Here is a 72,089-nt window from a genome sequence, read left to right as displayed (position 1 = left end):
ATAATTATAATAATATCAAGCGCCAGACATCATAATGATTTAAAATTATATAAAGGAGTAATGTCATGTATGTGTATTATGGGAACGAAGTCAGATACACCTGTCGTATTTGGTATTAAAGCAAGCAGATTAATGTGTAGATTCATTTGATACTTGTTATTAAGTTGTAGGACATTGCAACAAATAGTTATGATTAAATGTATGAAAGCTAAAATCACTTTTATTAGAACAATAGACATTTACAGAAACAGGTAGTGGACTGGAAGCTCAGGCCAGCCCCTTTTGATGTCTTCAAGGCTGAACCTGTTTAGCATACGAACAGACTAGTGACTCATCATGAATGAGAAAGTTCCCTCCCCCAAACTAGATAACACATTACACACAGTGGCCAGTTTGCTGTTTTGTCCCAGATGATGATGGAGGTGCTTCTAGACCAGTTCCTGCATGATTTTGCAGAGAGAGAGAGTGATATGGAGGGACAAATTTATATGAGAAAGATATGGTAATTGTATCGCTGTAACTGTATGTATTTTGTATTAACTGATTACTGTGCTATTGTATCCATGTAACTATATGTATACTGTACATTGTGATATATTGAATACATATCCTTTTAATAACAAATATATACATCAATGAGCTTTGGAACTCAGATAACGTGTGGGTGTATTGTTTTCTCTTATGGGATGCAGTGTTTTGCTATGTATAGCGCACATTCATGGCACATGGTAATAAGAGGTGAAGGCGTTTACAATATATATATTAGAGGGGGCATTTTAAATATTTGTTAGAAAGCAATTTGGTATTTACAGAACCTATTAGTAAATACAGTCAGAAGATGAATAGAGATGTCTGCTATTGGTAGATGTGCTAAATTTGACACATCTACGATCAGTTTCTCTGACATGCTGGGGGACGCCCAGCACAGGGCTAATCCGCCCCGTATGTCTGACCCTACCACCCCCCAAAAGGGTGCAAAAATATTGCACAGGGATGATGCTTTTGCACCTGCTGAGGAGCTCCCTGATAGTGCAGCTCCTGTATGCTGGCAGGCTGCTACTTGCTACATCCCGGGTCGCAGAAGCTGCGTGTTACATCACGCAGCCACCGCGGGCCACCCCGGCAACTGTCCGGACACGCTTGCAAGAGGTGCAAGATGAAATTGTTTGGGCCCTCCCATCCATATGTTGTTTAAACACGACATGCACAGTTTAATAAACCCATCATTTCAGCGACAGGTCGTCCCCCTGGAAAGAGCTCGCCAAGTTCTCTGAATCATAGCTAGCTACTAACATACCACCTCCTTTTTTGATGACTTTTCACATTATAAGAAGAGGCAAGAGGAAGAGGACAGTGCCAAGAAGGTGATTAAAAATTAGAGAGGCACACGCAATCAGGAACAACACACAGGCTTTCACCTCCACTCCTATATTGGTGTGGAACAGAAAGGACTTCAACCAAGCAAATGTATAATTATTAATTACCATATTACTGAACAAACTGAAAAACTAGGCGCCAAAACCTCCAAATTTGTACCCCCTTCTCCATGTTCAGGGATTAAGATAATCTCGGATTTAATGCTGGGATGCAAATAACCACAGGATCAAGATTGGATATTTTCCCCTCCACGGTGTCTGGAGACTTATTTTGTGAAAATCTCGTATGTTTCTTTTTTTCCATTTTTTTATTGCATTTTTATTTACATATTGGTGGTCATTCCGAGTTGTTCGCTCGGTAATTTTCTTCGCATCGCAGCGATTTTCCGCTAATTGCGCATGCGCAATGTTCGCACTGCGACTGCGCCAAGTAAATTTGCAATGAAGATTGGTATTTTACTCACGGCATTACGAGTTTTTTTTGTCGTTCTGGAGATCGTAGTGTGAATGACAGGAAGTGGGTGTTTCTCCCATAAAACTGGCCGTTTTATGGGAGTGTGTGTAAAAACGCTACTGTTTCTGGGGAAAACGCGGGAGTGGCTGGAGAAACAGAGGAGTGTCTGGGCGAACGCTGGGTGTGTTTGTGACGTCAAACCAGGAACGACAAGCACTGAACTGATCGCACTGGCAGAGTAAGTCTCGAGCTACTCAGAAACTGCACAGAGAAGTCTTTTCGCAATATTGCGAATCTTTCGTTCGCAATTTTGCTAAGCTAAGATTCACTCCCAGTAGGCGGCGGCTTAGCGTGTGCAATGCTGCTAAAAGCAGCTTGCGAGCGAACAACTCGGAATGAGGGCCATTATGTGGAAGATGACTTATTTTTGATTTTCACAGCTCCCAGTTATACGCATGTGAGCATACCTGTGTGTCCCAGTTACACACATGTGAGCATACCTGTGTGTCTTGTTTATTTTATTCATATTTTATTTTTAAATAAAGCAGCCCATTAGATGTTTTAGAAGCCTTCCCTGAGCTCCCACAGCAGCCCCGGATGGGGCAAATTGAGTTCGGGTGGGTTCAGTAAAGTACTATGCACCACTGTGCAGTGAAATTTTTTGTTATTGAGCCCCTGCCCTAGTGGAGCTTACCACTCTACAATCTAAACTCATTTCATACTATAAGTAGGACGGTGGGAGGAAGCAATGCTAAACTCTGTGCCCACAGCATGCCTCAGCCTGGCAAGTCAGACATCTTCCTAGCTGTAAGCCACCATGAGACTCCATACTGGGCCTTATTCAGTAACTGTTTGTGCCTCACAGGAGCTCCTGGCCCATCTAGTGCTGCAGTGCAATGGAAAGCTGATGCAATGCAAGATCACTGAAACTCTGTTCTTCTAACACTGCGAGGTCTTGCAATAACCCTACGCAGCCCTTAGGAAAGAAGATCCCTGGACAACAAATGCACATCTTGTAAATAAATAATCCCAAAATGTGGAACATCAATAATAAATAAAAATTAAGGTTGACTAATTGGAGCCACTCATTTGAGTGAGTCCCTAACATGAAATAATTGAGAAGAATCTCTCTCTAATGCTCCGACAGAAAATATCACTTTTACCTCTCCGGCAGTTGTGCTGGATTATGATTCAGTCTCTTCTGAGTCACACTGACTTTGGCCACAAATGTGGTCTCCCCCCACCTTATTTAATAACACTTCATCAAAATAGCAATTTCCATTTGCACCTTTGCGGCTATGTTTTCACAAATCTATTTGTGATGTTGAAGCTTGTTTCATATGTTCACTAGGCTTTAATGTAAATCTAAGATCAAGTACAGCAGCACCCCTGGAATTATACGGCAGCACCCCTGGATTTATACAGCATAGGCAGCACCTCTGGAGAATTACACAGCACAGCAGACAGGCAACAGCACCCCTGGACTTAAATGGCAGTGGGGCAGCACCCCTGAGCTGATAGGGCAGAGGGGTAGCACCCCACATAGGGCAGCACTCCTGGAATGATGCGGCAAAGAAAAGACATGGAAGATGGAATTGTCCTTGGGCCCTCCCACCTACCCTTATGTTGTATAAACAGGACATGCACACTTTAACAAACCATACATTTCAGCGACAGGGTCTGCCACACAACTGTGGCTGAAATTATAGGTTTATTTGGGCCCCCACCAAAAAAAAAAACAATTAATCTCTCCTTACATAAACTGGCTCTATAGTGGCAAGATGACGTCCTCATCCTCAGAGTCCTGCCCCCCCCCATTTAGTGTTTACATCCTCCTCCTCACTGAGAAATAATATTCAAACAAAACTGCTTCATTTAGGTGTCAGTGGACTGCTTACGCTATTACCCAAAGTTTCTGAACGTGACAATTACTTACTATGAATGCGCTGCAGATGACAGATTAGGGAGGATGTTCCTAGGTGGTTATCGTCCTTACCCCTACTTATTATGAATTGACAAAGGCAAGAGATGGCTTGATACCTGTTGTCCGAGTTTGTGGAGAAATAATTCCACACCGAAGAGGTGGGTTATTTTGTATTTTGCCCAGACATGACAATGAAATTTTTCATCCCTTGGCCAACCACTGTCTCCAATGGTGCCTTGTTCAAACAAACCACATGACCATCAGTATACTCATCGTCAACTTCCTCCGCAGTGCCAGCTACACTCATATCCTCCTCATCCTGGTGTAGTTCTACAGTGACATCCTCAATCTCAATATCAGCAACTGGACTGGCGGTGCACCTCCCAGCACTTGCAGAGGGCATGCAAATGGTGGTAGAAGTCCACAGTGTTGTGAAGGTCAGGCCTAGACATCGCAACCGTGAACAGTGCCTGCACCCCTATATTTTCACAACACCCCTGTAATTTTGCAGCATACAAGACAAGGCCAGTGTACATTTATTTTCACTGCATCCCTGTATTTTACAGCATACAGGACCAGTATACTTTTATTTTAACAACAGCACCCCTGAATTTTACAGCATACAGGGCCAGTGTACTTTTATTTTAACAACAGCACCCCTGTATTTTTTTTTTTAAATACAATTTTTATTATTCAAAAGTACAAATGAATGCACAGAGAAAATGTATCGTCAAATACATACAATGCAGTAATCCAGTAATACAGACACCAATGATATGAATAACTAATCCAAAAAGCAGCGTGTTAAAATGAACAGAAACCTCGGCTAATATATTGCAATTTGGAATTTAAATTGAGGATTCTGTAGAATTTATCTACTTGAAACTATGACGAAAATAGAATAGAGAAGTAGTAGAAAAGAGAATAAAAGAAAAGGATAAAAGGAAAAGAAAGAGTAAAGAAAAACATAGAGAAACGAAGGAGACAATAGAGGGGGGGGGGGTGGAGGGGGGAAGGGGAGGGGGGGGGACTGATCTTTGTTATTGAAAAAAGGTCTAATCTTTTTACAATCATCTAATCAGGATTAACTAGAAAGCCAGTGTTGAGTGGGATTAGGAGTTAGCGATGACACGGAGATGGTGCCAGTCCGTATTTTCAAATACTTTCATAATTCTATCTTGAGTAGACGAGTCTAGGGAAACAATGAATGAGGGCCATTTGGCATAGAACCGGTCAACGTGCTTATCCAAGTCAGGAAAAGTGTTATTCCTATCAAAGTAAAGGAGCTGTAAGAGCTTTAACTTTAATTCTTGCAAGGAAGGAGAGGAGGAGGAAATCCAATGGATAAGAATTACTTTCTTTGCAAGTGTCACAATGGTAACCAGCAATGGAATATGAGGAGAGAGTTCCCTGTTGGGGAGCCAATTTTTAAAGTTCGCACATAGGCAGGCAAGAGGATCAGGGAGAACAAGTGTGGAGAATAAAAAGTTTAGGTACACAATTACCTTATTCCAGAAACGTTTTATTTTCCCACAGTCCAAGAAACAGCGGAAAAAGTTAGCGTGTGAGCAGTGACATTTAAGACAGGATCCTGAAGTGTCTGGAGTCATATGTCTTCTCTGAGCTGGAGATATGTAGGCTCTATGTATAGTTCTCCAGTGTACTTCCTGAAGATAGGAGGATTTCAGAAACTTTAAAGTTTTAGAGCAATTTTCAGTGAGAGTCAAAGGGGAATTAATGTCGGGGATATCGTTTTGCCAAGTAGACGCTAGTGCATGCCATGATTTTGTGTTAGAGATCGGTAATAGAATAGTGTAGAGAAATTTTATACAGTAGGGGACAGCATTTAATAAGCGCAGAAGGGAATTAATGGGATCAGTTGAGTTTTGATGTCTAGTTTTAGGATCCAACGAAAAGACATTTGCCGTGTTTGTAAATACATGAAAAAGTTAGAGGTGTGTAAAGAGAATTGTGATTGAAGAGTAGAAAAAGACAGTATTTGTCCTCCAGGATCAAAGACCTGTGAGGTAAGTGAGAGACCTTTATCTTTCCATGTGTGGAAAATTGGATTAGTTAGCGAGGGAGAAAAGGAGGGATTACCCCAAAGAGTAATGTATGGATAAGAAGACGGATTTCTTGTCAGTTTTTTGTTTATAGTAATCCAAGCTAAATATGTGTCATGGAACAATATATGGTGAAAAATATTCGAGGGAATGTCTGATTTTTTGGAGTGAAGAAGGGCACTGGGAGAATAAGGATTGAAAAGAGCTGTGTCTAGAGAAATTGAGGTGTATGTAGATTTAGAAAGAAGCCAATCTGAAATATATCTGAAATGAGTGGCTAGAGAATATAATTTTAAATTTGGAAGGGAGAATCCTCCGTGAGATTTATGAGTCTGTAGTTTATGGAAAGCAATTCGGGGGCGTTTATTTTGCCATAAAAATCGTGAGGTGATTTGGTCAAAACGTTTCATGTCAGAAACAGAAAGACTAATTGGTAACATTTGAAGCAAGCAGAAAATTTTAGGAAATATAATAGATTTAACTACCGCTATTCTTCCAATGATGGATAATGGTAAATTTAGCCATGAATCGTATAGAGAAGATATTTTGGCAAGAGACGGGGTAAAGTTGAGTTTATATAGTGAGGACATATCTGAAGGAATACTTAATCCTAGGTATTTAATTTCTGTTTTAAGTGTGGCTAATGAAAGAGGGAATGAGGGGGTCTGTGGAAGAGACTTGGGACCTTCTAGCGTTAGGATTTCTGACGTGGACATGTTTATCCTAAATCCTGATTGAGCACCAAAATTGGATATCAAAGAAAACAAAGAGGGTAGGGAGGTAAAAGGGTTAGACAGAAAAAGTAGGAGGTCATCTGCATATAGAGCGAGTTTTATTGGGATAGTCCCAACTGAGATGCCGTAAATGGAAGGAGAGTTCCTGATAGAAATTGCCAGTGGCTCAATAGCGATGGCGAAGAGTAATGGAGAAAGGGGGCATCCCTGACGTGTACCTCGAGAAACTGCGAATGGAGTGGATAAGTAACCATTACAATATAGCTGAGAGGATGGGGAGGTGTATAGGGTCTGGATAAAATAAATGAAGGAAGAAGGAAAGCCAAAATGGTGCATGGATTCAAAAAGGTGTGGCCACTCTAAAAGGTCAAAAGCCTTCTCTGCATCTAAGGCTAATACAATATTATGTGATGAAGAGGGATGAAATTTCAGATGTTGGATTACAGAGAGAACCTTGCGTACATTAGTCACAGAATGTCTACCCCAAATGAACCCAGATTGGTCTGGATGGATTATGTGAGGGAGGGAGAATTTTAGTCGGTCGGCTATAATTTTTGCAAAAATTTTATAATCTGAATTCAATAGAGAAATTGGGCGGTAAGAACCAGGGAGGGAGGGATCTCGTCCCGGTTTCAATAGGACTTTAATTGTGGCACTATTAAAGTAAAGGGGAATAGATTTTGAATTAATTATAGAGTTAAACAGACCCAGAAGATGTTTATCAATTTTGTCAATTAAAAGTTTGTAAAACTCATTAGAAAAGCTGTCGGGACCCGGAGCTTTATTGAGTTTCAGGTGACTAATAGCTGAACGAACTTCTTCTAAAGTAATGGGGCTAACTAGTGATTCAGTAAATTCAGAAGGGATTTGGGGTAATAGGGGAAAGGACCAGGAATGGTGATTACCTTCGGAGGGGGGAGATTGACCAGAATATAATGTTTCAAAGAATGATTTCATAATAGATGTAATATGTTGGGGGTCATTAGTTAAAGAACCATCAGGGAGCTTCAGAGGATGTACTAACATAGGGGGTGAAGTGCCTTTTAGAATATTTGTTAGCAATTTACCTAACTTATTTCCGAACTTATGAAACCGAAAATCGACTTTAAATTTGTATTTGTCTCCCATCAAAGAAAGAAACTCATTAAACTGGAGTTTTAATGTTAAATAGGAAGATTTGTTAGACGGAGTGGGGTGAGTTTTGAAGGCCTGATAGGCAGAAGAAAGGGCACGTTGTATCTCTAAATATGATTGAGCGTATTGTTTCTTTAGGGCCGAGGAGTATGAAATAATGTTACCTCTAAGTACTGACTTGGCAGTTTGCCAAAATAAAGGGGGATCTAACTCTGAATGCGGTTCATTTGAAAAGTAAAAGGAGTCCCAGGTCGCCTGTAGAAAGTCGCAAAACTTCTTGGAGTTAGAAAGGTGGGAGGGAAATCTCCATTGAGGGGACTGGGTACGGGAAGGGTGAAGAGTGTATGAAAACCAGATCAAAGCGTGGTCAGAGATAACTATGGGTTCAATGGCTGAATCTGAAACCGATGGGAAGAGGTGTTGGGATATAAACACATAATCGATTCTGGAAAAAGTGTCGTGTGCGGAGGAGTGACAGGAAAATTCCCTTTCAATCGGGTTAAGTGCACGCCAAATATCTATCAGTTGTAAGGAATCAGAAAAAAGAGATATGCCAAGTGTAGGGAGATGTTGAGGGGCCCTAGAGGTATTAGAGCGGTCTAAATAGTTGGAAGAAATTAAATTAAAATCACTGCATACTATAAGATTATCATTGGAGAATGGGGTTAATTTAGCTAGTAGCATCTGAAAGAAAGATTTTTTATAAGTAGTGGGAGCGTAGATATTGCAGAGGACTAACACATGTGAATCAATGGAGAGTTTAGTGATTAAGAATCGGCCGTTAGGGTCTATGTCAGAGGATAATACTATAGTGTTAAGGTTACGTTTTGCCAAGAGGACCACCCCTCTAGATTTAGAGTTAAATGGAGCCGCTGCTATAAGGGACCAATGTGACATTTGCAATTTCAAGGACTCTTGTTGAGTTAAATGAGTTTCCTGCAAAAATGCAACATTAATGTTTGACTTGGATAGGTATAGAAGGATTTTGCGACGTTTAGCCGGAGAATTTATCCCACCAACATTCAGCGTACCAATTTTTAGGTCTATCATGTGAATGGCCAGTGAGGGTAAAAAAATAAAAGATTCAACCTTAAATCAAGTAAGTAGATCAGAGAGCGGGAGTAGGATGTGGGGATGGGGGGGGGGAGGGGCATGGGAGGAAAAGGAACACATACAAAAACAAATGGTGAATGTTTGACAAGCAAACAAACTTCCGGACCAAAAAAGCATTCTGAGGACTGAAATTAGTCTAAACATTATTTCTATTCCGGAACAATGCTTCCGATGTTTTCCCGACAACGGCAACTGGGAATATTCATGTTCTAAAATAAAATAGAGCTAAGCCACAAGATGTAACAATAAGCCTAATATACACTAAGCAATATACTGAATTTAAATGAGGGCGACATTAAGTTTAAACAGTTGTGGCAGTCACCAATAAGGCATAAGATAACCTAAAAACAAAAATCAAACTTTACGTAAACTCCCCGTACATATGTTGTACAGAGAAAGAAAACGAATATGTGACCAAGTGGGACTGAATCCACCACATTGGTAACTATCACATGCTTTAAAGCACATCTAAACTTAACTTAATTGACAGAAATGAACTAGAAGAAGGGGGAAACCTTCATTATTGAGGCATTATGAGTCGGACCTGAAAGTCAAGAGTTAGGGATAGGGGCGACATCAGCGATGTCATTATGGTCGTCAGTAGACCCTTCTTGGAGATAGGACGCTGCATCCTCCGGAGTAGAAAAATCCAGATGTTTGTCGCCATCATAAATTCGAAGCTTCGCTGGATAAAGTAGGGAGAATTTTCGTTTGGCGGACACCAACTTTGAACATATAGGGTTAAAGGCCTTCCTAGCTCTCGATAATTCTGCAGAAAAGTCTTGAAATATAAGCAGACGATTGTTTTCCCACTGTATAGAACGAATCTTTCTGGAGGCGGACCAGATTGCAACCTTGTGTAGATAATTGAGGCATCTGAACAGTGTAACCCGAGGGCGACCCTCTGAAGAGCGGGGAGGAGGACCAACACGGTGCACACGTTCAATTACTAAATCTTTGCAAGTGTCGGCGATACCTAAGAGGGTGGGAAGCGTCACTTGGACAAATTGAGAGAGACTGTCCCCCTTTACCGTTTCCGGAAGGCCTACCAGCCGTATATTATTTCTTATGGACCTATTTTCTGCGTCGTCTAGCTTCATCCATAATTGGTAATTCTCTTTTTCAAGACGTTTGACACAACCCTGAACATCAGCCATATCATGGCAGAGACCTCCAATTCTATTTTCATTAACAGAGACTCTGTGTGAGAGATGTTGCAATTGGAGCGAGATATCTGAAACTGCTTTCGACAGCAATGGAGATATAGCTTGTGTTATGGCCTCTGTCAGGTCCGCGTATGTAATAGGTGAATCAGGGGATCGAACCGTTGATGGGGAGCATGAGAGAGATTGTGAAGCAATCAATTTTTTAGGAGCTGGAGAAGAGGGAGGGGTGGTAATTCCAGGAGCCATGGTTGAATTAGCTCTCCTTTTTTCCTGTCGGACAGGGAGGGAGGAAGGTAGGGCTTTGGCTGCAGAATTGGGGGATAGAAACCGGTCCATCAGTAATAAAAGTTATTGAGAAAATGGGAAACTGGCGCACAGTTAATAAATCGCTGGTTCAGTAAAGTAAGGAAAAGCTAGTGTGGCGTCTGGGAGCCGCAGAAGTTAGGCCTTTGTCCTGTATTATCTTTGAGAAACCTTAGGAAGCCTTTGACATCAGCCTGAGGTGTAATGACTGATTAGCTATAATGTAGTGGGTTAATCAGAGGTGACCCACCTTAGAATCCTCAGCGGGAATCTGTTACTTGACTGAAGGTCTCTGCAGCAGCAAGGAATGACAGTGTGATTGCAAGCAGCAGAAGACTCACACAAAATGGCGCTGCTGCGGTTGTTATGGTTACCGCTCCTGACCCTGTGGAAGCCGGGTGCCGTGGCCGTGTTCGGCGGCTCTCGCTGGCGGCGGTTCTCTCTACTATGAGGGTCACTACAGGCTGCACCACTCAGCCTGTCACACTGTGAGCTCCGGGAGAGCAGCCGCGATGACGCGCCGGCTGACGGGAGCTTTCCTCGGCGGGCGAGCGGTACGAAGCAGAGGGGTCACAGCCGCAAGCGGCTCGCAGGACGGAGTCACAGAGGGGCTGGTGGTGTGTGTGGCTCTCTGAGGCTGTTAAAACAGCCGTTATAACGGTGCCGTGGTCGGGGAACACCGGAGCTCTGCTGTGATGTGTCTTCACAGCATGAAGCCGGAACCGGAAGTCTCTGCACCCCTGTATTTTAACAGCATACAGGACCAGTGTGCTTTTATTTTAATAACTGCACCCTTTATTTTAATAACTGCACCCTGAATTTTTTAATAACTGCACCCTGAATTTTTACAGCATACAGGACCAGTGTGCTTTTATTTTAACAACAGCAGCGCCCCTGAATTTTTACAGCAAACAAGACTGGGACAGCACCCCTGTATTTTCACAGCATACAGGACCAGTGTGGTTTTATTTTAAGAACTGCACCCTTGCATTTTTACAGCATACAGGGCAGGTGTACTTTTATTTTAACAACAGCACCCCTGAATTTTTGCAGCATACAGGGCCAGTGTACTTTTATTTGAACAACAGCATCCCTGAATTTTTACAGCATACAAGGCCAGTGTAATATTATTTTAACACCAGCACCCCTGTATTTTAACAGCATACAGGACCAGCGTGCTTTTATTTTAACAACAGCACCCCTGAATTTTTACAGCTACAAGCCAGTTTAATTTTTAACAGCGGCACCCCCGCATTTTTATAACATACAGGACTAGTGTGCTTTTATTTTAACTACAGCACCCCTGAATTTTTACAGCATATGGGGCCAGTGTAATATTTTAACAGCAGTACCCCTGTATTTTTACAGCATACAGGACCAGTGTGCTTTTATTTTAACAACTGCACCCCTGAATTTTACAGCGTACAGGGACAGTGTAATATTTTAACAGCAGCACCCCTGCATTTTTACAGCATACAGGACCAGTGTGCTTTAATTTAACAAATGCACCTCTGAATTTTTACAGCATACAAGGCCAGTGTAATATTTTAACAGCAGCACACCTGCATTTTTACAGCATACAAGACTGGGCCAGCACTCCTGTATTTTCACAGCATACAGGACCAGTGTGCCTTTATTTTAACAACAGCACCCCTGAATTTTTACAGCATACAGGAAGACAGTGCCCCTGCCCCCTGTACAACACAGTGACAGCCAGGATAGCAACAACACCCATGTACAGCTGCAGCACTCCTAACAGCACATGAAACACCAGTGACAGCCAGGACAGCACCCCTAACAGCACAGGTACACTACAGTGACAGGAGCAGCACCCCTACAGAGTACACACTAACCCCACACGACACAACCACCCACAGAGAGGTAGAGGTCTGTCTCCCTCAATCTCAAAGTCCAGAGTGAAAATGGCGGTGCACGCGGCTGTTTATATGGAATCCAAAACCCTTGAGAATCTGACAGCAGGATGATGATGTTTTGCCTTGTTCTGTTTTCCCAGTCTGGCGGGAAGACTCGGATCCGGGCTCGGAGCGTAATGTTCAGGGGGATTCAGTTCTTTTAGAACCAAACCCGCTCATCTCTAGCTATTATTGATACAATTTACAAGGGTATACGTACTGATGGCCAGCATCCCGGCTGTCAGTAATTCATACCGAACCCTTTACAAGCACTGTCTGAGAAAAAGCCTGGATGGTAGTCGTCACCCAATGAGAAGAATGTCTGAAAAATCTATACATTTAGGGTGCAAACTCAGGCAGGCAGAGCCCTCCTGCCATGTGCTTTTTCCTGTCCCATAAATACATTACCTCAGCCTACTGGCATACAGTAACTTATATGGCTACATCTGTAATCCAGGTACAAGCATGCATTAGTTCATAAGTGACATGCAGAGCATGAACGTGCCCTACTAGGGAGCCCGCCCAATGCAGCGCAGTGCATTCTGCAGAGCCAGCCCGGTGCAGGATTACTCTGAAAGCAGAGGCGCAGTACATAGGGACCAACCTGGCAGATAATGAGCATGCTGTTCCCAGAGAAGCTCACCCATGGCTGCAGGGGGGAAGTGGTCGAGGACTTTGTCCATATCCCAGTGCCTCAGGCCCTCACTGGGCGGTCCCAGTTCTACTCCAGTTGGGCACACCAATACTAATATATTGCAGTGTGCACTAGGCAGTACGAGGCAATTACCAATACAAGCATTTATGATCGTGTGGTGGTGACCAGTTCCTCCCACAGGGCATTTGCACTGTGTGTGAGGCACTAACCGCACCACCCTAGTTACAGTCCTGCATGCCATCAACAGAGGTGTGTTCAGGTGGTCTCAGGCACAGAGGAGTGGCCACTTCCCATTGTCCATTAGGGACAATGTGTCCATGCACAGCAAAGTTACAGCAAATGCACAAATGTTATTTGATTAAGGAAACCAGGGTGGGCTTACCTCTGGTAGTATTATGTGTTAGAACTGAATAAAGAATGGCCTGTGAGCCTTGGAATCATAAGCGTTTCTATAATGGGTGCAGTGTGTGCAGTACACATGGGCCTCTAGGTTCGGGGGAGCCCACACCACACACACTACACATAGGGGGAGATTCAAATGTTTGAAAAGTCAGTTGGGAGTTTGTTTTTCCTATCTAATAGGCAGGGAGAAACAGACACCCAACCGACTTTTCAAACAATTGAATTTCACCCATAGAGTATACTTACCCCTCCAGAGTCCCGCGGCGGTGGCTCTGCAATGTAGGCACAAAACACTTGGAAAATGGCCTTCACAGTAGACTCTGACTTTAAACCAGAGTCTACTAGCTGCTAGAGAGGAGGGGGCCTGTTACTGAGGCTGCATACGGGTCCCTCCTCTCTTAAAACACCCCTGCCTGGAATTGTGTATTCTCCAGAGAGGATTGTACTTCTGATATGCTATGTGAATCCTTGGTGCCTTTTTTAGACACTTGTGCAATAAACATCTTGCCTCAAGAGGCCTGCATCTCCTGTGACTACCAGAGTAGTGCCAAATGCTACTCTGTTCTTCAGCTGTTCTGGGTTGAGCCCACTGTCTCCAAGCTCAGAATCTCTGCCCGCTACCCAGTGCAGACTTGCCCATAATGAGGGCCAAGTGGGAATTAGCTGACACAAACCAGGAGGTGTTGCAGCAGCGTGTCCACATTTACCCAGCGATAAGCAGTTCCTGGTGCCAGTGGTAAGAGCCAGTTCAAGGTGTCACTGTAGGAGCCTGCTGGTGGCAGGGCTGTAACTAGTGTGGTGCAGCCGGTGCACCGGCACAAAGCGCATATGCCCCGGGAGTAGAACAGGTCACATACACCCATGATCGCCTTTATTTGTGGGAGCAGGTTGGGGAGCCTGTGATCACTGTCGCTCTGCACAGTAAAATAACGCATGTTCTCTGGATAGATGCCATGCGCATGCGCCCAGCAATCTAAACTGGGCTTAGTAGTGAGTATGTGGGCTGTCCAGCTACTCGGGGAGCACTGGACATGATGACAAAAATGGGGGAGGTGACACGAGGCCACATTCACCCACCTGAGGACCCACCCCTCAGATGAAGCCCCGTCCCCTTTGAGTTGAAAGGTATCTATCCCCCCGCTCTTCAGCCAAAGCCCCGTCCCCTTAAGACTAGAGTAGGGAGGTATGCATCTTTAACACTATGCACACACAGCCTGTCCCCTCTAGTCATCACACACACACACACACACACACACACACACACACACACACACACACACACACACACCCAGGCCAGTCCCTGCTTAGGTGATCCCATTGTCCCCTCAGTGCAAGGCAGTCTTAACAGCAGTGTAGGACCCTGGGCAAAGCAATGCACTGGGGCACCTACCCATCCTCCAGCGGTAGGGGTGGGGGGTGCTATCAGCGGCAGCTTTGATGTTTTGTGGGCGGTAGGGGCTGTTCTATCTTCCAGCATGTAGGATCTGGAGCAGTACAGTAATTTCTGCTAATTATTGCTTTACTGCACAGATGGTGGGAGGGAGAACACTAAACTGTATAAGGGGGCATTGGGCTGAATGAAGGAGCCCCGGTACATGACTTCCAGGATGGTAGGGGGTGTTTAATATGAAAATATAAATCGAGATACCAGGGGGTAAATTTACTAAGGTGGGAGATTTTTAGAACTGGTTATGTTGCCCATAGGAACCAATCAGATTATATCTTTTATCTGCTAGAAACAGCTAGATAAATGGTAAGTAGAATCTGATTGGTTGCCATGGGCAACATCACCAGTTCTAAAAATCTCCCACCTTAGCAAATTTACCCCCATGTGTGTTTAGCTGGAGCAGGGGCCATCTGCTGGAAGGCTGATATCCCTGGTTCTGGGCATAGTAGTGAAAAGCGGCCAGTGTTCAACAAAAGGGGAGAGTCCCAGCTTTTGGAGTATACCATCAGAAAGAATCTAAATCAGCCAGAACCAGAGATACATGGCTGGGAATAGCAATTAACAGGCTAGGATGGTGACCACTGCTTTGAAGTCGAATATCTCTGGTTCCCCCATGGCCGATTTAAAAAAATCTGGTACCCCTGGAAAAAGGGGACCCTCAGCTATCAGCCTAGGGCCCTTGAGCAAATGCCCATTGAGCCCATACAAAAAGATGTTCCTGACTCAGAGGCCGCTCGGCAGGGCAGTCTGAACAGCAGTGTAGGCCCCTGGGCAAAGTAATGCACTGGGGCCCCTACCCATCCTATAGGAGTGTGTGGTGCTATCAGTGGGAGATTTGATGTTCCACAGGTGGTAGGGGGGTGTTCTAACTTACAGTCAGCATGTAGGACTTGGGGCCTAATTCAAGGTTGATTGCAAAACAAAATTTTCCTCTAATGGGCAAAACCATGTGCACTGCAGGTGGGGTAGATATAACATGTGCAGAGAGAGGTAGATTTGGGTGGGTTATATTGTTTCTGTGCAGGGTAAATACTGACTGCTTTATTTTTACACTGCAATTTAGATTTAAGTTTAAACACACCCCACCCAAATCTAACTCTCTCTGCACATGTTATATCTGTGTGTCCCCCTGCAGTGTACATTGGGGGTAATTCAGAACTGATCATACATGTGCTAAATTTAGCACATCTACGATCAGTTACTCAGACATGTGGGGGGACACCCAACCCAGGGCTAGTACACCCCACATGTCAGGCCCTCCCTCCCCCCCTCCCTGCAAGGGTGAAAAAGCATCACACAGCGGCGATGCTTTTGCACCCGCTGAGTAACTCCCTGCCAGCGCAGCTCCTGCACACTGGCAGGTGGCTACCCGCTGCGGCCCGTCCCCACAACAGTCTGGACACGCCTGCATTGTCCAGACCGCGCACCGCCAATGGCATTCTAATGTTGTTGTCACACCCCCTTCCGCCCCGCGCCCGCCTCTGCCTGTCAGTCAGGCAGAGGTGATCATAGCCCAGAGATGCCGTTAGCATCTCACTCGGCTCCCGGAGTGCGTGAGCTCACTCCACAAAGGGATTTAGGCTGCGATTTCCGCTGCAGTGATCCAGTCTGAATTAGCTCTGTGGTTTTGCCCATTAGAGGAAAATTTTGTTTTACAATCAACCTTGAATTAGGCCCCTGGAGTAGTAATTTCTTCTAATTACTCCTTTACTGCACAGATGGTGGGAGATGGTGTGGCAGGGAGAACTGTAGAAGGGGACATTGGGCTGAATGAAAGGGTCCCCGGTGCATGACTTCCAGAATGGTAGAGGGTGTTTAATATGCAGAGGAGGGATGGATAGTGGAGTGGGATTAATATTTATCATTTTCCGGTGGCAGAGCAGCTTGCTTGACTGCAGATATCTCCTGTTCCTGGAAATAGAATTCTTTGCTTTCAAAGTAATAAAAAACTAGAGAGTCCCACCTTTCAGGTGGTACTTGGGGATAGGAGTTCAGGAGCCAGAGCAATCCACCTGATGAATATATAAAAACTGCATACCAGGGCCAGTATTTACTAAAAATCCGAGTTTGGCCGATTTGTGTTTTTTTTTTTCTAAGTCCCAACACGGGAATTCACTAAGCACAAATCTCGGCAGTGTTTGGGACATTTGTAATGGTTTGAACGGCAAAGTACACAAATACGAATGAATAGACCATCGGTCAAACGCGCCTGTTATTTTATACAATACGGGAATTCACTATTCATTCGTATTTGGGTGTTAGTCTCTGAGTGCTCAATTGCGGTCGTATTTGTTTGCGATTCGTTAAAAAACGCAGCAAAAAAATAGACCTGCTTTTTTCAGCCGTGTTTACATGTGCTGACACTTACAAAATCATTCTAACCTGAATTAGGATGCCTATAAAAGGGACACAAACTTCTCTCATGCAAAATAATTTATTTCCTTATGTTTGCTGGACAAAACTTGTAGATTTGTAAGGCAATACACATTTTTCAACATATATCCATTATTACACACATTTGTGTTCAACTTTCAAATATTTCAAATGTTGTTGTTTCTGCATCATGTTTTTAAATCTGATTACTTATTTTTAACACACACAAACATGGCACAACAATAATGTCAGTCATTTTCGGACTGAATTATCTAAATATTACCCCTAACATATTAGGACACTTTTAGCCAACTCAATTGTGTTTTTCTTGTCAATTCGTCTAGAGAAGAAATGTAAAACAGTTACAATTCACATTGTAAATTGTATTGGTCATGGATGAATCTGCTTGGCTGCCAATTAGTCTGTCTGCTGGCTCAAAGAATGATTAGAATCTAGAAAGAGTAATGATTAGAAAAAAATCAAGTGGTCTTCTTTCTGCCTGCTTGAGACAATCTGCCTGGCTGACAATTAGTCTGTCTGCTGGCTCAAAGAATGATTAGAATCTAGAAAGAGTAATGATTAGAAAAAAATCAAGTGGTCTTCTTTCTGCCTGCTTGAGACAATCTGCCTGGCTGACAATTAGTCTGTCTGCTGGCTCAAAGAATGATTAGAATCTAGAAAGAGTAATGATTAGAAAAAAATCAAGTGGTCTGCTTTCTGCATGCTAACATCTATGTGCAGCTCAAACAACAGTTTCCTGCTAACAAAAAATACAAAGATTATAAAGAAGAAATGTGCGTACAAAATTCCTGTTGTTGTTTGTACCAGTTATAATTAATGATGTTGTACAAATTGTCAAGGAGCTAAGTGTTATATATATTCTGTTAATCATACACTTGGTAAGTGTTTTGTTTCTCTTCTCTATAAAGAAATGGGTGTGTTTTTTTAATGTTTATTTGGGTGGTTGCTTGTCCTGGCCTTTGTCTTTACCACTGTCGTGTTGGCATGCTCTGGTGGAGCGCCTTGGTGGTGATGACACTGGCGTTACATTTGGAGTAGTCGTACCAGAAATGCTGCTTGTTTGCTGTTGCTGCAGGGATCTGAGTGTTTCATTGAGGTTAGTGAGGGTGGCATTGAGTTCACATGTTGCAGCATTTTGATTGTCTACAATTCTGGACATGGATTCATTGATCATTTGATTGCTTTCTGAAATGTTGATATAGCTTTGCTGTTGTCTGTGCTGTTCTTTCATTATGCGCTGTAAGTTGCCCATGACATGTGTAATGTCTGCACGCATGATTTCCATGGTATTTGCAATTCTTGTGTTTGTTTCATTTTGTCTACTCAGATTTCTGCTGATTCGTCTGAGGTGAGATGGTAGGCTTGCAAACATTTGGGTCTGCCTACGCAGGCAATCTTCATTAGTGGTCTGCTGTCTAGCCCAAATGGTCCAGAACACTTGACCAGGGCCTTGTGTTACTGGTGTTGTTGGGCTGTGTTGGGGTGGTGGTGTGCTTTGCTGTGGTAACACAGGTGCTGGGGGGCTGATTCCTTCAATTACTGGATGCATTTCTAACATGATTGTGTCATCCATGTCACTGTGTTGCTGTTGTTGCGGAGGGATGCTTTTACCAGGACTAGAAGCTGAAATTAAAAACATTTATCCGTTACTTATCCATATGTTTAATACATTGGTACAAAGCACTAAACATGGAACACATGTAATGGACTGGTGCTTTCAGATATCCGGCCTAGCAACATCATCACTCATTACTTAAATACATACATATGCCTGTTTGTGGCAAATGTGTCTGGTTACTTCATTCTGAAAGCAAACACATGAGTTGTATGGTACCTCAGACATACTCCTGCCTAAAAACACATTGTAATCCATAATGTGTTGCCTTATAGTGTCTCCAACCAAAACATAGTAATGTTTTTGTATGCAGTTGGCAATGTTAGGACAAACACACATGTGTAAATGATTCTAACAACCTTACTATTTGCAAAGCTTACACATGAGTTTCTGTTGCAGCATCTTCCACACAATGTGCTACTGTATGGCTGAAGTGGACATACATATCTTTACTGGATGTTGTGAAGGCCATTTTGTTAGGTTTCCATTTCATGTTTTACTGACTTGGGTAAGTATAGCAGATTTTGATGGGTATTTACTTAATGAGTTTAAGTAAATGTTTTTTTAAAGATCTGACATTTTTAATTGTTATCACAGTTTGTTACTCACAATCAAGATGAGGGGAGTGTGGTTGGCGTCTTGGAGGTGTGTCCAAAATTTGGAGTGGGGGAACCGAACAAACAGTAGATAATCTTCGTGGCGGGGTAGCCTGCTGTGGTTGGCCCTGGACATCAGACCTTGCTTTCTTTGCTGGCAGATGTTTTTTGTGGTGTGTTCCAGAAGTGCGCCTTCTGCTGCTTAAGACTTCTTTGGATGGACCTAGTATTGAAAGTGACATTTTGTTATGGCCATTCATTTACAAACCTAACCTATACTACAATGGACACTTTACCTGCTTCCGCAGCGTCATCATCATCAGATGTGATGGGAGTGACTGTAGGACGACCAGTACTGCTTTTTTTCAACACTGTAAATCCAAAAAAAAAAAAAAAAATATTCATGCTATTGTTAATACATCCACCCATTATGCTTATAAACATTACATCTTAAAAAAATGGACGTTTTATTATGAATCTAAAAATAAGGACATTAAACACAAAAAGCACAACATCAAACCCAAAACATTGTCCAATACAGTGACGTGCGATGAGGTAAATGGCTGGGGAGGCACTGGCTAATATCAAAGACAGATTTACATATATATGAACCCAATAGCAGAGCATGTCGGGGAGGGCTGCACTATGCTGTGTAGACTGTGCAGACTACTGGCATATGTCATAAGGGACACATCCCTTAGCGCAAGTGACTGCACTGCCATTGCTAGGCACAGTACACACTGGCCAGAGTCACTTACAGTACAGTACATTATATAGTGGGCAGCAACTCTGGCACGCTGTCAGGCAGCCAGTGACATTGGGCCTAATTCAGACCTGATCGCAGCAGCAAAATTTTTCTCTAATGGGCAAAACCATGTGCAGTGCAGGTGGGGCAGATGTAACATGTGCAGAGAGAGATAGATTTGGGTGTGGTGAGTTCAATCTGCAATCTAAATTGCAGTGTAAAAATAAAGCAGCCAGTATTTACCCTGCACAGAATCAATATAACCCACCCAAATCTAACTCTCTCTGAAAATGTTACATCTGCCCCCCCCTGCAGTAAACATGGGACCTCATTCCGACCTGGTCGCACGCAGGCGGATTTTTGCACTGCTGTGACCAGGTAATCACTGCCTACAGGGGAGGGGGACCGGGCTGTGTAGGGGAGCGATCGCTTGTGCAGAGAGCTGCACAAACAAAAAGTTTGTGCAGTCTCTGCACAGCTCAAGACTTACTCAGCCGCTGCGATGAATCTTCTTGGAGCTGACGTTAGGATCCCTCCCTGCAAACGGCCGGACACACCTGCATTTTCTTCGTCACTCCCCAAAAACGGTGAGTTGACACCCCCAGACGGCCTCTTCCTGTCAATCTTCTTGCATTAGCCGCTGCTAACGCTTTCTTCGTTCTTGTCGTAGCTGCCGTCGCCGGGCAGCAAAGCGCCTGCTCATTGCGGCTGGCACGCATGCGCTGTTGATACCCGATCACACGGCTGCAAAAAAATGCAGCGTGCGATCGGGTCGGACTGACCCACATGGTTTTGCCCATTAGAGAAAAATTTTGCTTTTGTGATCAGGTCTGAATTAGGCCCCTTGTCACTGTACCATACACTATAAGTAGGCTTTGTGTCCAGTTTCTTATGGAACAGTGGTATTTTTTTTTATGGGGGGGGGGGGGGGGGTTCTGTACATTTTGCTAATCAATGCCATATTAGTTATTAATACAACCCTGCAAAAAGGGAAAGAGAAGCTCTGCCTCTTTAATACTCCTTTCACGCCGCACAAATTACCCAGTATATTGCTGGGTTGACATGGGTTTAGGTGCGGTGTGAAAGGGGTATATTCCGATTTCCCGCGTCGCATGGCCTGATATTTCAACCCGGAAATAAAGCAGGGTTATTCCCGGGTCAGGTGCACAGTGTGAACGGGATGCCGGGTCGATGTGATCCGGGATTCGTTCACACTATAGGGATAGGCGGCACTTGGAAGATAATCTGATCTCCAAGCACCGCCTCTGCACACGTCACTGAGCACGTCACCAACCTGGGTTGGTGCCGTCAGTCTGAAAGGGGTCATGTGACCTGCTTTAGTGATGTGAAAGTGGTGTGAGTCTTGCAGCAGCACCATGTCAGTACAGGGGGAAGGTGGCTGAGCTCTCTTCCTGGCAGAGACCTGTGCCTTCTCCACCTCCCCCCCTGCCCCCCCCCAACACACACACATACACACACACCCGCACAAACACACACACACACACACACACACACACACACACACACACACACACACACACACACACTACAGATTTAAATCATTAAGGAAAAAATACAAATATAGACTGCTGTTAATGTATACATTCTTACAAAAGACAGTAAAGTGGACAGTACTGTGTCATATGCCACTAGAGAGTACCTCCATACATAACAAGACCAAATTGGAAACGTGTCACATAAAATCTTGCCATGTAAGAGTGTGCATGGGCAGTCAAATAACACTTGTACCTTTTTAATAGACTGTTTCTTTAAAGAAACCTCTTCCCCCTCAGCAGTAGTACAGTGGTCAGCTATATGTTTGCTGGGGCCAGTTAATGATAGCTTTCCCACACTATGGTGCCCTCAACATTAAACCTTGCTGGATGATATGGTGATAAAAGAGCTGGGGATCAGGCATTTCACTGATGTTTACCTGCCTGGTGATCTGTATGAGGAAGCTGTCTCCTTCTTATGGCTGTATCCCACGTTCAGTGCAGCACAGGGGAAGGAGGAAGAGTGAGGTAGCTAATGCATATGCATAACTGATGGGGCGTGCCTTCAGCCTGTGTCAAGCACGCATGTCAGAGCTGCCTCAAGCTGGAGCTGTTTTCAATGCAGGATTATGCCTGACTCGTGGCTCCGCCCCCAGATCCGCCCCCAGCTCCGTACAGCATTTGACAGCTAGAGAGAGGCAGATCTCTCAGTGCCTCTCTCTCCTCTGCTCTCTGCATTTGCAGAGTGCTGCAACTTCATATTCCAATGACAATAGCATCATTTTATACTGATCTGTGTTCAAACACAAATCAGTGTAAAAAACAGCTATTTTCACTGGAATATGACAGGTGAGGCTCTGCCTCCCCTGACTGCACGTCCCTGGTCCAATAGCCATATGCACTATGGAAGTGCAACACAGGGAATCATATACAGGACACAGACATAGGACACAATTCCAAAAACATACACTAACAAGCCAAAACACACACAGCTTCATTTTCTAATAAAAGGAAAAAAATTACAGATGCAATATAGAAATAGGTCTGTGATGTGGCACTCCAAACACACATTACCACAATATGAGGCCAAAAAAAAAAAAAAAAATACAGTAAGGTAACTAAGTCTGCAGTTGTTGTGTCAGTGTACAAATACAGACTCAAAATGAACCAGCAAATAGTGGCCTTGACTTAAACAATATTACATTGAGTACTAATGAAATTACACATGTAACTGCCTTCAAAGACACTTTGCACTACTCCAGCCTCTATCATATCAACCACTGATTTGGAAACATTGCACATGGATAACTAAAATAAAAAACATAGTCCAACTTTCAAAATGTACAATGTGCAAAAGTAAAACATTATTGCTGGACAATTCAATGACACACCAAGTCCAAACTACACATGGAAAATGTACTGTCCAAAAACCACATGACATACCAGCAAGTAAGACGTTACATTGACTTTTGTATGAAACATGACCCAAAACAATGTATTTGATGACGCACACTTGAAGATGGGAGTAATATGCAACGTCACATGACACACATTTAAAACATACAGTAAGCCAGAAGTAATGTCATAGAATGTTAAGGCAAATACACATGCTCACCATCCTTCCTGGGGCGATCGGAATCCTGGACATGGGTTGCAGACACTACTTCTGGAGGGATTATAGTCCGCATGGGCTCCTCATAGTCCAGATATGTGGCAATAAAGGGCGGACCACCACCGGTTTTGCAAGCCGACTTCGCCTCCTTGGCCATTTTGGACTTGACACGTCGCTTTATGTCATAGTACCGTTTGCGGCACGTGTCCTCCGTCCGCTTCACCACCCCCTCACTATTTACAGCAGCAACTACTTTCGCCCACAACACCGTCTTCTTCCGTGTTGGCACCTTGGCGGACTCAGGCCCAAATAGCTGCCGCTGATACTTCATCAGCCCCCGCACCAATGCCACATTTTCTGCATAACTAAACTTTACATTACGCCCAGTCTTAGTAGTGGTGCGTGGCTGCGGAGCTGTCTGACTGTCACTATCACTGTCACTTGAGGCTGCTGCAGCAACCTCACCAACCTCCTCCACCTCACTAACCTCACTAACATAGGTGTGCGCAGGGGGGGTGCCTGGTGCGCACAGGCACCCCCTAATGTTTGTCACCCCGATCTCACATGCCTGATGCAGCGATCGCCGAGCAGGCTGATTACTGTCCCCTCTGCGCTGCACCCTGTCAGGAATGCATTACTGACTGGACGCCTGGGTTAATCCACCTCCATGTACAAAAACAGTGTGATGTGACGTGATTACGTCATGCTGCTCGCATGCCCACCCGTCACACCCGCCACATACACACCTCTCTCCTTCTATGCTATGCCAACACCAGCCACTGATGAGGAGCAGCATGCAGCCAGCGTTCCTCTTAGTAAGACAAATTAAATACTGGCAGGCGGCACTCATTTTTCCAGCAGCAGCAGTACTAGTCTGCGACTGTCAGTGAGTGACTGACTTGTAAGTAAGCTGCTGCAGCTTGCAGGGGAAAGAGAGGGGGAGCCAGACCAGGCTGAGGAGGAGCAGTGTAATTGCAGTGAGTGCCATCAGGGGTGTTTGTTTGGTGCACACCACAACATCTGACAATGTATGTGCTTTATTAGGATTGGTACAAAGATGGATATTTTATATGTGTTGACCATCAATAGATGGTACTTAGGGGGTAATTCCAAGTTGATTGCAGCAGGATTTTTGTTAGCAGTTGGGCAAAACCATGTGCACTGCAGGGGAGGCAGCTATAACATTTGCAGAAAGAGTTAGATTTGGGTGGGTTATTTTGTTTCTGTGCAGGGTAAATACTGGCTGCTTTATTTTTACACTGCAAATTAGATTGCAGATTGAACACATCCCACCCAAATCTAACTCTCTCTGCACATGTTACATCTGCCTCCCCTGCAGTGCACATGGTTTTGCCCAACTGCTAAAAAATTTCCTGCTGCGATCAACTTGGAATTACCCCCTAAACGCGCCCAAAAGGCGGTGCTAGACACACCCCTCCGACGGTGCACCCCCTAATAAAATGTGCTGCGCACGCCAGTGCTCACTAACACTCACCTCCTCCACCTGACCGACCTCCTCCCCCTCACTAACACCCTCCACCTCACTCACCTCAGCCACCTCTGAGTCACACATAATTGTGTGACTAAACAATTAACACAGAAAAAAAAAAGACAAACAAAACACTCCTCCACTACCACTACACTAATCTCACACACACACACACACACACACACACACACACACACACACACACACACACACACACTGACAAGGGACTATAAATAAAAAAAACTTGGACAAAAATTGAGACAAAACCAAAAAATACAAGACAACAAGAATGACAAAACTACTTTCAAACACAATACAACACTCAGAACTCGCCAAAAATACTCCTCCAAACAAACACTACTCACCAAACAACACTGCACAACCTCTCTCCTCACCACTAACTAAACCCACGAGGTGCGGACGGTTTGGGGCGTATTTATATGGTTGCGCACAGACACTCCTACATCTGAAACACAACCAATCACGAACGGGGATGAAAACCGAAACTAAAAGTGAAAATGCGGCCGTGGTCTAAAAAAAACACTGCCGCGTTTAACATAGAAAAAAACCCAAGTACAAACAATAAAAACCCGTACGCAAACGTTAATGACGGCCGTAAATGACCCCAAAAAATACGAATGCCAACGACATCGGAAAACACGAAAACAAATACGACGACAGCTTCGTAAATTAGCGTATCTCAATTCAAAAAGTTGCATGAAAATGCACCCGATAACAAAGGAGTTTAAACACTCCACAAACCGACTCAAACACGAATATTGGTAAATACTGGCCCAGGTGTGTGGAGCTAGAGCATGGGCCAGATGCTGGAAGGTTGATATCTCTGATTCTTGGCATAGTAGAGACAAACTGCAAGTGTCCACTAAATAGGGAGAGTCCCAGCTTTTGGAGTATACCCTCAGAAAAACTATAAGTCAGACAGAACCTGAGATATCTGGCTGGGAAGAGCAATTTACATGCTCAGATGGGGACCACCACTTTAAAGTCAGATATCTCCCGTTCCCCAGGGCTGATTTTCAAAAATATCATACCCCTAGGAAAAGGGGAACCTTACCTATCAGACTAGGGCCTTATACTCCTGGGGCCCTTGGTCAAGTGCCCACTGAGCCCATACGAAAAGACTGCCCTGTCGCTCTGCACCCCAACGCTGGGCCATCTGCCGCGATCAGAACTGAGCTCCAATCGGGCAGCGTTAGCTCACAGCTTCTGTGCACATGCAGAAGCTCACTGAAGCCTACCGGCCCAGGCTGATTTACTGACAATCCATGCCTCACTGTACCCATTAATCCGGAAGTTTCGCACATAACGGAGTACTGAGAAACCATGCCAGCGTACTGTTAAGTATGCTGATTTCAGGAACCAAGCCAATGGGGTCATAAGCCTGCTCCACCACCACCACTCTTGAATTGTTCTGTCGGGTGCAATCTAGTGGCCGCCGGTGCGCAGAACACTTGAATTAAACCCATAGAGGTGAGGAGCTAATATATATATATATATATATATATATATATATATATACATATATATATCCATGCAGTTCCCCCATGCCAGAGCGAGGTTCATATTGGGTGGATGGAGTGGGGGGGGGGGGGGATGAGGCGGAACTGAGTTCCACCAACTGTAATGGTAGGGGGAACTAGTTCTACCACCTCCATTTCCCTGCACAGTAATTCCGACAGAAAAAACTGCCCCATCACCTACATCAATAGACGATGCAGGCACGCTAATGTTACTGATGAGCTGCAGCCACCTCCCCCTTCCTCAGGTCCTGGTGGCTCCATGGTCCTCCTCTATTTACAGTCCACCTCTCCTGATAATCACACACGCTGTGTCTGTTGTATAGCATTTATCCCTTCCTCAGGTCCCAGTGGAGTATTTTCCGGCATGGTGTATGTGATGTCACGCTGTCACCGCTGCTAAAGTGAAGCTGAGCCATGAAGGGGAGCAGGCTTGGTGCATATTGAAGATAAAATGAGAGGGGGCTGGAGGGACAAGAGAGGTGGGGAAGCTACTGGAGGGATACAGGGCATGGAGCTGCTAGAGGGATATAGGCAGTTAGCTGCTGGAGTGACAGAGGCAGAGATGTGAATAAGGGGCACAATGTGGGCATTATGTGTATAAGCAGCACTACTGTGGTCATTATGTGTAAGGGGCACTACTATTGTGGGCATTGTATGTAAGGGGCATTACTATTGTGGGTATTGTGTGTAAGGGGCATTACTACTGTGGGCATTCTGTATATAAGCAGCACTACTACTGTGGGCATTATGTGTATAAGTGGCACTACTGTGGTCATTATGTGTAAGGGGCACTACAAATGTAGGTATTATGTGCAAGGGGCACTACTACTGTGGGAATTGTGTACAAGGGGCACTACTGTGGGCATTGTACCTAAGGGGAACTACTGTGTGGTATAAACATGTATAGAGGGTGCCATTGTGTAGTGTAATGTGAATAAATGGCACTACTGAATGATGTAACCTGAATAAGGGGCATTACTATGTGGTATAATATGAATCGGGGGCATTACTATTTGGTGTAATATGAATCAGGGGGTACTATTACTCTATGTGACCAACCTGCTTCTTTGTGAGATCAATGTGCCGAAAACACTAGCACTGGCCCAGGCTCTGCTTAATGTGAGGGGGGGTAGGTGGCGGGGTAAATGAGTTCCACCATCTCCCCAGGACCACTTTAAGCCCCGGATGGAGTAATCCCACAAGATATATATTTATATACATATAGGGAAATAACCCCCCATACACACACACACACACACACACACACACACACACACACACACACACACACACACACACACTACTGTGTATAGATAGTTAAATATGGCGTATATATAGTCGTACACATATATATGTTTCGCATGTAGATGGGGCAAGACCAGGCACCATGTCATTAGGCCCTCCCCCTTGCAAATTGAGGGAGCTGGGCTAATACCATGGTGCCCACTCTCGTGATTATTACGAGAAAAAAACTGTCTCTCAGGTGGAGTTTATGGGTACATAGAAAGCCTTCCTGTTTGCATTAGTGGGACATTAGGTGTATGAGAACCCATCTGTATCTGCAAACAGAAGTGCATATAGATGAAGCACTAGTCATTTCAAATTGATTTATTCAGGATATCTTCGGTAATTACATCAGAAAATGCAAGCTGTGGTTGCTTGATGTTAATTAGATGAAAATCTGTACCAATAAACAGAACTCAGTTGGCATACCGTAATTGATGCTATAAGCCTGTGTGGACCTTTATGAAATGCATTAGATTTTCTTTTCATGCAATCCGTCTATATTGAAAGAAAATGACAAACATATGAAACAAAATACTTTATACAAGAGATTGATTTTTTTTTGTAAATGGATAATTGTTTTGCAGATGAAGATAAAAGTTTTCCTGCTGTTTACAGTTTTGGTATCTCATAATCTTCTCTTTAATTCACACCATGGGGGTAATTCTGAGTTGATCGCAGCAGGAATTTTGTTAGCAGTTGGGCAAAACCATGTGCACTGCAGGGGGGCAGATATAACATGTGCAGAGAGAGTTAGATTTGGGTGGGTTATTTTGTTTCTGTGCAGGGTAAATACTGTCTGCTTTATTTTTACACTGCAATTTAGATTGCAGATTGAACACACCCCACCCAAATCTAACTCTCTGCACATGTTATATCTGCCACCCCTGCAGTGCACATGGTTTTGCCCAACTGCTAACAAAGTTCCTGCTGCAAACAACTCAGAATTACCCCCTATGTTATAGTACATGTTAAAAAGAACACCAAACATATAATGAAGTTTCAATGGACTTCAAGAAGCAATAAATTGATTTAGCCATGATATTAAGCTTTGCCATAAGTTCTATTTTACTCTAAACAACTTCCCAGATATAATACTTCTAATCGGACATTGGCGACAGGCATCACTGTATCAGTCATAGGGGTCTATTTACTAAGCCTTGAATGGAGATAAAGTGGGTGGTGATACAGTACCAGCCAATCAGCTACTAACTCCTATTACAGGTTGGTTATGAAAAATGACAGTTGGGAGCTGATTGGCTGGTACTTTATTTTCCAAGGAGGGAACGGGTCCTAATGATGTGTTTCTATGGCAATCGAGATTAGGCCACTCCCTCCACTGCCCACCATTCTCCTCGCTGGGTATCTCTCGGAGAGGAAATTCTCAATGTATGGGTTAAGGATCCTCTTAGGGTCCATGTAGGCATTACTGGGATCTTGGTACCCCACATTGGTGATGCTAAACTACAGTACCTCACACCGCAAATAGCAGTCCACTGCCAATCACTGCATTTGGAATACATTGTGACACTCTGATTGGTCACAGCATGGCTCTTTCCAAGCACTTACCAATCAAAAATGGATTAGGCTAAAGGAAGGGTTCCAAAGAAATTTTATTCTTGTGTTATTATTGTCAACTAGTGGGGACCAAAACTCCTCCCAGGGAGTACATTTCATTTGCATGTAATGGTCCACTGTGGTTATAGCTAGCCTTTTACAGAATACCTTGTTCTGTGGTGTTACCCTACAGGTGAAATGTAACTTTGCAGCTAATGATTGCATGTATCTAAAGGTGGCTTTTCTGGAGTCCACTGCACCTACAAGTTAGCATTCCAAAGCTATCGAGTCAGTCATAGGGGTATATGCAATTGCGGTCGAATTCCGGCTGGATTTCGACCGTTTTTAAATTCAACACAATTCGACAGTCACATACCCTCCCGCCGGGACCAGAATTCTACATATTCAATAAAAAACGGATTCGACAGTCCCGCTGTCGAAAAACGGACCAATTGACGGATATGTGCGTCCTGGATTCGACTTTTTAGATGGCACAAAAATTATTAAAAAAAACAGAAAAAAATTGCGTGGGGTCCCCCCTCCTAAGCATAACCAGCCTCGGGCTCTTTGAGCCGGTCCTGGTTGTAAAGATACGGGGAAAAAATTGACAGGGGATCCCCCGTATTTTCACAACCAGCACCGAGCTCTGCGTCCGGTCCTGGTGCAAAAAATACGGGGGACAAAAAGCGTAGGGGTCCCCCGTATTTTTAACACCAGCACCGGGCTCCACTAGTCAGAGAGATAGTGCCACAGCCGGGGGACACTTTTATATCGGTCCCTGCGGCCGTGGCATTAAATCACTAACTAGTCACCCCTGGCCAGGGTACCCTGGAGGAGTGGGGACCCCTTAAATCAAGGGGTCCCCCTCCTCCAGCCACCCAAGGGCCAGGGGTGAAGCCCGAGGCCGTCCCCCCATCCAAGGGCTGCGAATGGGAGGCTGATAGCCAAGTGACAAAATAAAGAGTATTGTTTTTTGTAGCAGAACTACAAGTCCCAGCAAGCCTCCCCGCAAGCTGGTACTTGGAGAACCACAAGTACCAGCATGCGGGGGGGGGGGGGCGCTGGTACATGTAGTTCTACTACAAAAAAAATACCCAAATAAAAACAGTACACGCACACCGTGAAAGTATAACTTTATTACATACATGTCGACACACACATACTTACCTATGTTGACAGGAGGTTCGGTCCACTTCTCCAAGTAGAATCCATGGTGTACCTGAAAATAAAATTATGCTCACCAAAATCCAGTGTAGATCTGTCCTCTTCTGAGCTTGTAATCCACGTACTTGGCAAAAAAACAAACCGCATTTACCCGGACCATGCACTGAAAGGGGTCCCATGTTTACACATGAGACCCCTTTCCCCGAATGCCGGGACCCCCTGTGACTCCTGTCACAGAGGGTCCCTTCAGCCAATCAGGGAGCGCCACGTCGTGGCACTCTCCTGATTGCCTGTGCGCGTCTGAGCTGTTAGATGGCACATCGCACAGCCGCTCCATTATCTTCAATGGTGGGAACTTTGCGGTCAGCGGTGAGGTTACTCGCGGTCAGCGGCAGCGACAGGAATCACAGGGGGTCCCGGCATTCGGGGAAAGGGGTCCCATGTGTAAACATGGGACCCCTTTCAGTGCGTGGTCCAGGTAAATGCGTTTTTTTTTTTTTTTTGCCAAGTACGTGGATTACAAGATCAGAAGAGGACAGATCTACACTGGATTTTGGTGAGTATAATTTTATTTTCAGGTACACCGTGGATTCTACTTGGAGAAGTGGACCGAACCTCGTGTCAACATAGGTAAGTATGTGTGTGTCGGCATGTATGTAATAAAGTTTTACTTTCACGGTGTCTGTGTACTGTTTTTATTTGGGTATTTTTTTGTAGTAGAACTACAGATACCAGCGGGCCTGTTTCCCCCCCGCATGCTGGTACTTGTGGTTCTCCAAGTACCAGCTTGCGGGGGAGGATTGCTGGGACTTGTAGTTCTGCTACAAAAAACAATATTCTTTCTTTGTGTCACTTGGCTATTAGCCTCCCATCCGCAGCCCATGGATGAGGGGGACAGCCTCGGGCTTCACCTCTGGCCCTTGGGTGGCTGGAGGGGGGGACCCCTTGATTTAAGGGGTCCCCACTCCTCCAGGGTACCCCGGCCAGGGGTGACTAGTTAGTGATTTTTATACCAGGGCCGCAGGGACCGATATAAAAGTGTCCCCCGGCTGTGGCATTATTTCTCTGACTAGTGGAGCCCGGTTCTGGTGTTAAAAATACGGGGGACCCCTATGCTTTTTGTCCCCCGTATTTTTGGCACCAGGACCGGACGCAGAGCCCGGTGCTGGTTGTGAAAATACGGGGGATCCCCTGTCATTCCCCCCCCCCCCCCCGTATTTTTACAACCAGGACCGGTTCAAAGAGCCCGAGGCTGGTTATGCTTAGGAGGGGAGACCCCACGCATTTTCTTTTCTTGATTTTAACTTATTCCCACCCCTTCCCACTGAAAACTATGCTCTGATCTCTCCATATTATTTTAGTCAGTTTAAAAAAAAAATATTCTTTTAAAAAATATATAAATAATACTTGTGTCTCCTAATAGACCAACCAAGTACATAATCCCTTCTATTATAAATAAATATGCTATTAGCAATAAAAAAAAACACAAAAAACAAACATGTTTTTTACATTTTTTATTAGATTCCGCCAGCAAAGTGAGGCGGAATGAAATTGACGAAATTACTGTCGAAAAGCACTGTTGTCGAATCGACATTCTTCAATTGAATATACTTTTGTCGAAAAGCCGCATTTATACCATTGCAGACATGTCGAATTTGACAATTTTCGAATTTCAAAAAGTCGAATCTGAAACGTCCGTTTTTTTGTCGAAAAGTACTGTATTGCATTGTCGAATATTTTTTTTGTGTCGAAAATGCCCCGTTTTTCGACATTTGCGGCAATTCGACCGCAATTGCATATACCCCATAAGCTCTAAAGAGGCATGCCCTACCCCTGCTTCACCACACACTCAATAAATGTGCTGAAAAACTCAAGAAACATCCATGATACCTAAGTGACACACTGGGCGATATTAGCAATTTTATTGACCAACGGTATTATCGATGGTCGATTTTTTTTCACCAACGATTTGTGCCTACACACTGGACCATATCGATGGGCAATTTGACGATTTGAGAGTACGTACATCTATATCGTCCGAATTGACTTGCATGCATAAACGAGGATAGATCAACGAAGAACGATCGCGGGGCCGCGCATCGTTCATCATTGATGCATACACACTGACCGATATGAACGATTTATCGTTCATTTTTGAAAAATATAGTTCATATTGATCATCGTTATCGTCAAGTGTGTAGGGTCTATAAGTAAACTGTGTGAAGAAGAGGTCAAGAAAGGACTGTCCTTAGTCTAGATTCTCTAGAATGAAATTGAAATAGTGAGTCAGATTCTGCTCCACATACAAGTGTGATACCCGGCAGCTGCTGGGTTCTGGGACCTTGCGGAAGGGAAATACAAGGGAGACAGGACGATACAGCGGGAACCCTGGACAGTGGGTACTGCTGGACTATTCACAGGCTTCTAGTGAGTGTTGGGACGGAGCTTCTGTGTCCAGGAATTCAGCTCTGACGTCCTCACCAGATGCTAGTGAGGACAGCATGCAGGAGAGTGGCTGCTGTGAGAGGCAGCGGGACAGACACTACTCAGAGCGAGAGAGAGACAGATCACCACTGAGAGAGAACCAAGATTGCATAGAGAAGTGCCCAGAAGCCGCTGAGAGTCTGAAGTGTGTGTAAAACAAGACGCCGCAAGTGCAGAGAGACGCCAAGAAGCGGCTGCAGCAGATGGCATCAGGAAGGCAGAGTCACACTGAGCAGCTACCAGAGCATCATGGAAGAGGTCTGTATATCCAACCCTATGATTATCCAACTTTGAGCTGCTACTTCATATATGTGCACAATGAGCCATCACTCAAGGATGCAGCTTAACACCTCACCTACACTACTGTACATTCTGTATACAAGAGACTGTGTGTAATTTATGGTGCAGAGACATTAATCCAGCCCTCACTGCCTGCAGTTAAGCTGATCACAATAACCTCTGACCTTACAAGCTGTACAGCAAGCACAGACCCCTGCATTAAAACCACAGTGTGTATAAAGTGCACTTTAACCTATTTTAGCCTGTAAGAGCTAACAAAAGGACAGTATCATTGTATCTTATTTCTGCAAGACTCTGGGGGTAATTCAGACCTGATCGCTGCTGTGCATTTTCGCACAGCGGGGGATTAGATCCTAACTGCGCATGCATATGCACCGTAATGCACATGTATGTCAAACAGCATCGCCCACTGTTCGCATCGCACCGCCCCTGCAACACTCCGTCTCCTCCCTGGAAATTAAGAATTGCAGGCCCCCCCCCCACACACACACACACACCACCCCACGACATCCTCTGCATCCTCTGCCTTATTTACAAGCAGAGGCGTGATCGCTTTTTCTGTGGACCCCCGCAGAAAGTGCGTTCGCATGCACAGGACGGGCGCTGCGTATGCGCCCACGGGGCCATCGTAAAAATTCCGTTTGGATTGCGATTTGCGATCCAACCTGAATTTACCCCACAATCTACACGAACAACCACCACTAGGAGTGTCACACAGGTATACGTCTCCTTGACTAGCACTACTGTTTGTCTAGGCCACTGCACAGAGAGGTTTGTTAATGCTTTCATTGACTGGAATGGTGACCAGAAAAAGGCCGCACCACACTAACACCATACCCACCTAGCTCCTCCTTTACCACCGTTGGGTAACAACCAGTGTCGGACTGAGGCATGTAGGCCCACCGGGGGAATGCAGTGGTAGGGGCCCATGTTTAGGGGTGTGGCCAGTCCACAGAGGGGAGGTGGCCTGCCACCTCATTGGTTTTACTAACCATTAGAGAGTGCAACGTCTTGGCCCCTTCATAAATATATACAGTAAATTCATCTGCTGCATGCGTGATAATGTGCCAGATTAATAACAGCAATGCACTGTAGAAAATACACCATAGTCCAGTATAATATAACATATGTATAATGTATAATTCAAGTGCACAGCCTGGAACCTGATCCTTAGAGCAGGAGGTGGGCCCCCAGGCAGTGGGGCCCACTGGTGGTTTCCCCTGTACCCCTGTGGGCCAGTCCAAGCCTGGTAACTACTTGACAATGCCCATTCCCATTGCAACTTGTACCACTGACATAAATCAGAATTATAAACCCTTCTCAAATCTCTTGTTTTTCATAGTACCATCATGCTTCCTAATGTAACAGGAGAACACTGGGAACATCGTGCTAATGGTCATCAGCTGTCTCCTGTTTAGTAGAATTTCTCTACTAGCACACATATGTACAAATAATTTGCCCTCACCAGGGGTGTAAGTTCATTCCAGTCACCGGAGGCAAGTCTGGGTTTGGTACCCCCCACCCGCCTTATTAAAAAGTAAAACAAATATGGTGTGTGTGAATGTGTGTGTGTGTATACACTATATGGACATTCTGTATACAAGAGACACTATATTGACAAATACCACACCTGTTAATTATTGAATTCAGGTGTGTCAATCAGACCTGTTGCCACAGGTGTATAAAAAAAGTACCTAGCCATGCAGTCTCCATCTGTGATATACTGTAAAAATAGGATTTTAATACCTACTGGTAAATCCTTTTCTCTTAGTCCGTAGAGGATGCTGGGGATGCTTCAAGAACCATGGGGTATAGACGGGATCCGCAGGAGACATGGGCACTTTAAGACTTTAAATGGGTGTGCTCTGGCTCCTCCCTCTATGCCCCTCCTCCAGACTCCAGTTATAGGAACTGTGCCCAGGGAGACGGACATTTCGAGGAAAAGGATTTATTTAATTTTTAAAACTAAGGTGAGATACATACCAGCTCACACCTCAAACACGCCGTACAACATGGCATTCAACAACAACGCATGCAACGGCATGAATAACATCAGCCACAACTGACTGAACTCAACACAACATGTGCGTAACCATAACCAATAACTGCAGATACAGCCCGCACTGGGACGGGCGCCAAGCATCCTCTATGGACTAAGAGAAAAGGATTTACCGGTAGGTATTAAAATCCTATTTTCTCATACGTCCTAGAGGATGCTGGGGATGCTTCAAGAACCATGGGGTTTATACCAAAGCTCTAGAATGGGTGGGAGAGCGCGGATGACTCTGCAGCACCAATTGACCAAACAAGAGGTCCTCCTCAGCCAGGGTATCAATCTTGTAAAACTTAACAAAGGTGTTTGATCCCGACCAAGTAGCAGCTCGGCAAAGCTATAATGCCGAGACCCCTCGGGCAGCCGCCCAGGATGAGCCCACCTTTCTGGTAGAATGGGCCTTCACCGATTTCGGTAACGGCAATCCCGCCGTAGAATGAGCCTGCTGAATCGTATTACAGATCCAGCGTGCAATAGTCTGCTTGGAAGCAGGAGCCCCAATCTTGTTGGGAGCCCACAGGACAAACAGAGCCTCTGTTTCCCTAATCTGAGCCGTTCTGGCGACATAGATTTTCAAAGCTCTGACCACATCAAGAAACTTCGATTCCGCCAAGGCGTCAGTAGCCACTGGCACCACAATAGGCTGGTTTACGTGAAACGATGAAACCACTCTTGGCAGAAATTGCTGACGAGTTCTCAACTCCGCTCTAACTGCATGGAAGATTAAATAGGGGCTTCTGTGAGACAAAGCCACCAATTCAGACACCCACCTTGCGGATGCCAAGGCCAACAGCATGACTACTTTCCAAGTAAGGAATTTCAACTCAACCTTACGTAAAGGTTCAAACCAATGAGATTGCAGGAACTGCAACACCACATTAAGATCCCATGGTGCCACTGGGGGCACAAAGGGAGGTTGGATGTGCAGCACCTTTCACGAAGGTCTGAACTTCTGGAAGGGAGGCCAATTCTTTCTGAAAGAAAATTTATAAGGCCGAAATTTGTACTTTAATGGAGCCTAACTTTAGGCCTGCATCCACACCTGCTTGCAAAAAATGGAGCAAATGCCCCAGCTGAAATTCTTCCGTAGGAGCCTTCTTGGATTCACACCAAGACACATATTTTTTCCAAATACAGTGGTAATGCTTCGCCGTTACTGCTTTTCTAGCCTGAAGTAGCGTGGGAATGACTTCACTGGGAATACCCTTCCGGGCTAGGATTTGGCGTTCAACCGCCATGCCGTCAAACGCAGCCACGGTAAGTCTTGATACACGCACGGTCCTTGCTGTAACAGGTCCTCTCGTAGAGGAAGAGGCCAGGGATCTTCTATGAGCAATTCTTGAAGATCCGGATACCAGGCCCTCCTTGGTCAGTCCGGAATAATGAGTATCGCCTTAACCCTTGTTCTTCTTATGATCTTTATCACCTTTGGAATGAGTGGAAGTGGAGGGAACATATAGACCGACTGAAACACCCACGGTGTCACCAGGACGTCCACAGCTATTGCTTGAGGGTCCCTCGACCTGGAACAGTATCTCTGAAGTTTCTTGTTGAGGCGAGACGCCATCATGTCTATTTGAGAAGTTCCCCAACGACTTGTCACTTCTGCAAAGACCTCTTGATGAAGACCCCACTCTCCTGGATGGAGATCGTGTCTGCTGAGGAAGTCTGCTTCCCAGTTGTCCACTCCTGGAATGAAGACTGTTGACAGAGCGCTTGCATGTTTCTCCGCCCAGCGAAGAACTTTTGTGGCTTCCGCCATCGCCGCTCTGCTCTTTGTTCTGCCCTGGCGGTTTATGTACGCCACTGTTATGTTGTCTGACTGAATCAAGACGGGCAGACCGCGAAGAAGATGTTCCGCTTGCAGAAGGCCGTTGTAAATGGCCCTTAATTCCAGAATGTTTATGTGCAGACAAACTTCCTGGCTTGACCATTTTCCCTGGGAATTTTCCCCCTGTGTGACTGCTCCCCAGCCTCGGAGACTTGCATCTGTGGTCACAAGGATCCAATCCTGAATCCCGAGCCTGCATCCCTCTAGGAGGTGAGAACTGTGCAGCCACCACAGGAGAGAGATTCTGGTTCTGGAAGATAGGATTATTTTCCGGTGCATGTGCAGGTGAGACCCGGACCACTTGTCCAACAGGTCCCACTGAAATACCCTGGCATGGAACCTGCCAAACTGAATGGCCTCGTAGGCCGCCACCATCTTCCCTAGCAACCGAGTGCATTGAAGAATCGACACTCTTGCCGGTTCAGAATCTGTTTGACCATGTTCTGTATTTCCAGAGCCTTTTCCACCGGAAGAAATACTCTCTATAATTCTGTATCCAGAATCATACCCAAAAATGACAGCCGTAGTGTCAGAACCAACTGTGATTTTGGCAAGTTTAGGAGCCAACCATGTTGTTGCAGAATTGTCAGGGACAGCGTAACGTTTTTCAGTAATTGCTCCTTGGATCTCGCCTTTATCAGGAGATCGTCCAAGTACGGGATAATTGTGATTCCCTGCTTGCGCAGGAGAACCATAATTTCCGCCATAACCTTGGTGAAGATCCTCGGAGCCGTGGACAGACCAAACGGCAACGTCTGAAATTGGTAATGACAATCCTGAACAGCAAACCTCAGATAAGCCTGATGTGGAGGATATATGGGGACGTGTAAGTAGGCATCCTTTATGTCGACCGACACCATAAAGTCCCCCTCCTCCAGACTGGAGATCACTGCTCGGAGAGATTCCATCTTGAATTTGAATTTTTTTCGATAGAAATTGAGGGATTTTAGGTTCAGAATAGCTTTGACGGAGCCATACGGCTTCGGGACCACGAACAGGCCCAAATAAAAGCCTTCCCCCCTGTTGTGACGGGGGTACTGTGGCAATGACTTGATTTTGACACAGCTTTAGTATTGCAGCGCATACTACCTCCCTTTCTGGAAGAGAAGCTGGCAAGGAGGCACGTCTTGAAACTCCAATTTGTACCCTTGGGTACTAATTCCAATACCCAAGGATCCATGGCCGAGCGAACCCAGACCTGACTGAAGAGTCAGAGACGTACCCCCACCGGTGCGGACTCCCGCAGAGGAGCCCCAGCGTCATGCAGTGGATTTGGTAGAAGTCGGGGAGGACTTCTGCTCTTGGGAACTTGCCACAGCCTGTGACCTTTTTCCCCTTCCTCTTCCTCTCGCAGCAAGGAAGGAAGACCCTCGTCCTTTTTTGTATTTATTGGGCCGAAAGGACTGCATCTGATAGTGTGGCGTTTTCTTCTGTTGTGCAGGGACATAAGGTAGAAACGATGACTTACCCGCGGTAGCCGTAGATACCAGGTCAGCGAGGCCGTCACCAAACAAGACACCACCTTTATACGGCAGAGACTCCATAGCCTTCTTGGAGTCAGCATCAGCATTCCATTGATGAATCCACAATGCCCTCCTAGCCGAGACTGCCATGGCATTGGCCCTTGACCCCAAAAGGCCAATATCCCTCGCAGCTTCCTTTAGATAGGCTGCAGCGTCCCTGATATGACCCAGTGTCAAAAGAACGCTATCCCTGTCCAGGGAATCTATATCAGATGACAAGTTATCTGCCCACTTTTCAATAGCGCTACTCACCCATGCCGAAGCAACTGGATTTTAGTGTATTTTCCTGCTTACGATCCGCAGGATCCTTTAGGGCTGCCGTGTCAGGAGACGGAAGCGCCACCTTTTTGGACAGACGCGATAGAGCTTTGTCCACCATGGGAGTTGACTCCCACTTTTCCCTGTCCCCAGAGCGGAACGGATATGCCACCGGAATTATCTTGGGAACCTGTAACTTCTTGTCAGGATTTTCCCAAGCTTTTTCAAAAAGAGCGTTCGGTTCATGAGAAGGAGGAAATGTCACCTCAGGTTTCTTTCCTTTAAACATACAGACCCTAGTATCAGGAACAGCAGGGTCCTCTGTGATATGTAATACGTCTTTTATCACCACAATCATGTACTGAATGCTCTTAGCCAGTTTAGGATTCAATCTGGCATCACTATAGTCGACACTGGAATCAGAGTCCGTGTCAGTATCTGTATCCGCTATCTGGGTAAATGGGCGCTTCTGTGACTTGTGATAATGCATCCTCCATGGATTTTCTCCATGCCTGGTTCTTAGACTCAGATTTATCCAATTTTTTATTTAATCGAGCCACATTAGCATTCAAAACACTCAAAACATTTACCCAATCAGCCGTCGGCGGTGCCGACACGGTCACTCCCACAGCCATTTCTGTCCCCACTCCAGCCTCCTCCTGGGAAGAGCACTCAGCCTCAGACATGTCGACACACGCGTACCGACACCCACAACACACTGGGGCTATAGGGGACAGACCCACAGCAAAGCCTGTTAGAGAAACACAGAGGGAGTTCTGCCAGCTCACAACCCAGCGCCTATCCCGGTTCTGAAGCGTGTAATATACTGCCCAGACCTGTTAGCGCTTTTAATATCAATAAAATAGCACCAAATCAACTGTGCCCCCCCCCCCCCCCATTTTGCACCCTGTAACTTGTACAGCAGTGTGGGAGGCCAGGCTCAGCATCTCTGCAGCTGTGAAGAGAAAATGGCGCTGGTTAGAGCTGTGAGGGCTAAGCCACGCGCCCTTAATGGCGCGCTTCAGTCCCGCTTATTTTTATATTTTTATACTAGCGGGGGTCTGTATTTAGTGCCCAGGCACTGTATACTCTTATGCCAGTTGCTATTGAGGTTTTATGCTGCCCAGGGCGCCCCCCCCCTGCGCCCTGCACCCTGCAGTGCCGCTTTGTATGTGGGAGCATGGCGCGCAGCGCGGCCACTGCGCGGTACCTCAAAGCCGTCACTGAAATCTTCTGCCGTCACTGCAGTCTTCTGATCTTCTTCTACTCACCCGGCTTCTGACTTCTGGCTCTGCAAGGGGGGTGACGGCGCGGCACCGGGAACGAGCATCTAGGCGTACCTAGCGATCAGACCCTCTGGAGCTAATGGTGTCCAGTAGCCTAAGAAGCAGAGCCTTGAAACTCACAGAAGTAGGTCTGCTTCTCTCCCCTCAGTCCCACGATGCAGGGAGCCTGTTGCCAGCAGGTCTCCCTGAAAATAATAAACCTAACATAAAATTGTTGGGTTTTTTTCTGAGAAACTCTGTAGAGCTCCTCAGTGTGCATCCAGTCTCACTGGGCACAGAATCTAACTGGAGTCTGGAGGAGGGGCATAGAGGGAGAAGCCAGTTCATACCCATTAAAAATGTCTTAAAGTGCCCATGTCTCCTGCGGATCCCGTCTATACCCCATGAAGGTATTGAAGCAGCATCCTCTAGGACGTATGAGAAATGGGTCGTTCTGGAGAGCTTAGTGACTTCAAGCGTGGTACTGTGATAGGAGGATGCCACCTTTGCAATAAGATGGTTCATGAAATTTCATCCCTGCTGGATATTCCACAGCCCCTTATCTCCAGTGAAGAGCAATCTTAATGCTTCGGCATAACAATACATTTTGGGGGTCATTCCAACCTGATCGCTCGCTGCAGTTTGCCGCAGCGCAGCAATCGGGTCAGATCTGCGCATGGCAATCGTCGTTGCCTAGCGATCACCTCTGAGACAGAGGCGGTCGCAGGGCGGGAGGGGGCTGGACAGCAGCGTTAAGCCGCCGTTTAGGAGGCGTGGACCGGCCAATGCAGGTGTGGCCGGACCGTTGAGGAGGCGGGCCGCGGCAGCTGCGTGACGATTCACGCAGAAGCTATGGCCAGCGGCAACGACGAACAACTCCCGGCCAGCTGCAGGAGCTGTGCTGGCTGGGAGTTACTCCTGAAATACAAAAGCATCGCCGCTGTGCAATGCTTTTGTACTTGTGCGGAGGGGGGGCACTGACATGCGGGGTGGACTATCCCTGTGCTGGGCGTCCCCCCGCTTGTCAGGGAAGATGATCGTAGCTGTGCTAAATTTAGCACAGCTAAGAACAACTCGGAATGACCGCCTTTGAGCAATGATGCGCTTCCAACTTTGTGGCAGCACTTTGCGGAAGGCCCTTTACTATTCTAACATGACTATGCTCCAGTGCACAAAGCAAGGACTATAAAGACGGGGGGGGGTAATTCAGACCTGATCGCTGCTACAAATCGCATCGCAAGTGGCATTTTTTTGCTGAGTGCGCATGCGCAAAGTCACAAGGGCGCATGTGGCGGCCTTGCCTTGTGACAAATGTGCAGACATACACATGAAATTTGTGAACGCAGACAGGCAATGACAGAGAGGCGGTGAAGGCGGTGCGGGGGGCATGGCTTCGCAGGCTAGCGAAAAGGGGCATGAAGGTGGGTTTCTTGCGGAGGAGTGTGCTATGGGCTGCAGAAGTGGTTTATGCACGGCTGCAAAGCAAATCGCTGTCAGTGCACACTAAGCGGTCGCAGATGCCGAGTAAGTCTATGGCTGTGCACAGCATGCAAACGCTCAGCACAGGTGTCCGGTCAGCGGTCTCCCAGCAAATAATTGCAAATCACACACACCTGTCAGCAATGCAAATGCCTCAACATCTCATTACATCTCTAGCTCTCTGTGAAATGGTATGTAGCCTCTCACTCCCTGGATATGTGCAACATACAATCTACACACGTTTGTTTGCAACTACTGTATTAAATGTGTACTGCACATGTACTATTATGGGAGTAATTCCAAGTTGATCGCAGCAGGAAATTTTTTAGCAGTTGGGCAAAACCATGTGCACTGCAGGGGGGGGGGGCAGATATAACGTGCAGAGAGAGTTAGATTTGGGTGGGGTGTGTTTAAATTGAAATCTAAATTGCAGTGTAAAAATAAAGCAGCCAGTATTTACCCTGCACTGAAACAAAATAACCCACCCAAATCTAACTCTCTCTGCACATGTTATATCTGCCCCCCCTGCAGTGCACATGGTTTTGCCCAACTGCTAAAAAAAATTCCTGCTGCGATCAACTTGGAATTACCCCCTATATGTGTTGTTTGACAAACAATTGTACACATTACACATAACACATTAACTCATTTTAAAGGCCCTCTTTCTTGTGTTCACATTGCTTTAAGCTGTCTATCAAGCTGCATTGTGCTATCAAAATAGACATACTGCATGGACGTCACCCACATACATGCCATGTTTTCACTCCAACACTTTACTTGTGTGGCATATTATAAAGGCCCTCTTTCTGTGTTTACATTGCTTTTAGCTGTCTATCAAGCTGCATTGTGCTAACAAAATACACATACTGTATGGATGTCACCCACATACATGCCATGTTTTCTGGAGGAATACATTTGTTGTGTGACTCATATTACAACATTCACACTGCACGTTTACATATAATGGGGGTCATTCCGAGTTGATCGCACGCTGCAACTTTTTGCAGCCCGTGCGATCAACTAGACGCCGCCTATGGGGGAGTGTTTTTTTGCATAGCAGGGCTGCGATCGCTTGTGCAGCCCTGCCATGCAAAAAAAAACGTTTTGTGTAGAACAAACAAACACAATATTCCTGGCGCTGCAATTGTCGGTTTTGAAAGCAGCTCTCTCAGGGGTAATAGGTCATTTACCCCAAAAATAGACCCGCTTGTGCAGCCCTGCCATGCAAAAAAAATGTTTTGTGTAGAACAAACAAACACAATATTCCTGGCGCTGCAATTGTCGGTTTTGAAAGCAGCTCTCTCAGGGGTAATAGGTCATTTACCCCAAAAATAGACCAAAGGAAATACAATCTGAGAATGCGCTTTTCAAATCCAATATAGATTTTATTAATTAAAAAATACTATATACACACAATTATATATATAATATATACTCTGCCGGCCGGCTACATAAAAGGCCTATTTTAATTAAGTGTAAAGGTATTTATATAAAATTTGTTAAAACTTAATTTCAATAAACAATCCTAAATACTTATATTCTCATTGTACTGGGTTTTTATCCAAATCCTACAATCACTTTTCCTAACAATAAGCACTTTGCCCAAGTCCATGTATTTATGAGACCATTTAGCAACTTATTGCACAAATTGTAATTGATAGCAATCTGTTAAATGAGGCCATGCATTCATAGTCAGATTAGTAGCTGAAGCCAAACAAGTGGTTAGTAGCAATCTATTAAATGCAGCCTTTCTCACGGCTGAGCAGTTCCATTTAGGCAGTTCACAGATTGATTTTGTTACAACTGTAACTGATTAGGAATACTGTGTATCAGTTTAAGATTTATATACCGTACAGAATGCCTCTGTTGTCCACCTTGCATGCATACATACGGCGTCCCTCCTGGTTAGTGTTTTTCGTCACTGTCCGTTTTCTCTGGAGGGGGATCTAATTATGTCACTCGCCGCTCTTATCCTCCCGGCGCTTGGCCGCACGGCTGGTATTTCTCCTCGTCAGCCTTAACAGAGGTTCGTGGACTGGTGTCTGGCAAAGAAGACACACGCTTCCCCTCGCCTTCGGGGTGTTGTGTTCGCCGACCGGCTGATGTGCAAAGTGCTGCTGTCTGTGTGAGAGTACGTGACAGACGCGTTTCCCCGCCTACTCAAGAGCATCGGCGGCTTCCTCAGTGACACTGTTAAGGCTGACGAGGAGAAATACCAGCCGTGCGGCCAAGCGCCGGGAGGATAAGAGCGGCGAGTGACATAATTAGATCCCCCTCCAGAGAAAATCGACAGTGCTAGTAGCATTTGCTTTGATTGCTTACACTATTTAAGCATGTTCTAGCCATCTGTGATTTGTGGGTGTATGGAGGATAAGAAGTTGTGCGTAGCGGTAAGAGGTGTAGAGAGGTCTTTGGAGGTAAGTGTATTGTGTGTTTTTTTTTTTTTTTGTTTTTTTTAAATGATTTTTTTTGTGATTTTAATCAAATTTCTTGGAGTAATGTTAATGTACTGTGTTATGCAGAGTCATGTAGGTTTTGCTTTTTTTGTCGATCTTCTGGTATGTGGTATGGTGATGGTTGTGTGATTCCGCACAGCGTGTGTTTGAAACACAGCCTTCTGTAGTGTGTTTTGGTATGCCGTGTTTTTATCTGGTATATTGCGGTCGCACAGCGTGTAGGACAAACAATGCATGTTGTATTTGTTTTTGTTAAAATGCCCATGATTCCCATGTGATTTGGCACTCAGGGTTATGGCAAAAATGAGGCATGTTGGAAGGCCAAAACGCATGGATCTTGGGCGAGTTTGAGCCGTATCATGTAGGAACGTTTCAGTTGTGTTGTTGTCTAATTGCTAACCATATTTATGTGTTTTTTTTATTATGTGTTTTTGCAGGAGATCGGGGATATCCTTGCTCATGCCTCCTTACAGCACACCAACACCAGGACCACAATGTGCATTTAATTCTGCGCTTACATCCACCAGACAGGTGGTGGAGCGCACGATTGGGCTTCTAAAAGGCCGTTTTCGGGTGCTCCACCACACTGGTGGCGACTTCATGTATTTGCCAGAAATGGTTAGTAAAATAGTGGTCCTGTGTGCAATACTGCACAATATTGCTGTAAGGAGGCATGTGGAGCTGGTCCAAAACCTAATTTTGGGCCCAGAGGATGATGAGCCAGGGGTTGGCCGTACATGGAGGCGCAGCTCGGAAACCCAACGCAGCCATGCCCAAAGGGACAGAATAGTGGTACAATATTTCAGGTATGTTTGAGTTATGAGCACATCAGACAAGTGTTTATTGGTGTTGTAAAATCCATATTTGAAATTTTTGTGGTTTGAATATTTAGCTACTCTAAAAAAAAGCTTTTACCCATACAAAATTGATGGTAAAATTTAAATTGTTTTCAAACATTATAACTGCATTTGAGTGTAAAATATTCCTATTTACAGCAATGTTAGTGGCTGTACCTAAAACATATTGTAATGTTTTTTAATAACAAAATAAGTATGTCATGAGTTAATGAACACCATTACTGTACAAGTAGTGTTGTGTTGGCAACATATATATTGTTCTTAAAAACAATGAGGCTATGTGTTTATTTACACATTACAATGAGTATTATTTGAAAAAAAATATGATGCTGCATATCTGTTGATGTTTGTTTGTCATGCATTTATGTGTCTTAAGTGATTTTAACAAATTTTTATTTTATTTCCCTTTTTTTAAAAACACATATAATCAAACAAAGACAACAATCCTGAAATGTTTAGTTGAATGAGGAACAGAGATGTTTGGTAAGTATTTTTCAGTAGCATACACTCGCAATTACGTTCGCAACTGAGAACATGGACCATACTGTTAATGTGCATTAATAGCAATAAAGCTTATTTGTCTTTATGAGCATCATAGCTGTTGACCAATCAACAGCAGCCAGACAGTATAAATATTCACACTCATGATTAATACGCCATTGGCACCATGCGAGCTGCCGCTTTCACAATCAGGGAGTCACTGGAGGAAAAATTGCGCTGGGTTAAGGCTATCACAGACCTCCTTGGACATTATATCCAGCACCATCCGAACCAACCTCTTACAATTGGACGCCTATTTGGAACATTTACAAAACCGGTACCTTGGACTGTACCACTCATGGTAATAACTATTGCGAGGACTCTGGACCAACTAAACCCAGCGCAATTTTTCCTCCTGTGACTCAGGTACACAAGTCCTTGAAAGCATTTAACAAAACCGGGACTTTGCATTATGGCGGACAAGGAGGTAATATAAAAGGAACAGATTAGTGCACATGTGTTGCTGGAATATCCTATATACAGTAAGAGGTCTTTTTATGCATGTCCTATAAGTATGCCTACCAACTGTCCAGATTTTCGCGGGACAGTCCTTTTTTTTGGGTCTGTCCCGCTGTCCCTCCTGTGGGCCGCAGTTTCCCACGGTGTGGGGTGCAGTTGGGAGGCTACTGATCACTTGCTGCTCTGCTCAGTTTAGAGCAGAGCAGCAGTGAATAGATGCTGTGCACATGCGCACAGTGTCTATTCCAGTGAGCTAGAGGGAGAGGGGGCATGGCCAACAGCTCACAGAGCGATGGGCATGCCCCCTCAGTGCCGAAAATGGGGCGTGGCTCGCTATAACGGACCCTCCGCAAAGCCACGCCCCCTTCACCATAGGCCACGCCACCTTTTCAGGCGCGCTACGCGTGCCAAGATGTCCATCATTCCAGTTAAATGTTGGGAGGTATGCTATAAGATTTTATGTGAGCCCAATTTATTAAATTAAACTTGTTTTTAGATATTTAAAGACTGTTATTGTGCAATTGACTACTCATCACCAAGCACTGCTACAAAATTGTATTTTGGTTCCTCTCTCCTTAGGAAGAGCAGAAAGGAGAAGTGGCCACCACCCACAACCTCCCTCCCCCACTCAACCTCCATCTCTCCCTCAGCATCCCACCCTGATTCAACCTCAATCTCCCCCTTAGCATCCATCCCCCATTCAACCTCCCTTTCCCCCTCAGCGGGTTACGGACGTTAGGTCGACCCTCATTAGGTTGACCACTGAAGGTTGACAATGCCATTATGTTGACATGGCCGTTAGGTCGACAGGTCAAAAGGTCGACATGAGTTTTTCACTTCTTTCCCCCCCCCCCCCCCCATTTTTTGGATTTTTTCATACTTAACGATCCACGTGGACTACGATTGGAATGGTAATCTGCCCGGAAGCATGGCGAGCGAAGCGAGCCATGTGAGGGGACACGGTGCATTATTTTGGGTTCCCCATCACTTTACGGCAAAAAACAACACCAAAAACAGTAAAAAAAACCTCATGTCAACCTTTTCCCTGTCGACCTAGTACATGTCGACTTAATGACCATGTCGACCTAATGCATGTTGACCTTCCATAGTCGACCTAATGACTGTTGACCTAAGTTGTGTCTATCCAATGACCCATACCCCCCTCAGCATACATCCCCCATTCAACCTCCTCTCCCCCTCAGCATCCATCCCTCACTCAACCACCCTCTCACCCTCCAACTCCTACCCCCACTCAACATCCCTCTCCCCCTCAACCTCCTGCCCGCCCTTTACCTCCCTCTCCCCCTCAACCTCCCGCCCCCATTCAAGCCCCTTCCTCCATCCAACCTTCAACCCCCAGTCAAGCCCTTCCCTAATCCAAAGAACATCCCCTGGTGGTGAAGAAGAGGAGGTTGAGTATGGGTCTATGGAGGAGTGTAAGTTTTTTAGTGTTTTACTTAATGTTTTCTTTAATTTACTATAACATGTGGTCTTCAACCTGCGGCTATCCAGCTGCTGTGGAACTACACAGCCCAGCATGCCCTGCAACAGTTGTGCAACTTGGGAATGTTTAAACTTTTGCAGGGCATGCTGAGATGTGTAGTTCAGCAACAGATGGAGAGCCACAGTTTGCTGACCCTGGACCTAGACCATGGATGGGGAAACTTTGGCCCTCCAGCTGTTGAACTACACATCCCAGCATGATCTGCTACAGTTTTAACATGTACAAATTGCTCAACTGTTGCAGGGCATGCTGGGCTGTGTAGTTCCACAGCAGCTGGATAACCAAAGGTTCACCATGCCTGACCTAGACAGTGAGCTGTTGAAGTGTGCTTTGTACATTTCTACTATATTGCATAATGACTGAAATATTTTATGTAAAATTGCTAAACATCTCTTTAAGATGCTGAGTTTGGAGTTCACAATGCGGAAATACAGTCACCATCCCTCGGTGAGGAAGAGGAGGATGAGTATGGGGCTATGGAGGAGAGTGAGGTTTTTTTGTGTTTTACTTGATAGAATTTTTTTTCTATTGTAAATATACTACTACATGTGTCTTCAGCCTGTGGCTATCCAGCTGCTGTGGGACTACACATCCCAGCATGTCCTGCAGCAGTTTTTGCACTTGGCCATGCTAAAACTGTTGCAGGGCATGCTCATGCTGGTATGTGTCATTCAACAACAGCAAAAGGGCTGCAGTTTGCTGACCCAGGAACTAGATCAGGGATGGGGAACCTTTGGCCCTTCAGCTGCTGTGGGACTACACATCCCAGCATGTCCTGCAACAGCTTTTCCATTTGGCCATGCTAAAACTGTTGCAGGGCATGCTGGTATATGTCGTTCAACAACAGCTGAAGGGCTAAAGATTCACCATCCCTGACCTAGACAGTGAGCTGTTGAAGTGTGTTTGGTACATTGCTTCTATATTCCATAATGTGTGAAATTAATTATAATAGTTGTTAAAATATTCTTTACAGATGCTGAGGTTGGAAATCCGAATGCCGCAATACGTTTGGCCCTGCGCCGTATGGCACATCATGTGCGGTGCCTCCTTGATTAAATTATTTTTTTACAAAATATTTTTGGTTGATTTTTTGTTTTATAATATAAAAAATCTGTAAAGTTAGATTTTAAGTAAAAATTTATACCAAAAATTTGGTGTGTTGTGTTTTTTTAAAGGGCAAGATCATATATGTAGAGATGTAGCATCACTTTGCAAGTGTTAAAAAAGAGAGTGATAAAGGGTTATGGGTCGTTGGGCTGACACAACTTAGGTCAATAGTCATTAGGTCGACCACTGAAGGTTGACATGGGCATTAGGTCGACATGCACTAAGTGTGATCTCAGTGTCAGAGTCCATGATGCTAGTAGCATTTGCTTTGATTGCTTACACTATTTAAGCATGTTCTAGCCATCCGTGATTTGTGGGTGTATGGAGGATAAGAAGTTGTGCGTAGTGGTAAGAGGTGTAGAGAGGTCTTTGGAGGTAAGTGTATTGTGTGTTTTTTTGTTTGTTTGTTTTTAAATGATTTTTTTTGTGATTTTAATCAAATTTCTTGGAGTAATGTTAATGTAATGTGTTATGCAGAGTCATGTAGGTTTTGCTTTTTTTGTCGATCTTCTGGTATGTGGTATGGTGATGGTTGTGTGATTCCGCACAGCGTGTGTTTGAAACACAGCCTTCTGTGGTGTGTTTTGGTATGCCGTGTTTTTATCTGGTATATTGCGGTCGCACAGCGTGTAGGACAAACAATGCATGTTGTATTTGTTTGGCCATGTCACTGTCAAGTCTGACGAGTCCTCTCCTGCTTGGGATTCCTCCGATGCATCCTTGAGTGTAACGCCTACTGCTGCTGGCACTGCTGTTTTTGCTGCTGGGAGTCGATCGTCATCCCAGAGGGGAAGTCGGAAGACCACTTGTACTACTTCCAGTAAGCAATTGACTGTCCAACAGTCCTTTGCGAGGAAGATGAAATATCACAGCAGTCATCCTGCTGCAAAGCGGATAACTCAGGCCTTGGCAGCCTGGATGGTGAGAAATGTGTTTCCGGTATCCACCGTTAATTCACAGGGAACTAGAGACTTGATTGAGGTACTGTGTCCCCGGTACCAAATACCATCTAGGTTCCATTTCTCTAGGCAGGCGACACCGAAAATGTACACAGACGTCAGAAAAAGAGTCACCAGTGTCCTAAAAAATGCAGTTGTACCCAATGTCCACTTAACCACGGACATGTGGACAAGTGGAGCAGGGCAGACTCAGGACTATATGACTGTGACAGCCCACTGGGTAGATGTATTGCCTCCCGCAGCAAGAACAGCAGCGGCGGCACCAGTAGCAGCATCTTGCAAACGCCAACTCGTTCCTAGGCAGGCTACGCTTTGTAGCACCGCTTTCCATAAGAGGCACACAGCTGACAACCTCTTACGGAAACTGAGGAACATCATCGCAGAATGGCTTACCCCAATTGGACTCTCCTGGGGATTTGTGACATCAGACAACGCCACCAATATTGTGTGTGCATTACATCTGGGCAAATTCCAGCACGTCCCATGTTTTGCAGATACATTGAATTTGGTGGTGCAGAATTATTTAAAAAATGACAGGGGCGTGCAAGAGATGCTGTCGGTGGCCCGAAGAATTGCGGGCCACTTTCGGCATTCAGCCACTGCGTGCCGAAGACTGGAGCACCAGCAAACAGTCCTGAACCTGCCCTGCCATCATCTGAAGGAAGAGGTGGTAACGAGGTGGAATTCAACCCTCTATATGCTTCAGAGGATGGAGGAGCAGCAAAAGGCCATTCAAGCCTATACATCTGCCTACGATATAGGCAAAGGAGGGGGAATGCACCTGACTCAAGCGCAGTGGAGAATGATTTCAACGTTGTGCAAGGTTCTGCAACCCTTTGAACTTGCCACACATGAAGTCAGTTCAGACACTGCCAGCCTGAGTCAGGTCATTCCCCTCATCAGGCTTTTGCAGAAGAAGCTGGAGACATTGAAGGAGGAGCTAAAACAGAGCGATTCCGCTAGGCATGTGGGACTTGTGGATTAACCAGGATTCACGGGTGGTCAATCTGTTGAAATCAGAGCACTACATTTTGGCCACAGTGCTCGATCCTAGATTTAAAACCTACGTTGTAGCTCTCTTTCCGGCAGACTCAAGTCTGCAGAGGTTCAAAGACCTGCTGGTGAGAAAATTGTCAAGTCAAGCGGAACGTGACCCGTCAACATCTCCTCCTTCACATTCTCCCGCAACTGGGGGTGCGAGGAAAAAGCTAAGAATTCCGAGCCCGCCCGCTGGCGGTGATGCAGGGCAGTCTGGAGCGAGTGCTGACATCTGGTCCGGACTGATGGACCTGCCAACGATTACTGACATGTCGTCTACTGTCACTGCATATGATTCTGTCACCATTGAAAGAATGGTGGAGGATTATATGAGTGACCGCATCCAAGTAGGCATGTCAGATAGTCCGTACGTATACTGGCAGGAAAAAGAGGCAATTTGGAGGCCCTTGCACAAACTGGCTTTATTTTACCTAAGTTGCCCCCACCTCCAGTGTGTACTCCGAAAGAGTGTTTAGTGCAGCCGCTCACCTTGTCAGCAATCGGCGTACGAGGTTACTTCCAGAAAATGTGGAGAAGATGATGTTCATCAAAATGAATTATAATCAATTCCTCCGTGGAGGCATTCACCAGCAATTGCCTCCAGAAAGTACACAGGGACCTGAGATGGTGGATTCCAGTGGGGACGAATTAATAATCTGTGAGGAGGGGGATGTACACAGTGAAAGGGGTAAGGAATCGGACGATGAGGAGGAGGTGGACATCTTTGCCTCTGTAGAGCCAGTTTGTGCAAGGAGAGATTGATTGCTTCTTTTTTGGTGGGGGCCCAAACCAACCAGTCATTTCAGTCACAGTCGTGTGGCAGACCCTGTCGCTGAAATGATGGGTTTGTTAAAGTGTGCATGTCCTGTTTATACAACATAAGGGTGGGTGGGAGGGCCCAAGGACAATTCCATCTTGCACCTCTTTTTTCTTTCATTTTTCTTTGCATCATTTGCTGTTTGGGGACTATTTTTTTGAAGTGCCATCCTGCCTGACACTGCAGTGCCACTCCTAGATGGGCCAGGTGTTTGTGTCGGCCACTTGGGTCGTTTAGCTTAGTCACACAGCTACCTCATTGCGCCTCTTTTTTCTTTGCATCATGTGCTGTTTGGGGACTATTTTTTTGAAGTGCCATCCTGTCTGACACTGCAGTGCCACTCCTAGATGGGCCAGGTGTTTGTGTCGGCCACTTGGGTCGTTTAGCTTAGTCACACAGCTACCTCATTGCGCCTCTTTTTTCTTTGCATCATGTGCTGTTTGGGGACTATTTTTTTGAAGTGCCATCCTGTCTGACACTGCAGTGCCACTCCTAGATGGGCCAGGTGTTTGTGTCGGCCACTTGGGTCGCTTAGCTTAGCCATCCAGCGACCTTGGTGCACCTCTTTTTTTCTTTGCATCATGTGCTGTTTGGGGACTATTTTTTAAATCTGCTATCCTGTCTGACACTGCAGTGCCACTCCTAGATGGGCCAGGTGTTTGTGTCGGCCACTTGGGTCGCTTAGCTTAGTCACACAGCTACCTTGGTGCACTTCTTTTTTTCTTTGCATCATGTGCTGTTTGGGGACTATTTTTTAAATCTGCCATCCTGCCTGACACTGCAGTGCCACTCCTAGATGGGCCAGGTGTTTGTGTCGGCCACTTGGATCGCTTAGCTTAGTCACACAGCCACCTCATTGCGCCTCTTTTTTTCTTTGCATCATGTGCTGTTTGGGGTCTATTTTTTTGAAGTGCCATCCTGTCTGACACTGCAGTGCCACTCCTAGATGGGCCAGGTGTTTGTGTCGGCCACTCGGGTCGCTTAGCTTAGTCATCCAGCGACCTCGGTGCAAATTTTAGGACTAAAAATAATATTGTGAGGTGTGAGGTGTTCAGAATAGACTGAAAATGAGTGGAAATTATGGTTATTGAGGTTAATAATACTATGGGATCAAAATGACCCCCAAATTCTATGATTTAAGCTGTTTTTGAGGGTTTTTTGTAAAAAAACACCCGAATCCAAAACACACCCGAATCCGACAAAAAAATTTCAGGGAGGTTTTGCCAAAACGCATCCGAATCCAAAACACGGCCTCGGAACCGAATCCAGAACCAAAACACAAAACCCGAAAAATTTCCGGTGCAAATCACTAGTATTTGTGTGTGTGTGTGTGTGTGTGTGTGTGTGTGTGTGTGTGTGTGTGTGTGTGTATATCTGTGTATATGTATGTATTGTATACCTGTGTATATTAGTGTGTGTATATATCTGTGTATATGTGTGTGTTAATGTATATCTGTGTGTATATTTGTGTATGTGTGTGTGTGTGTGTGTGTGTGTGTGTGTGTGTGTGTGTGTATATGTATATATATCTGTGTATATGTGTGTGTTTATGTATGTCTGTGCCTAAATGTGTGTGCATGTATGTATGTATGTATGTATGTACGTACGTACGTACGTACGTATGTATGTATGTATGTATGTATGTATGCGTGGTGATGGGTGGGGGTGCCGTGACATGGCCCTGCTCCGGGTGTCATATCTCCATGCTATGCCTCTGACTAGAGCCCCAACCATTCTTTATAATTTTTGGCAAGAGACCTCCCAGACAGAGGCAAGCACACCCCAGGGCCCTGTGTTTTTAGGGACAATTTGCACTGCATATCCTGAATCTGTTGCCAGGATGATTATTGGAACTTTGTGCCTAATTCAGGCCTAATCGCAGCAGCAAATTTGTTCTCTAATGGGCAAACCATGGAGGTCATTCCGACCTGTTCACACGCAGCGGTTCATCGCTGTGGTGCGAACGGGTCGGAAATGCGCATGCGTGGCGGCCGCAATGCGCACGTGCATCGTTGCCCAGCAACAGTCGTCGCCGGGCAATGACCAGAAGAAAGAAGAAAGTGATCGCTAGTGCGAATGCAATAAGATTGACAGCGGGGAGGCGTTCCGGGGCGGATACTCGCCGTTTTCCGGGCATGGAGATCTGAACGCAGGCGTGTCCAGGCGTTTGGAGGGCGGTTGTTTGACATCAATTCCGGGACCTTCATTGCTGGATCCACTGCACAGGGTAAGTAACTGCAGGGCTGGTCTTGTTCTGCACAAAACTTTTTAAGCATAGCAGGGCTGCACAAGCAATCGCAGCCCTGCTATGCTTAAAATACACCCTCCCATAAGCGGCATGTAGTTGATCGCACAAGCAGCAAAAAGATGCTACGTGCGATCAACTCGGAAGACCCCCTATGTGCACTGCAGGTGGGGCAGATGTAATATGTGCAGAGGGAGTTAGATTTGGGTGAGGTGTGTTCAAACTGAAATCTAAATTGCAGTGTAAAAATAAAGCAGCCAGTATTTACCCTGCACAGAAACAATATAACCCACCCAAATCTAACTTTCTCTGCAAATGTTATATCTGCCCCACCTGCAGTGCTAGGGCCGGTTCTAGATCTTGTGGCGTCCAGGGCAAAAGTTTCCCATGGCGCCCCCCCCCCCCCCCCCACCATGGTAAAACAGAGCTGGTGCGCGCCTAAGTCGCGCAGTAAAAAATAGGGGCATGGCTTCTTCATAGGCAAGGGGCATGGCCACAGTTATCCCCCTGTACTTGTGCCCCCAGAGTTGTGCCCCCAGTAGATGTGCCTCCGGTAGCTGTACCCCCAGAAGCTGTGCCCCCAGTAGCTGTGCCCCCTGTAGTAGTGCCCCCAGTAGCTGTGCCCCCAGTTGATTTACCCCCAGTAGCTGTTCCCCCTGTAGCAGTGCCCCCTGTAGTGTAGTGCCCCAGTATGTGCCCTTTGTAGTTGTGCCCCCTGTAGCTGTGCCCCCTATAGTAGTGCCCCCAGTTGATTTGCCCCCAGTAGCTGTTCCCCCTGTAGCAGTGCCCCCTGTAGTTGCGCCCCTAGTAGTTGTGCCCCCTGTAGATTTGCCCCCAGTAGCTGTGCCCCCAGTAACAGTACCCCCTGTAGTAGTGCCCCCAGTAGCTGTGCCCCCAGTAGCTGTGCCCCCAGTTGATTTGCCCCCAGTAGCTGTTCCGCCTGTAGCAGTGCCCTCTGTAGTAGTGCCCTCAGTATGTGCCCCCTGTAGTTGTGCCCCTAGTAGTTGTGCCCCCTGTAGATTTGCCCCCAGTAGCTGTGCCCCCAGTAACAGTACCCCCTGTAGTAGTGCCCCCAGTAGCTGTGCCCCCAGTTGATTTGCCCCCAGTAGCTGTTCCGCCTGTAGCAGTGCCCTCTGTAGTAGTGCCCTCAGTATGTGCCCCCTGTAGTTGTGACCCTTGTAGTTGTGCCCCCTGTAGATTTGCCCCCAGTAGTAGTTTCCCCAGTAGCAGTGCCCCCAGTAGCTGTTTCCTCCGTAGCAGTGCCCTCTGTAGTAGTGCCCCCAGTATGTGCCCCCTGTAGTTGTGCCCCTAGTAGTTGTGCCCCCTGTAGTAGCGCCACTTGCAAACAAGAAAAACAAACAAAAAAACAATACTTAACAGCCCCGCTTCTGGTTCCGGACTGCTGCCGGCTCCTCTCTATGGGAGAGACGTCATGACGCCCGGGCAAAAAGCCTGCTTGCCCGTGGCAAGAACCGCTACTGTGCAGTGCACATGGTTTTGCCCATTAGAGAACAAATTTGCTGCTGCGATTAGGCCTGAATTAGGCCCTTTAACACCTTAGTCCAGGGGTAGGTCACCTGGTCCTCCTGAGCTGCTAACAGTTCATATTATTCAGACCACCTAGCTGGTGCACAGGAGTAGTCATTACTAACTGTCACAAAGCCAAAATCCCGGCGCCGGAACTCCAACATCACTTAGAATACTGACGCCAGAATACCGATCGCTGTCATCACGAATGTACTGTAAGTATGCTGAGGTCTCCTAGATTTTAGCCGCGGGAGGGGTATTAGGTTTAGGCTGCAGAAAAGGGAGGGTTAGGGTTAGGCTGCGGGAAAGGGAGGGTTAGGGTTAGGCTGCGGGAAAGGGAGGGTTAGGGTTAGGCTGCGGGAAGGGAGGGTCGGGGTTAGGCTGCGGGAAGGGAGGGTCGGGGTTAGGCTGCAGGAAAGGGAGGGTTAGGGTTAAGCACATCCGGGGAGGGTTTGGGGCTAGACTGCGGGGAAGGGAGGGTTGTTGTTAGTCTGTGAGGAGGGGTGGATGGTGGATAGGTTTAAGCACCACCGGGGAGGGTTAGGTTTAGGCTGCAGGGGGGGAGGATTAGGGATAGGCTGCGAGAAGGGTGGGTTAGGAGGTAAGAGGGGAGGATAAGTATACTTACCTAACTACTGTTGGGATTCTGAGCATCGGGATGCCAGTGTCGATCTCATGACCACCGGCATCCCATCCAACAGTATTTTGTATCACACCCTTTCTATCCATCACATTCTACAGATTCACAGGTGGCCTAGAAAACATGAACTGTTGGTAGCTCTCAAGGACCAGGGTTAGCTAACCCTGTCTTAGTCTTTTCCCCCTTTACATTGTGAATGTTGCTCCTCCCGTGGTCAGAACTCTGTTTTCCTTTTTGATTGTCCACAAGGCTTTTCAAGACAGTTGCCTTCCAAGGACATGCATGAAGAACTAGTGCAAATCCACAAAAGAGGGTTGTTCTACCTCCTCTCACTGCAAAGTGCTTTGCTTCTATTCTTCCAGTGCACCAATATCTCCCTCCATTAGTCAATACACACTTTAAGGGCTCACCAGGAAGATTCCTGGTAGGCCGACGTGTTTGTGGGGCCTGTTTTGTGTGCTGTCATGTGGCCACACCCCCCACAGGACAGGCAGCCCACTGCACTCAGTACACTGCATTGTCCCCATTCATTCTGTTATTCCATCTCTGCAGTACAGTAACTCTGCCATTCAGTGATGCTGCCATGTCTACACAATATGTTATACCTCTTGTGCTGCCCATGTTGAGCCACTTCTATTTTACAGGGTCGCTTTTTGTACGCCCCTGGTCTGCAACAAAAGATGCAAGGAAGGCTGCACTTGTGTACAGACCCTATACGGAGGGATCCCACCCTCTTAAGAGACCACACCCTCTCATCAGACTGCACCCCCACTAGGGCTGCTTCCATAAATTTCCCGGGCTTGTTTTCTATCCCAATCCGCCCCTGCCTAGGTACACCAGGTAAATCAATGCATATTGTCCACAAATGCATAAGAGGATTATAACGGGCTTCCCGGAACACTCATTAATTTTTCCTGTAAAATCTACAACCCTGAACTTTCCTAGAGTTATCTGATGCACCCAGTGGAAAGAGCATCTTATATGGCCTTCCTCTCCTTGCATTTCACCGAATAAGACTTATAGTGGTGTATTATGTCCTTTTATAAATGTTCCCAGGCAAGCATAAGTAAACACATTTTTTCAATTAGCAAGAAGTACCAAAAATGTAAAAGGCAATAAAAATGTCTGCCTGAAATGTGAGGTTTTTAAATAATAAAATTGATAGTTCTTGAAAATGATGGAAAATGTGCCAGTACGTCCAAACATGATTTAAAAGCTAAACTTGAAACCTCGCAGTAATGATCAAAGCCAAGAGACGCACAAAGGCTTGTTCATCTGTCAACTAAAGTTGACAGAGAGGTAAAACTAAAGGAGGCACATATGATTTTTATAAAGCTAAAAGGGTCACAGATTATTATTATTATAAAATTAACGGACTACAGATAATTTTGTAAGACTAAAGGGGGCACAGATGATCATTATAAGACTTAATGGGGGGTTCAAATGATTATTATAAGACTGAAAGGGTAGATAAATGATTGTTACAAGACTAAATGATTATTACAAGACTAAGGGGGTCATTCCGAGTTGATCGTAGCTGTGCTAAATTTAGCACAGCTACGATCTTCTTACCTGACATGCGGGGGGACGCCCAGCACAGGGCTAGCCCGCCCCGCATGTCAGTCCAGCCCCCCCCCTTGCAAAAGTGCAACGGCATCGCACAGTGGCGATGCCTTTGCACTTCAAGAGTAGCTCCCGGCCAGCGCAACTTTAGCGTGCTGGCTGGGAGCTACTCATCGCTCCCCGGCCCGCAGCGGCTGCGTGTGACGTCACGCAGCCGCTGCGGCCCGCCCCCCTTTCGGTCCGGCCACGCCTGCGTTGGCCGGACCAAACCCACAAAACGGCGGCCATACGCCGCCGTTCCGCCCCCTCCCGCCCAGCGATCGCCTCTGCCTGTCAATCAGGCAGAGGCGATCGCATCCCTGCTACGGCCTTCGGCCGTCTGGCATGCGCCGGCGCACTACGTGTGTTAAAACGCTGCGAGCGAACGGGTCAGAATGACCCCCTAAATGAGACACATAATTATTATTAGACTAATGGAAGCAGATATGATTATTATAAATCTAAACGGGTAACAGATTATTATTATTATAAATTTAAAAGGATCACATATATCCTATATAATAAAAGGCTAACGCTACTCCTCACCTTTATGGGGGAAATTCAAGTGTTGTGTGTGCCGGCAGCCACTAGATGGAGCCTGACGGAGCAATTCAAGTGTTGCTCCGTTCGGGCGCGGACAGCCGACGGAGTTGACATTACTGTTATGTTGTTCCGTTATTTTGACGGGCTGGTAACTAAGATTATTATAAGACTAAAGCGGACACAGATGATTATAGTTAGACTAAAGGAGCAACAGAATATTAGTATTAGACTGGATGGGGCATAGCTTTTCTTAACTGAAAGGGGCACATAGTTTTATTATATTTAGGCAGAAGAGGAACAGATTAGGTTTATGCTACTGAATTTATTATTATTTTTAGGCTAAAAGAGGAACAGATTAGATGTATTCTTCTAAAGAGATTATATTTGATTACTATTAAACTAAAGGAAGCATATTTTATTATTAGGGGCACAAATTATTTGTATTCCACTAAAGGGGGCACAGAGGATTATTATTAAGGGCCCCATACACTACTGCGACATGTCCATCTGACATGTCGCAGGCGATCGCTGGCGATCACCCCCGGCAGCTTCCCGGGGGGCAGGATCAGCCAAGATACATTGTATGCTGTCCTTTTGCATACGATGTATCTTGGGCGACCCTGGCCGATCCCAACCACGCCTGCGGGGTCGGACCAGATTGAATGTGCAGCACATTCGATCTGGAGGATCCGATCCGATGCTCACGGGGCCGCGCATCGGATCGGATACACAGCCAAAATGCCCGATTTCACCCAATATATCTGTCCGAATGCCCGAATTGGGCTGAAATCGGGTACAATCGTTCTAGTGTATGGGGCCCTTAAGTCTAAAGGGTGCACAGATTACTTTCCTTCTACAAAAGAGAATGTCTATATTAAAGAGATGGTGACTATTTTTAGACTAAATGGAGCACATCTTATAATTTGGAATGGCATGGCATATGTTCCAGATCTGACAAGTTGTATTCACAAGAGTGAATGACTAAGGGCCAATGTTGGACTGGGACATAAAGGGCCCTTCAGGGGAATGCTGTTGTAGGGGCCCATGGTTAAGGGTGTGGCCAGGCTCCACTGGGGTGTGGATAGCCACCACAGAGGTTTGGCTACCTATTACAGAGTACATGTTCTGTAACCCTTGGTAAATATATAATAAACCGTATTCTTGTGAAGTATAATGTAACATAAGTATAATGCATAATTCAAGTGCACTAGGATACAGTCTGGAACCTGATCCCTAGAGGAGGCGGAGGGCCCACAGGCCGTGATGCCTACCAGTGGTTTCCCCTATGGGCCAGTTCGACCGTGCTAAGGGCTAACCTGCCTGGCTAAGGTGTGAGGCCAAGTAGTACTATTTATATATGGAAATCCTCGGCCACTGTTTATTGTTGGTCGTCTACAATTTGGGGAGCTTCTTTAGTAAAACTTTCCCTAGTAACCAATAAATAAATGTTAAAAAGACCAATAATTGCACTCATGAATGACCATCATGTTTTCATGATAGCATTTAAAATCTGTGCCTACTTTCTAGTTCTCTCCTTTATTCTTGACAACCCAATTTGCCCACAACAGCAAAGGTGTTGGAATTGAAAATGTGTTAACAACTATACTGCACAGTACATCCATGCTAGACTTTCAAACTGTCATCAGAACTGTTTATTAGATACATACAAATGACAAATGCATTATGTCTTGTGAAACAAACCAAATTATTTTTGGATAAGAACTATGAAACTTGCATAAATACAAGTAGTTGACATGACAATCACTAATAAAATAAATATAATTCAAAGAAGGGAGCAGTCAACCTGAGTTCAGCAATTGCCTGGCACCAAAAAATTATAAATTTGAATACAATATACTGATGGGCATCCAACAGCTAGTAATATAATATTATGTTTCTTGACAAGGTGATATACTTTCTGTATATAGAATTCATATTTCTCTGTCTGATCTTTTTTCTGTGACCAAACACTGCTCTTTCCAAAGTATCTAAAATAGAAGCAGAATGAGAGAACAAAGGGGCAGATGTATGAAGTCTGGAGATGGCATAAGGAAGTGATAAACCAGTGATAAGTCCAAGGTGATAAACACACCAGCTCCTGACTGTTAATTTACATGTTGGAACTAATTGCCTGGTGCGTTTATCACCTTGCACTTATCACTGGTTTATCACTTCCTTATGCCATCTGTGGGTTAATACATCTGCCCCAAAGTGTGAACCTGATTGCAGTATCTGAGGGCAGGCTGGAATCGTGTCAATCTAAGAAAGTTGGGTCATGATATTTGCGCATTTCGGTCACTCACTGATAAATACACAATTTCTCTGCCTCCACAGAAGACGTTCCTCACAAATATTAATATTCCACACTTAATCACACATGGGTATGTAGCATTGGGCCTCACAGGTTCACAAGTTAAATAAGAAATACGGAGAATACACTATATTGAATGTATTTTAATCTGAAATGTTTCCAAACTTAATTATTAAAACACTTAATAAGAATGACATACAGGTTATAATTTGCAAAATAATTTCAGACAACCCTCCCCCCCCCCCCCCCCCCCCCCAAAAAAAAAAGCTCAGAAATCCAGACTTACGAAACAAGCTCTTGAAAGCTTCCATTGTGGGGGTTTCACAAAGATAAGAAGTATAGATTCAGTTAAACAGACATTTTTATCCTTGCAGTAGGCTGCTACTTGGCCCCCATCTTTGGGATTAACTCCTTCAGTACCCAATTTGATTGATTGAGGCATGTGAGTACAGCATACTCCGTTCGTATGACAGAGTCTACCTGTCACATTAGAAGTCAGGAAGTTGAATTGCCTGATTGAAGGTTTCTCAGATGTCTTTTTCTTAGGACATTTCTGTCACTAGTGCAGCCATACAGTCTGTACACAAAGCAAAAAGGTGAGATTTCCCTAGCTCACACACAGTCTCCTGCAGTGTATAGTACACACAGTTCTCTTTACAACCTGGGAGTGGTACAGACCACCAGAAGTCCCCTAGCTCAGATCAATTATTTGGCTTACAAAATTGCAATTGACATACAGTATTATTTAAAAATAACAATTTCCATACAGACTATACACCAGTGGTGCACACGGGGGAGGGGGGGGTTCCAAGTACCTGGAAACCCCCCTGAGGAGCTGAATCTTCTATTCTTGAGATGGAGACACAGCTGTCTCCATCTCAGTTAAAAGCCATGATCGCGACCGCGGAGCCGCTGCACTGCAGCAGCAACAGAGAGCTACCATAGCTCTCTACTATAGACTGTCCAGACGGGTGAAGGGGGAGCTGCTGGCTGCGCAAGCTCCCTCCCTCCTCACACTGCTGCCCGTCTGCTGCCAGCACCTGGTAGAACGGTATGCACATACTGTAACTGTGTGTATGTTACATTTGTAGTAATTTATGTATGTGTGTATGTGATTGTGTGTGTATGTGTTTGTTTGTGTATGTATGTGTGTGTGTTTATGTATATGTGTTTGTGTGTCACTCTGTGTGTATATGGTGCAATAGTTCCCTGGGTGGAGACTGGCATGCACCCCTCTGTGCAGTGGAAACCAGGTGGCACTTAGTAGTCTTTGTGAGTAAACTAATGTATTAAAGTACAAAAGGCATAGTGTACCGACATTTCAATGGGTGTTTTTTTCAAGGTGCTTTACTGTAGGCTTGAAAAAAAAAACCGCTTTGTGTGGCGTTGAAACGTCGGTACACTATGCCTTTTGTACTTTAATACATTAATTTACTCAGAGACCGCTGAGTGCCGCCTGGTTTCTACTGCACAAAGGGGGGCATGCCACCTATTACATATAAGGAGGGCACCTCGGTATTGAGCAACATCTACAGTGAGTGCCTACTTTTTGTAATTATATATATATATATATAATTACAAAAAGTATGAAGGGGTTAATCTATGGTTAGCTCTTCTTAACCGTGGCCACTAGCTTTCTCATGCACCCCTGTGTGGACTTTATTATCCTGAACCTGTCTCAGCTGTTCTTTAGCAATCATCTTTGAGCCAGTGCAATAGGTGACTAGTGTGCCTTTAAAAGCCATAAAGTCTGTGGCAGGTACACATTACATCTAGCAGGCAGATGATGCAGCAGTGAAGTAGTCAGGTTTTAAGACTCTGTGATAGTGTAGGACCTGCATGAAGGTGGGGTACCTTGAAAATCGGTATGCAGGCTTCCGTGTATTGGCCAATCCACCAACTAAACCCCCATCATTTATTTATTGAATTGTTGAGGATAAGTGAGTTTACTTTGGTGAGTGCTGGGTTCTCTGTTTGTATATATATATATATATATATATATATATACATACACACACATACACGTACGTATGAGATATATACACTGCTCAAAAAAATAAAGGGAACACTTAAACAACACAATGTAACTCTAAGTCAATCACACTTCTGTGAAATCAAACTGACCAGTTAGGAAGCAACACTGATTGACAATCAATTTCACATGCTGTTGTGCAAATGGAATAGACAACAGGTGGGAATTATAGGCAATTAGCAAGACACCCCCAATAAAGGAGTTGTTCTGCAGGTGGTGACCACAGACCACTTCTCAGCTCCTATGCTTTCTGGCTGATGTTTTGATCACTTTTGAAAGCTGGCAGTGCTTTCACTCTAGTGGTAGCATGAGACGGAGTCTACAACGCACACAAGTGGCTCAGGTAGTGCAGCTCATCCAGGATGGCCATCAATGCGAGCTGTGGCAAGAAGGTTTGCTGTGTCTGTCAGCGTAGTGTCCAGAGCATGGAGGCGCTACCAGGAGACAGGCCAGTGCATCAGGAGACGTGGAGGAGGCCGTAGGAGGGCAACAAACCCAGCAGCAGGACCGCTACCTCCACCTTTGTGCAAGGAGGAACAGGAGGAGCACTGCCAGAGCTCTGCAAAATGACCTCCAGCAAGCCACAAATGTGCATGTGTCTACTCAAACGATCAGAAACAGACTCCATGAGGGTGGTATGAGGGCCCGACGTCCACAGGTGGGGGTTGTGCTTACAGCCCAACACCGTGCAGGACGTTTGGCATTTGCCAGAGAACACCAAGATTGGCAAATTCACCACTGGCGCCCTGTGCTCTTCACAGATGAAAGCAGGTTCTCACTGAGCACATGTGACAGACGTGACAGAGTCTGGAGACACCAAGGAGAACGTTCTGCTGCCTGCAACATCCTCCAGCATGACCGGTTTGGCAGTGGGTCAGTAATGGTGTGGGGTGGCATTTCTTTGGGGGGCCGCACAGCCCTCCATGTGCTCGCCAGAGGTAGCCTGACTGCCATTAGGTACCGAGATGAGATCCTTAGACCCCTTGTGAGACCATATGCTGGTGCAGTTGGCCCTGGGTTCCTCCTAATGCAAGACAATGCTAGACCTCATGTGGTTGGAGTGTGTCAGCAGTTCCTGCAAGACGAAGGCATTGATGCTATGGACTGGCCCGCCCGTTCCCCAGACCTGAATCCAATTGAGCACATCTGGGACATCATGTCTCGCTCCATCCACCAATGCCACGTTGCACCAAAGACTGTCCAGGAGTTGGCGGATGCTTTAGTCCACGTCTGGGAGGAGATCCCTCAGGAGACCATCCGCCACCTCATCAGGAGCATGCCCAGGCATTGTAGGGAGGTCATACAGGCACGTGGAGGCCACACACACTACTGAGCCTCATTTTGACTTGTTTTAAGGACATTGCATCAAAGTTGGATCAGCCTGTAGTGTGTTTTTCCACTTTAATTTTGAGTGTGACTCCAAATCCAGACCTCCATGGATTAATAAATTTGATTTCCATTGATCATTTTTGTGTGATTTTTTTTGTCAGCACATTCAGTGTTCCCTTTATTTTTTTGAGCAGTGTATATATATATATATATATATAGATATATATATATATATATATATATATATATAGAGATATATATAGAGATATATATATATATATAGAGATATATATATAGAGATATATATACATACATACATACATACATACATACACAAGAGAGGCGGCACTCACGGCTTGTGAAGAAGAAAATACATGATACCACAGCAGGTTATCAACATTTCAATGCATTTGAATTTTCGTCAGGATATCCTGACGAAAATTCAAATAAAATTCAAATGAATTGAAACGTTGATAACCCACTGTGGTATCGTGTATTTTCTTCTTCACAAGCCGTGAGTGCCGCCTCTCTTGTATTAATGTCTGTGCCTTTTGCTGTTGAGGGTACCGGGCCTATTGCTGCTATTCAGTGTGAGTGCCAGTCCAGTATCTTTGAGATATATATACTGTATATACACACACACACACACACACACACACACACATTCATGCACACATACATACTGTACATACATACACACTAGTGATGTGCAACGGAAATTTTTCGGGTTTTGTGTTTTGGTTTTGGATTCGGTTTCGCGGCCGTGTTTTGGATTCGGACGCGTTTTGGCAAAACCTCCCTGAAAATTTTTGGTCGGATTCGGGTGTGTTTTGGATTCGGGTGTTTTTTTTACAAAAAACCCTAAAAAACAGCTTAAATCATAAAATGTGGGGGTCATTTTGATCCCATAGTATTATTAACCTCAATAACCATAATTTCCACTCATTTTCAGTCTATTCTGAACACCTCACACATCACAATATTATTTTTAGTCCTAAAATTTGCACCGAGGTCGCTGGATGGCTAAGCTAAGCGACCCAAGTGGCCGACACAAACACCTGGCCCATCTAGGAGTGGCACTGCAGTGTCAGACAGGATGGCACTTCAAAAAAATAGTCCCCAAACAGCACATGATGCAAAGAAAAAAAAGAGGCGCAATGAGGTAGCTGTGTGACTAAGCTAAGCGACCCAAGTAGCCGACACAAACACCTGGCCCATCTAGGAGTGGCACTGCAGTGTCAGACAGGATGGCAGATTTAAAAAATAGTCCCCAAAGAGCACATGATGCAAAGAAAAAAAGAGGCACAATGAGGTAGCTGTGTGACTAAGCTAAGCGACCCAAGTGGCCGACACAAACACCTGGCCCATCTAGGAGTGGCACTGCAGTGTCATACAGGATGGCAGATTTAAAAAATAGTCCCCAAACAGCACATGATGCAAAGAAAAAAAGAGGTGCACCAAGGTCGCTGGATGGCTAAGCTAAGCGACCCAAGTGGCCGACACAAACACCTGGCCCATCTAGGAGTGGCACTGCAGTGTCAGACAGGATGGCAGATTTAAAAAATAGTCTCCAAACAGCACATGATGCAAAGAAAAAAAAAGAGGTGCACCAAGGTCGCTGGATGGCTAAGCTAAGCGACCCAAGTGGCCGACACAAACACCTGGCCCATCTAGGAGTGGCACTGCAGTGTCAGACAGGATGGCAGATTTAAAAAATAGTCCCCAAACAGCACATGATGCAAAGAAATAAAGAGGTGCACCAAGGTCGCTGGATGGCTAAGCTAAGCGACCCAAGTGGCCGACACAAACATCTGGCCCATCTAGGAGTGGCACTGCAGTGTCAGACAGGATGGCAGATTTAAAAAATAGTCCCCAAACAGCACATGATGCAAAGAAAAAAAGAGGTGCAAGATGGAAGCTGTGTGACTAAGCTAAGCGACACAAGTGGCCGACACAAACACCTGGCCCATCTAGGAGTGGCACTGCAGTATCAGACAGGATGGCACTTCAAAAAAATAGTCCCCAAACAGCACATGATGCAAAGAAAAAAAGAGGCGCAATGAGGTAGCTGTGTGACTAAGCTAAGCGACCCAAGTGGCCGACACAAACACCTGGCCCATCTAGGAGTGGCACTGCAGTGTCAGACAGGATGGCACTTCAAAAAAATAGTCTCCAAACAGCACATGATGCAAAGAAAAAAAGGCGCAATGAGGTAGCTGTGTGACTAAGCTAAGCGACCCAAGTGGCCGACACAAACACCTTGCCCATCTAGGAGTGGCAATGCAGATGCAAAGAAAAATGAAAGAAAAAAGAGGTGCAGGCATCGCAAACCGACACAATTGGACTCTCCTTGGGGATTAGTGATTTAGAAGAATGCACAGTTCTTTGCTGTGCTTTTGCCATCTTAACTCTTTTAAGTTTTCTAGCAGGAGGATGAGTGCTTCCATCCTCATGTGAAGCTGAACCACTAGCCTTGAACATAGGCCAGGCCCTCACCCGTACCTTGCCACTCCGTGTCGTAAATGGCACATTGGTAAGTTTACGCTTCTCCTCAGACGATTTTGATTTAGATTTTTGGGTAATTTTACTGAGCTTTATTTTTTTGGATTTTACATGCTCTCTACTATGACATTGGGCATCGGCCTTGGCAGACGACGTTGATGGCATTTCATCATCTCGGCCATGACTAGTGGCAGCAGCTTCAGCACGAGGTGGAAGTGGATCTTGATCTTTCCCTATTTTACCCTCCACATTTTTGTTCTCCATTTTTTAATGTGTGGAATTATATGCCAGTAATATATCAATAGCAATGGCCTACTACTATATATACTGCGCACAACTGAAATGCACCACAGGTATGGATGGATAGTATACTTGACGACACAGAGGTAGGTAGAGCAGTGGCCTACTGTAACGTACTGCTATATATTATATACTGGTGGTCAGCAAACTGTGCAAAACTGAAATGCACCACAGGTATGGATGGATAGTATACTTGACACAGAGGTAGGTAGAGCAGTGGCCTACTGTACCGTACTGCTATATAGTATATACTGGTGGTCAGCAAACTGTGCAAAACTGAAATGCACCACAGGTATGGATGGATAGTATACTTGACGACACAGAGGTAGGTAGAGCAGTGGCCTACTGTACCCTACTGCTATATAGTATATACTGGTGGTCAGCAAACTGTGCAAAACTGAAATGCACCACAGGTATGGATGGATAGTATACTTGACGACACAGAGGTAGGTAGAGCAGTGGCCTACTGTACCGTACTGCTATATAGTATATACTGGTGGTCAGCAAACTGTGCAAAACTGAAATGCACCAAAGGTATGGATGGATAGTATACTTGACGACACAGAGGTAGGTAGAGCAGTGGCCTACTGTACCGTACTGCTATATAGTATATACTGGTGGTCAGCAAACTGTGCAAAACTGAAATGCACCACAGGTATGGATGGATAGTATACTTGACGACACAGAGGTAGGTAGAGCAGTGGCCTACTGTACCGTACTGCTATATATTATATACTGGTGGTAAGCAAACTGTGCAAAACTGAAATGCACCACAGGTATGGATGGATAGTATACTTGACGACACAGAGGTAGGTAGAGCAGTGGCCTACTGTACCGTACTGCTATATATTATATACTGGTGGTCATCAAACTGTGCAAAACTGAAACGCACCACAGGTATGGATGGATAGTATACTTGACGACACAGAGGTAGGTAGAGCAGTGGCCTACTGTACCGTACTGCTATATAGTATATACTGGTGGTCAGCAAACTGTGCAAAACTGAAATGCACCACAGGTATGGATGGATAGTATACTTGACGACACAGAGGTAGGTAGAGCAGTGGCCTACTGTACCGTACTGCTATATATTATATACTGGTGGTCAGCAAACTGTGCAAAACTGAAATGCACCACAGGTATGGATGGATAGTATACTTGACGACACAGAGGTAGGTAGAGCAGTGGACTACTGTACCGCACTGCTATATATATATATATATATATATATATAGTTATACTGGTGGTCATCAAAATTCTGCACTGTCCTCCTACTATATACTACAATGCAGCACAGATATGGAGCGTTTTTCAGGCAGAGAACGTATAATACTGGTGGTCACTGGTCAGCAAAACTCTGCACTGTCCTCCTACTATATAATACTGCTGGTCCCCAGTCCCCACAATAAAGCAATTAGCACACTGAGCACAGATATTTGCAGCACACTGAGCACAGTCAGATATGGAGCGTTTTTCAGGCAGAGAACGTAGATATTTGCACTTGCAGCACACTGAGCACAGATATTTGCAGCACAATTTGCAGCCCACTGAACATAGAAACTGAGAGGACGCCAGTCACGATCATCTCCAATGCACGAGTGAAAAATGGCGGTGACGCGCGGCTCCTTATATAGAATACAAATCTCGCGAGAATCCGACCGCGGAATGATGACATTCGGGTGCGCTCGGGTTAACCGAGCAAGGCGGGAGGATCCGAGTCTGCCTCGGACCCGTGTAAAATGGGTGAAGTTCGGGGGGGTTCGGATCCCGAGGATCCGAACCCGCTCATCACTAATACACACATACACACACATACACACACATGGAAACCCCCCTCACTAAATCCTGCGTTTGCCCCTGTACACTGATACAATATACAATTTGAATAATACCATATTTTGGGATCAGATAACGTGACTGATCACGACACTGATACTATATCAGCAGGTATCTGCGGGAAGCGTGATGCCTCCTGCTGCATTACCATATTAGTACTATCGATGCTGCTTCTACATAACCAGCAGTGATAGCAGCTCCAACCACATCTTAATCAGGTCCATGATGTGATCTGCAGAATTTTTCCAGGGATTCCTTCATAAATTTAGCACCGTTATATGTCTAAGGTAAGCACCAGAAAAATGGTGTCTAAATTTGCAGGGTAAGTAGATGCAATTGGTGCGTGGTATGTTGTGTGGGCTTCTCTTGACTCAGGAAATTGTATGCAGAACCTACCCTGCACCCATTATAGATATGCTCCTTTTCCCTCTCTCCTCTGGACAGTGAAATTATGTGCAGAGGAAGCAACATAGGCCCTCATTCCGAGTTGTTCGCTCGGTATTTTTCATCGCATCGCAGTGAAAATCCGCTTAGTACGCATGCGCAATGTTCGCACTGCGACTGCGCCAAGTAACTTTACTATGATGAAAGTATTTTTACTCACGGCTTTTTCTTCGCTCCGGCGATCGTAATGTGATTGACAGGAAATGGGTGTTACTGGGCGGAAACACGGCGTTTCAGGGGCGTGTGGCTGAAAACGCTACCGTTTCCGGAAAAAACGCAGGAGTGGCCGGGGAAACGGTGGGAGTGCCTGGGCGAACGCTGGGTGTGTTTGTGACGTCAACCAGGAACGACAAGCACTGAAATGATCGCACAGGCAGAGTAAGTCTGGAGCTACTCTGAAACTGCTAAGTAGTAAGTAATCGCAATATTGCGAATACATCGGTCGCAATTTTAAGAAGCTAAGATTCACTCCCAGTAGGCGGCGGCTTAGCGTGTGTAACTCTGCTAAAATCGCCTTGCGACCGATCAACTCGGAATGAGGGCCATAAATTTTAGACATATGAAAAAAATTACCCTGGGGGCGTGGCCTGGCACTGGATGAGAGCAGTCGCAGCTTTCACCAGCTCCTGCTCCAACACCGTCCCTTCTGCCCTCCTGACCTGCTTAGACCCGACCCTTTACTCTATCCCTCTCCCCCACGTCCTCTCCTAACCCCCCTGCACATAGCTGACCGGAGCCGCGGAATCGGGGAGTGCAGTGGATGCTCCCACGGATTGCAGCCTCCGCTCCATATTGAAGCCGGGACCTCGATTTTACCGTCAGCCCGCCAGACTTCCGGGCACGCCGTGGAAGTGGCGCACGGACCTGCCTTCTCTCTCCTTGAGCTCCCTGGCTCAGTCACCACCCGTAGGAGGCCCCGCACAGCCCACAGCCGCCAACCCTGTGTCAGACACCCGGCTGGAGGAGCCGAAAGCTGCCTCACTGCTTGCTGCATTGGCCGGCGGCCATCTTCCCTCTGCTGCTGCGGGCTGCTTCACAGGAGACTGGGACCTGGGGAGAAGACACTGCTGCTGCATGCCATACAGCTCACTAAGGCTTGGTAAGGTGTCCTCCCCATCTCCCTGTGCCCCGACCATTAACACAGAACCTGCAGGGACAATCTTCATGGCCGCTTGTAACACTACTCTATACCCTGCCCAGGTAGAGGTCTGACAACTCAACTGCTGGGGATCCCATATCTATCGAGCACTAATCTCCATTGCTGAAACGGACCCTCCTACTGCCCTTCTCTTCCGGCTGGCGAGCCCTGTTTTTTGAGAGATTACCCCATTTTAGTACGTGTATTGGGATTTATATTTTACTCTTTATTTACCCTCATTCATTTTTCGGCATATGCCTTACTGAGGATAAATGTAAATACTCTGTGACTGTTTTTTTCTTTTTTTTTATCCTCCCTTGAACATTGGACCGTTTTCCCTCTTCCTGCTCCCTGTCCTGTCTTGATCAAGATGTGACGACATTGGCAGTAGGCACTTTATATGTGAGACCCGATACACCTTCAGCGATTCAAGTTCTCTGCGCACTTCTTTTGCCCTTTGTTTTTGATACCTCTGCATGGAAAAATTCCTGATCCCTTTGCCAATGACATCCGCAGGCACTACACTGCCGTCTCGGGAAGACACTCCTTGTGGCAACTCCTCCGACTCGGACCACTCGACTTCACACTCTCTCAATGCTCCGGCAAATCCAGACCGCCTGTCAAACAGCCGAAGATGAAACATAAAGATTTGATAGCGGTTTTGGAGCCCCTTCTGGACGAAAAACTGCCATCGAAGCTACCTCGACCCAGCTTAGTCAGCACTCAAGCCGCCTCGATAAAGCGGAGCAGAGAATATCATCCCTGGAGGACAACCTAGAGACGGCTCAACGTAGTGTACAAGCCAAACAACTAGAGATCTCCGACCTTTTTAGAGAAGATCAATGACCTCGAAAATTGCAGCCAACGTAACACTTTGAGGGTTATAGGTATTCCAGAATCGATTAAAGGCCACGAGCTCATGGATCTCCTCTCATCGGGCATCCCAGAGCAACTGTCCATGGATCTAAAGGGGATTCCACTCGTCATTGAGAGGGCCCACAGGGTTGGGCATGAACGGAAAAATTCTACAGGGCACCCTCGTCCTATTATAATGAGAATCCTGAACTATGCGGACAAGATGAGACTTCTTGATCACTACCGTAAGACCGCTAGCTTATCTTTTAACGGCGACTGCCTCCTCATTTTCCAGGACTTCTCTACCCTCGTGGCCACTAAACGCAGAGAATTTGCCCCTATCTGCAAACATCTCTTTGATACAAAGGTCAAGTTTTCACTACTTTACCAGGCCCACCTCAGAGTTTTCAAAGATGGTAAATCACTGTTCTTTGATGACATTGAAGAGGCCAAGCTGCATTTCTCTCCTCCTAACACTTGACTGTTGACTGACCTTGCTCTTTTAAAGTTCATCACTAACCCGAGTCTACAATTGGGTCTCGCATGCGGAGTGTCTTGTGTATGTTAAATGCACACTCCTGGTTTATTTTCTACTCACTCACTGTTTATGATGTTTTTGACATTAGTTTTATGTTTATTTAGTTGTGTCTGCCTGGGCCGGGCCCCCCTTCCTTTCCTGGGGTGCTCGCTGGGACGGGGTGGGACCCTATTTTATCTTATTCATCTTCACTTTAATATTTTCACCTGTGGGGGTGGGCTGATATGACCTCTGCTCCTTCTTCACCTCAAACAGTCCTGGCTTAATTACACTTTAGATAACAGCAGCCAGAGTTCAGATATACCACTATTTTGGGGGGCTGCTAAGGTGGTTCTCAGGGGACATGTTATGTCTTATACTCACTCCAAAAGGAAAAAGTTCTCTTCACAACTACAGACTTTGAGTACAACACTTACTTCTTCTTACCGGAGATATAAAGAGCACAATACCCCCGCCCATAAAGAAGCTTATCTTTCAGCTAAACTCATTTACTACACCTTTCTCACGGAATGGGCTCAATTGTCTTATGATTACCAGCGGAACTGATTCCATAGATGGGGCAACAAATCGGGCAAACTATTGGCCAATTTGATTAAAGCTCCCAAGTCTCGTACTTGGGTTAACGCAGTCAACGTTTCAGCGAAAATGATCTCAGACCCAGGCATTATCTGCACCGAATTCAGGCGCTTTCATCAATGCTAACCGCTACTTCCTGGAGGTGGCTGATCTCCCCATCTTATCCCAGGAGGAGAGAAACTTCCTACAGAGCCCAATTACAACTGAAGAGGTTATTGACACTATTAAAACTCTCCTGCATAATAAAAGCCCTGGCCCGATGGCTTTGGAGCAGAATTCTATAAAATGCTTCGAGAGGACTTAGCCCCCACTCTTACATCTCTTTATAATCATATCCTGACCTCCAAACAAACCCCAATTTGATTCAATGAGGCCACGATAATTGGTATAGCCAAACCTGGCATGGATCCTTCTTTGCCTAGTTCATACAGGCCGATCTCCCTCCTTAATCAGGACTTTAAGGTTCTAACTAAATTAATGGCTAACCGCTTACAGTTCTGTCTCTCCCACATAAACATCCTAGTGATATTTGGTGGACCCCTTCATTCTAAGTACAACATTCGTTAC

The sequence above is a fragment of the Pseudophryne corroboree genome, chromosome 2, assembly GCF_028390025.1.
Source record: "Pseudophryne corroboree isolate aPseCor3 chromosome 2, aPseCor3.hap2, whole genome shotgun sequence".
Taxonomy (NCBI): Eukaryota; Metazoa; Chordata; class Amphibia; order Anura; family Myobatrachidae; genus Pseudophryne; species Pseudophryne corroboree.
This window is presented reverse-complemented; position numbering follows the sequence as displayed.